General features: G+C 36.8%; 5 protein-coding genes across 8 annotated transcripts in view; 3 read left to right on the forward strand and 2 right to left on the reverse strand.

Moving 5' to 3' along the window:
• Positions 1–2970: 2970 nt before the first annotated feature.
• Positions 2971–6729, reverse strand: LOC140989018 (uncharacterized). Of its 2 annotated transcripts, none has more exons than XM_073458175.1 (3): positions 6466–6729; positions 5778–5888; positions 2971–3434 (listed from the first exon to the last, which is right to left on the reverse strand). In XM_073458175.1, the coding sequence occupies exons 1-3, from the start codon at positions 6580–6582 to the stop codon at positions 3204–3206; spliced, it is 459 nt and encodes a 152-aa protein (XP_073314276.1). In that variant the 5' UTR covers positions 6583–6729; the 3' UTR covers positions 2971–3203. The 2 variants fall into 2 exon arrangements, with proteins under 2 accessions (XP_073314276.1, XP_073314275.1); XM_073458174.1 differs by having other exon boundaries at positions 6418–6729.
• Positions 6730–18786: 12057 nt separating this feature from the next.
• On the forward strand, positions 18787–21504 carry LOC140987179 (large ribosomal subunit protein bL19cz). The gene is made up of 5 exons (XM_073455587.1): positions 18787–18889; positions 18998–19264; positions 19932–20018; positions 20134–20267; positions 21224–21504. The coding sequence occupies exons 1-5, from the start codon at positions 18866–18868 to the stop codon at positions 21330–21332; spliced, it is 621 nt and encodes a 206-aa protein (XP_073311688.1). The 5' UTR covers positions 18787–18865; the 3' UTR covers positions 21333–21504.
• A 5263-nt stretch (positions 21505–26767) lies between these two features.
• On the forward strand, positions 26768–29912 carry LOC140988987 (GTP-binding protein YPTM2). The gene is made up of 8 exons (XM_073458130.1): positions 26768–26947; positions 28178–28250; positions 28565–28612; positions 28703–28750; positions 28905–28976; positions 29056–29211; positions 29372–29475; positions 29586–29912. The coding sequence occupies exons 1-8, from the start codon at positions 26934–26936 to the stop codon at positions 29680–29682; spliced, it is 612 nt and encodes a 203-aa protein (XP_073314231.1). The 5' UTR covers positions 26768–26933; the 3' UTR covers positions 29683–29912.
• Positions 29913–30836: 924 nt separating this feature from the next.
• Positions 30837–34491, reverse strand: LOC140987998 (RGG repeats nuclear RNA binding protein A-like). 2 transcript variants are annotated; one of them, XM_073456827.1, is made up of 7 exons: positions 34085–34491; positions 33086–33416; positions 32796–32861; positions 32556–32685; positions 32172–32330; positions 31968–32015; positions 30837–31294 (listed from the first exon to the last, which is right to left on the reverse strand). In XM_073456827.1, the coding sequence occupies exons 1-7, from the start codon at positions 34281–34283 to the stop codon at positions 31124–31126; spliced, it is 1104 nt and encodes a 367-aa protein (XP_073312928.1). In that variant the 5' UTR covers positions 34284–34491; the 3' UTR covers positions 30837–31123. The 2 variants fall into 2 exon arrangements, with proteins under 2 accessions (XP_073312928.1, XP_073312927.1); XM_073456826.1 differs by having other exon boundaries at positions 32556–32688; positions 34085–34490.
• Positions 34492–70055: 35564 nt separating this feature from the next.
• The window catches only part of LOC140987272 (uncharacterized), a 3704-nt gene continuing 1670 nt past the window's right edge, over positions 70056–72089 (forward strand). The window contains exons 1-5 of one of the 2 annotated variants that reach the window (XM_073455721.1): positions 70056–70259; positions 70380–70416; positions 70697–70941; positions 71483–71525; positions 71750–71961. In XM_073455721.1, coding sequence (XP_073311822.1) covers positions 70215–70259; positions 70380–70416; positions 70697–70941; positions 71483–71525; positions 71750–71961 — 582 coding nt within the window. In that variant the 5' untranslated portion in view covers positions 70056–70214. Of the gene's footprint in view, positions 70260–70379; positions 70417–70696; positions 70942–71482; positions 71526–71743; positions 71962–72089 lie in introns of both variants that reach the window. The other variant, XM_073455720.1, reaches the window with a different exon arrangement.

Raw genomic sequence — 72089 nt, forward strand, 5'->3', positions numbered from 1 at the left:
TAAGATAAACGAGAAATCCTTGTTTTTTTAGGCCAAACCCAAAATTGTTGGATTAAAGTTTGAAGCCCAACACAACAAAATAGAAATTGAAATCTTAAAATACCTAAATTTATCAGTAAAATTTTCGGTATTTCGGTATATACCGAAATACCGAAAACATTTAAAATACATACCATATACATAACAAGCAAATACATTTCGTTAATTTCGGTTTGTTCGGCATGTGTCGGTACAGTATGTGCGGTATACCGAAATTTTTGATATTTTCCCAACCCTAAGAACATATTGAAGTAGTTGTGTTTCTTCTGTGAGATTTAATTCATTAGGGTTTGTGAACCGAGCTGAACTGGATTTGTATTATAATTTTACCAATCAAATATTTTTGTGAAATTGTTCTGGAAACAAAAAAAAATAGATGTAAAAGTTTTGTCTTCGAACTTTCATAAACAAACTCTTGAACTTTTTTACTTTCTGTCATTTATTATATTAGTTTTAGATATTGTATATAATAAGTTAATAAGTGTATCAATTTCTTTCCCACGCTTTAAAACTCTTTTTAGTTGCTCGAAACACATAGTTTGATCGGAAAATTAACTCGAGATGCTATCATATCTTGATGTTCAAAATCTAGTAAAAATGTTTAAAGTGTTAATCACCCTCCCCTCATGAGATAGTTTCAAACTCCTGCCTTCCTTGAGGTTTGAGTTGCAAGAGTAGCTCTCTTTTCAATTACTTTTGTCTTTGATGGAGTTGCAGTGCTTTCACTTCCTTAGAAGAGAGAGACAGAGAAGCGAGCATAAAGACTGCAACACCTCAGGAAGACGAAGTGCGTACACAACACTCGACTTGTCTTCGCCATGGTAAACTTTTTAGTCGTGTTGGGAACTTGGGAACTATTTCATTCTAGGTGGATGGAGAGTGATCAGTGGGTAAAACAAAAATGGAATAAAAGTGGTTTCCGTACGACGTTTGAAGATGAAAAGGAAAGTGGGTTAGTTAATATATAATTACATTATTGTGTAGGTGTAAGATTATATAGCTAAGTGGGAACGTGCAAGAAGTACAAATCTTGGGTGTGAATTGCTCAAACCACTGAAATTGTGCACAAGTGTGACCTATGGATATGAATGCTAGACTGATCAAGACCAACACCTTTCTCTACTTTTATTACAATCATTTTTGCAAAAATTAATCTCGACTTATTTCTTTCATCTTATTTAATGAGAAACTTGTTCGTGTTCATCGGATTAATAAGCTAGATGCTTAGAAGGTGTTTGACTAAGTTTATTTAAAACAACTTACAGACTATCATGTCTTATAAGTTGTTTTCTGAGCTGTATGATATTATTTTAAAAGTAAGTTGTCAAAATGTTTGGATAAGTCAGATGGTGAATCTTAAAGTTGTTAACGTTTTTGATATTATAAGATCTTTTTGTTATGATAATTACCAAAAGACATAAAATTATGAAATTGCAAAACATGGTTATTTCTAACATGTACATGTAATATGTATTTTATATTTTAATTAATATAATAATTGTTATTAATAAAATAATAATATTAGTTTATTAACATATCAACGAAAATATTTATAATATAATACTAATGTCAATAATCACTTATTTATGTTAATTAATTATTATTGTTGTTAAAAAAGAAACACTCGTAATTATATTAATTATAGTAGAATTTAAATTCAAAATAATAAATATAATTTTAATAATTATTATTCGCTATTAATCAATTTATATATTACGTAGATGAAGGTATGCTTAAAATTTGATAAAATATATGAAGATGATTTGGTCTTTAAAACATATTCAAATAAAAAAAGTAGAGGTACCCAACTTTATTTAAAACAACGTATAAGTTGTCAAACAAGTTATTTTAATAACTTATAAGTTGTTTTTTTTTTTAAAAAAAAATTATCAAACAACATTTCAGAACTTATTTATAAAAACACCCTCTTATTTTGTGTCTCTTTGCATGCTTCCCGGATGGGTGGAATAGTTTCTTCAATCTTCTTACACAGAAGAGGAAACAGTGTGAGTAGCAAATGGACACGCAACGGAAACAGTTCTCATTTGTTGTGTATAAATCTTCGTCATAGCTTGTTGTTGTATTCAAGTAAAACCAGGAACTTGCTAGTCATTATTTTTATATTGTATCGAGTAGTTGACTTTTGAAAGTTGGTGAAGGACTTGGAGCTTGGTCTAGAATAGAGATTTAAGTAACAGCATCCTGCTGGTAAAAAAATAGAGTAGATATAAAAATGATTACTTTTTAACTTACATATTTATCAAATAGTTTACGAATTATACAATTATTTATCATATTAGTTATTATTGTTGTTTAACAGATCGAGCTCAATATAGTCTTTCGGTGTTCAGTTCAGTTCAGTCCAGTCTCGAACTATCAAGAACAACGCTATAATCGCTCTTCCGAATTTCCATACAATCAAAAATGTCGAAAAATATCTTATAAAATGAATCAACTTTTGTCACAATCTATTCATCCTCCATACCATTTCCAGAGTACAATTGGTTTAAACAGAAATTTAAATCTTTCTTGTTCGCCTATGTATCACGGGGTTTATGTTATCACATGTGCTTTATCAATGTCAAAGTGCCTTCTCATATATACATACCACAAGACATTACACACTATCAACGAGTTTTTTTTTTATTACAGGGGAGGGAGACAAGACTCGAACTCGAGTCCCCGTCAAATAGGCGGACAGACGCTATCAACTAGTTAGATAGTCTGTGATAATCATAGAATATATGTAAAAAGGTAAATAAGAGTTTAAGGTTCAGTTCAAGTGTATATGGAACTATATAACGGAGATTAGGCATAGAGCTGATATTACACAATACACTTAATCATGGCTTCAAATAATAACAATATAAAAGATCGAAATATAATGTATAAATGGGTAAAATTATCACAAAAAACTCAAATGAAAATGTGTTGCCGCCAGAAACTTTAGATTCATTTCCAAGAATAATCCCGCTTATTCGAGAAGCCCTTACTTCGTGCAAGATATGATGTGAGGATTGGTCATATAAAACATCATCAAAGTTTTTGAAAATGCATTTGATATTAGAGTGCACCAAATAGAATTTGGCATTTAGGAGAAACAAACAAGTGTGGCTTTTCTACAAAAGTTACTCATCGACATTTTAAAACAAAAAAGCACATGCTTAACTCACTTGAGCACGCTTATCTGAAGATATTGAACCTTCGATATGCTGATCAGGTTGGGTGCTTTTCAACTTTTCCGTTTTTTCAACTTCAGCTTGATCAAGAAAAGCCCGTGATTGCATTGCCTTCATCATCTCCCTCATTGTCTTTTCCTCTCCTTCGAGCTGAGTTTTCATTAGTAGCTCCGCGTCCTTGTCAATTGGCTTGAAGTACTCCTCAATGGCTGCCTCCTATGTACAATCAACTATTATTCAACAACTGGAAAATTAACTCTGAATATATTGGGAAAAAAACAAAGAAATAAACAAACGAGCACAAGCTGTGGTATAAAAAAACAAGAAGAAGAAGGACTACACCAAGGATTTTGAGGAGTTAATTATATTGCAACTTTTGTAATAATGACTCAACCTTTGTCTTCTATAGCACTAATCAACAAGAATGCACTTTATTGATTTTCTTCATTCTGAAAACAATATTGTATCAAACCTTATTTGCTTAAAAAACAAAATTATACTTAATAAAACAAAATTTTATATGCTCAAACAAAATTTGGATTAGCACAGTCCACCGGTCAATGTGACCAACTTTTAATATGCAATTATGAACAATTGAGTTAACTCATGTTCAATTATTTTCAGTAACGTTAACACTATATACCATAAAAGGTTTTTGAAAATTTTAATTCATAAACATTTTTAAATAACCAATATAATAAATTATCGAAAAAATTAAAAAGTTCGACCACGCCACCCTTTACCAAATGTGACACTAAAACAGGGGTGTAATTTATCAGCATCTATCAACTGAAAAAAAAAAACCAATAACTTAACTCCTAAAATTAATTACTAAAGTGAAAAAAGTGTATAGCATCACTATGATTCTATGAAAACAAAAAAATACACATTACCCCCTACATCAAAATTAATAATCTTTCACAACCCTAAGTTTTTAAAAACCAGGTATAAAACCCCTTGCAAAAGAGCTAAATGTGCTTCATTTTTTTAGAACACGGTGTTTTAAAAGGCTTTTAAATTTACTTGGAGGTACTATGTTTTTCTGATATCTCATAGGAATGATAAATGCAATTTACCCTAATTACTAATATTATTTCATATTAATTATGGTTTTCATTCCAGACTTTCCCATATTAATTAATTCATCATTTCACTATTGAGAAATGTTTAAATACTGCTCTCACTCGGGAGTCCAATCCAATTCTCCTGATTTAAGTGCATTGATTCTAATTAGGAATTAAAATTAAAACATTTAAATTTAAGACAATAAAATTTATTTTCTTTGTACATTTTTTTTCTAAAAAGACAAAACATATAACTGAAATTAAAACCAAGTTCTTATCTAAGTAAAGCATCAACATTGACCTTACAATCTTCACTTAACATTTCATCACAATAGCATAAATTACAACAGACAATGAATCATATATTTATAATAAATTAAAAAAGTAGATAGTTTGAATACTCAACTAAAACAAATACCACAATTAAAAGAATTACTTAAACAAATTACAATATCTTATAAATTAAAACTCTTTATTTAGATTATTTTTGGAGACAAAATAACGTTTCTAAACAGAGAAATGAAACATAAAAGGGCAGTCCAAAGATATAATGTTGCTAAATTATTTATTATTTTAAAAAAACCATGGTTCTCTAATAAATTATGAATTAAAATTGTAAGTCTCAAATTATTTGAATAAACAAACTAAAACTTTACAACAAAAGAAAGCTATTATGAAGGTACAATGAACTCTAAAGTTTAAACTTAGATAAGCTATGGATAAAATTATGCTTGCCTTTAAAATCAAATGCGTAGGAAGAGAATGCCTAGGCATTCAAATTATATCACTCAAACTTGTGAAACAGATATTATGAATTGACCTGCTGAAGCAAAACAAATCAACAGGTAATGAGGTTATGGCTGTGGACAGAGACCTGAAAGAACTCATCCAGTTCATTATTAATTGGATGTCAACCTATATTGACCAAAGTCAATATTGTGTAATTTGGTTGTGTTGAAAACAGGCATCAAAATTGGGTTGCTGAGCTATACTTTCAACATATTGGTAAGAATGATGTCTTATTCTCCGAATGCAACTGCATTTTGTTTAACCTACACTAAAATGTCTTATATTCCAAATCCAACCACATGAGAATTCTGAAACCAAAACATAACACGAACAGACTACACAGAAGGTCAGCTCCATGTCAAACAAGAGCTAACAACTACCACCATGGTTCGACTCTGTTTCAGTGGCATGAATTGCATAAAGTAAAATTAGGCAATGAAATGAGTTTCAATAAAGTCTGTCCCTTTAGATTCCAATAAAACAGATATAAGGGGACAACCAACTGTACAATATACATGCATCAGGTAAACTCTCTCTTTAAAAGTAAATAAATAAATGAACTGAACACCAGTTTGTCAAGTGTGCATGTTCAATCCGATACACACACGGAGATAGATGACGGAACAATGCCAACACATGCTTGAAATCAGAGACTGTAGACCAATAACGTAGCAATGCAATAGAAGTAGTAGAAATGAAAACTTACTGTTTCCTCTAACTTCTTATTCATTGATTGCATATCTTGTACCATCTGTCGCACCTCTGATAAAATAATCTGTTCAGGTACCTTTTGGAGAGCCACTTTCTTTTCTTCTGCCTTTTCAGGGAGAGAGAAGTTGAAGTAAGAATGGGAAATGAGAAGAAATTGAGGAGTATACATTATCATAGCATTTAATCTGGAAGTATAAATTTTAGATTTTCATCTAGTATTGCCAACTAGTTGCTATGATGCCAAACTGTCAACATGGTTGAACTAAGGCTCTCACGTGTACATTTTATCGTTTGAGAACTAATAGATAGCAGTGAGTTTGAAAGTAAATGAGACACGAATCCTCCTCAAATGGAGTCATAGACAACAGGATACTGGCCTCACCGCTTGAGATGGTACGACACTACGCAGCAATAGAAACTACTATATCAACAAAAATATGAAAATCACCTCCCTTTATTTCTTCAATCAAGATATATTCACCTCCCAGACACTAGCAACTCTATTAATTCGTCACATTTCAACAAAAACATTGAATTTATTTTTATCTCTAGAAAGAATTAAAAGAGAAAGTAAAATTTCAGCAATTTCCCACCATGTCTAATCGAATTTTTAAATCAAAAGAAAAATATCGTACCGTAAAAAACAGCCCAGAACTGAAAAAAAAATGGAAATAGAAAGAAACCTTCTGAAGGCGTTGCTGCAGCTGCAATCTATAAGATCGGATCCTTCGTTCTTCATAGCCCGAAAGAACCCTAACATAGAACATCGCTTTTCTCCCAAATTCCAATAGCTTATCCATTTTGTTCTATCTTCTTCAGAATTAGAACGATTTTACAATAGTAATGAATGAATCGACAGCAATTGGTGATCCAAGAATAGGGTTTCGCAAGTTTTTTAGCTTCTGAATTTTGGTGACCTGGGAGGAGCAAGTCCTACATAGTTAAATGCTCAACCAAATAAAAGAAAATTAAATTTAAATTATATGTATAAATTTTTATATTAACATAATAATAGTTTTAAAAAATCCACAATATAATATTTTATTTTTTAGTTTTTTAAAAAACATATATTATATTTTTACTATGAATAATATATTTTAAAATATCTTTTCAAAAAATACATCTTCTATACAGTTAAAATTAATTAAATACTTGTTTACGATATAATTAACTCGAAAAATTATTATAATATCACAGTTGAGTCTTTGCTACATATAGAATATCAATGAATTGTGAGTATATGTGCATAAATCATATTGAGATTGTTAAACTAATTTAATAAGATGCGAAATAAGGATGAATGAGCAATAACATGTTTACTTTGATTGATTTATTATTGAAATTATGCCATATTTTCATATTGAAATATTGATTAACAATCTTAGTATTATCCGAGTGACTCCAACTTCTTTTGGTGTTTTGTTTGATTAAAGAATCAAACTCAACTTCGTTATTAAAAGCCTTAAGCATCATTTGGTTCGGTTTATAGAATGATGAGTGATTATTTATTGAATGATAATCATATGATAAGAAATAATATATAATAATTAATTTAGTGAAGCAAACCGACACAAAAATATATCATTATTTAATCATCGTCCTATCAATTGAATCAAACAATGTCTAAATCCAATCAGACTATCAATTTCATTTCATTGCATACACTAGCCAGTTTTTGTCACTCTTAATTCACGGAATGACAAGAGAACTAAATAGAATACTCGCACATCATAAGAGTTTGCAAAGTAAGCTGTCAAGAAAGATCAACATAATTTTGAATCTTTTATCCTCTTCAATGGGCAAACACAATCGAATACGAAGTACTTGACAAAAAAACTTATTAGCTCATATATAAAAAAACAAACTCAAAACATTCAAATATTAGCTCAAGTAAAAACAGTAGCATAAATTTAAATCTAAATACAATGAAATATGTTGGTGTTTCTTTGTTATGTTTGAGAGAGCATAGATTTTAATAAGTAAAACTAAACAAAACAACGTATTTCATTCAAAGCCCTCGATCATAATATCTATTCTATTTTATAAAAATCGATGACATGATAGAAACCGTCAAGAAAAGACACCAAAATATGTATATTAATATTTGCCCCTCTATTATGTACAAATTCACCAAAATTGTTTTCTATCAAAATTGCAGTATAATCTCTCACTATTCTTATAATTACATTTTGATTCTCATTTAAATATAATTCAAATGAATTATAAAAAATATTGTATAAACACGTAACACGTGCATTGGTGTACTAGTTTATAAAGATTACAGAGATGGTTTATGATACCCTATGAATAGGCTCATCAAGACCAGGCCCAAACTGGACTTGGGTTCCCCGGCCCATTCTTATCCAAAGTAGATGGCCCATGACAAGCACATGTATTCTCTTACAAATATCAAGTTTGAGCGTTCAATTCATTTCATTCACTATATTGATTTTTAGCAACACCCTCAGCTGCACTCTCACTCTATTCACAGTATCTGACTTGAGCGTCGGAGGGGCTACGTCAGGACACCTCCCGACCCCTTTCTAATGGTCTCATTCGTGATTTCATGCCTAGAGTGAATTCGAGGTCTGCATTCGGGCTTGGATCATCTGCTGGAACCGAACCCTAAATTTTAAGTGAGTATCACTTGGCGCCGTCTGTGGGAATACTTGAGCTGAGATGTAGAGATGGTAGATCAAAGAGGAAGCAGAAGAACTAACTCAGCATCATCGCGTCATCAGACAAGACCCGAACAATCTCATCCTGAGACGAGACATGAGCAACCTCGTCCTGAGACGAGAGCCGAACAAGGTCTGAGACGAGAGCTGAACAACCTCGTCCTAATGAGAATGTGGGGAACGTGACCTTGGAACAGTTAGGCCAATTCATTAAAAAGACAGTAGACGATGCCATGAAGATCAATCAAGCGTCTATGTTTGCCGAAGAACAGGCCACTCGCCAGGAACGAGAGGAGAATGTGGAAGGCCGCCAGAGCAGGGTTGAAGAAACACAGCCCCTCCCAAGTGAGGAGAAGCTAGAGATGGAGGAGATGTGGAGGGAGATAAGAATGTTGAGACATCAATTGGGAAACAGAACTCCAGCACCCAAGAAAGAGAGCCTTTTTTCTCCCGCCATTTTGGAGGAAGAGCATCCCCAAGCTTTCGACAATCAAGCGTGGGAGAGTATGATGGGCATATTGACCCAGAAGAACATTTGAGAATATTTGAGAATGTAGCTTTGTTACATCAGTATTCAGATAGTGTTAGGTGCAGGGTGTTCCTGGGCACGTTGGTGAGATCAGCCCAGCAGTGGTTTATTACGCTGCAGCCCAACTCCATACGGTCTTTCGATGATTTTTTCACTGCTTTTTTTCACCGATTTGTTAACAGCAAAAGGCACCAGAAAAATTACATGAGCCTGTTCGTGATGAACCAGCAAGAAACTTAAACTTTGCGAGAATTTATCCAGCGTTTCAACAATGCAGCGCTAGAGATACCAGCGGTTACCCCTGACATCATGATAAGTGCCTTTACCCAAGGACTGAGATGAGGGAAATTCTTTAGATTATTGGTCAAGAAACCTCTATCGAGTTATGATGATCTGTTGGATTGATGGAGCAGCAACCGAGGGAGGTAGGATTGAGGGAGCTGAAAGAGGAGGTAGGAAGAGAGGCGCATGTGTGAGAGAGGAGGATAAAGCTAGAGGAAGAGGACAATTCTTGTCTCATGTTCTTCTGAATAGGAATCGTCACAAGGTGATAGAGGTGAGGAAGTCGGAACGGAGGTGGGATAAATCGCAGAGGGTTGAGAGCGGTGATAGTTTTCCTCCGCCTTACAAACAAGAAGGATCCTCATCCGGGAGTCGGCGGCTTTCTCGCCCGTCCCCTAGGCAAGGGTGAGGCCCTCCATGGATAAATCAGAGGGTATGAGAGCAGAGAAGGGAGGGATGAGGTCAAGATGTCCCTCGGAAGCCTGTCGATCCAAGGAGGAGAATGATTGAGGAAAACCCTTCTATGAGTGGAATGATTCATATGATCTCGGGAGGTGCTACTGATGCAGACTCCGGGCGAGCTCGGAAAGCACACGGAAGAAGGTTGGAGAGTTTTGAGATATCCAGAGATACAGACTTACCACAAGACCCCGTCACCAACTTTGGGCCGGAAGACATTCGAGGCGTTGTGGCTCCACATAACGATGCCTTGGTGGTGACATCCACCATTGTAAATTATGATGTGGCAAAGATCTTTATTGATAATGGAAGCTCCGTGAAATTCTTGTTCAAGAGCACATTAGATCAGATGAAGGTGGAAGGATTTGAGTTTGAGCCGGTCTCTACCCCGCTGTATGAGTTTGCAGGACATGTCATCCCGCCACTAGGTTAGATTGTTCTTCCCCTATCATTAGGAAATGATCCTCGACGGGTAACAAAGATGATAACCTTTACTGTGGTGGACACCCCGTCAACGTATAATGGAATTCTGGGACCGCCAGCCCTAAAGGACTTTAGAGCTGTAGCTTCCACTTATCATCAGAAGCTTAAGTTTCATGTGGGGAAAGGGGGTTGGAGTCTTGTGTGAGGACCATAAAGTCACGCATCGGTGTTATGAAGGAGTAGTGAAAAAAGAAGGAAAGAGAGCGCGTGTGGAGGTTAACATGATCAGGAGATGACGAAGCAATTTACCGATAGTGAAGAAGGAGTTTCAGGAGGTGGTGGATGAAGAGCTTGAGATTATAGTGTTGGGGTCCGAGAAGAAGACACTCAGAATAGCCCCTGACCTTGACCTAGGGGTTAAGGAAGAACTCATTACTTGTTTGCAAGCTAATCTCAACATATTCGTCTGGTCAGTTCAAGAACTTGTAGGGACGACCCCACCCCGGATGTTGCAAGCATCGGTTGAATATCTTGACGAATTCTTGCCCTGTGAAATAGAAGAAGAAACACTTCGGGGCCGAGAAAGATAGAGTTATAAAAAAAAGTAGGAGAATTGCTTAGTGCTGGGCATATTCGAGAAGTGCAATTTCCTACTTGGCTATCGAATGTGGTCCTAGTGCCAAAGAGTTCATGGAAGTGAAGGATGTGTGTGGACTTCAGAGATCTGAACAAGGCATGCCCCAAAGTTTGCCATCATTTGCCCCGGATAGATCAGTTTGTGGACTCCACGGCTGGCCATCAATATTTGTGTATGTCCAATGCTTATCAGGGGTACCACCAAATCCCTTCAGCCGTGGTGGACTAAGATAACGTGAGTTTTATTACCTCTGAAGGAATCTTATGTTACGTGGTCATGCCTTTCGGACTCAAAAAAGCCAGAGCCACATATCAGTGATTGATGGATAGAGTATTTTCTGAGCAGGTGGGAAGGAATGTCGAAGTATACGTGGATGATATCATGGTGAAGTCAAGGGACTCAACCCAGCTCATACCTGACTTAGTGGAGAACTTTTCCACCCTCAGGTCCTATGGACTGAAGTTTAATCCTCAGAAGTGTATCTTTGGGGTGAGGAGTGGGATGTTTTTGGGTTATATGGTGACAAAGAGGGAGATTGAGGCTAACCCCGAGAAGGTCCGAGCTATCCAAGATATGGTTTCCCCCCGATGACCCAAGGATGTTCAGCAGTTGACGGGGAGGATTGCCTCACTGGCGTGGTTAATCTAGAGGTCGGCCAACAAAAGCTTACCATTTTTCTGGAATTTGCGTAAAGCGAGAAAATTTGAGTGGGGTCCGGATTGCGAGAATGCTTTTGAAGAATTGAAAATAATACCTTGATGAACTCCCTGTCCTGGCCAAACCGGCAGCGGTGAGGCTTTTTGGGTATATTTATCTGCCACCGAAGGAGCTGTGAGTTCGGTTCTTGTCAAGCTAGAGGGATCAACTCAATAGCCCGTTTACTATGTTTCACATGCAGGTAAGGTACTCAAGGTTAGAAAAGTTGGCTTTGGCTTTGGTAATGACGGCGAGACACTTGAGACTATATTTCCTATCTCATCCAATTGTGGTGCTCACCAACAGTCCATTGGGTAGGATTTTAACTCATTCAGATATGTCTAGTCGTTTGGTTAAATGGACTACTGAGCTGGGAGAGTATGATATCCAGTATGAACCAAGAACAACTATTAAAGCACAAGCCTTAGTCGATTTCCTGGCGGAGACTGTACATCATGAGAATGAGGACCCTTGAAAGATGTATGTGGATGGTTCCTCTTCAAAGGATAGAACTGGAGTGGAGGTGGTACTGATTTCGTCGACTGGGGATGAAGTGAAGTTGGCTATAAAGTTATATTTTCGGGCATCCAATAATGAGGCAGAGGATGAGGCCGTGTTGGCATGGCTCTGGGTAGCCAGGAACTTGGGAGCTGCACTGGTACTAGTTTTTTCTAACTCGCAGCTGGTATCGCGACAGATGAAGAGGGTATATGATGTAAAGGATAAAAAAAACTTATCGAGTATGCTCGAGAGGTGGACAAGGCTAGAGAGAAGTTCACAGAGGTCATTTTTCAACAGATTCCCATGAAAGAAAATGAAAAGGCGGACACTCTAGCCAAAATGGTCGGGACAATGGGAAGTTGGAAGACTAAGGATGTGGTATTTCAGGTCAAACTCACACCTCACACGAGTTCGCCTGCAGTTGAACAGGAAGAAGAGGATTGGAGAACTGTCATAACTGGTTATTTGAAGGAGAGAAAGCTTCCTGAGGATTCTAGGGAAGATCGCAAGTTGAAAATAAAGTGTTCACGTTATGTGGTAGTTGGAGAAGTGTTGTATCGAAGATCCTTTGCAGGGCCGCTCCTTCGATGTTTGAGTTATCAAGAGGTTGATTATGTGCTCCGAGAAGTTCACGAGGGATGTTGTGGAAATCACTTGGGTTCTTATGCTTTGGCAAGAAAAGTGTTGCTCGCATGCTATTGTTGGCCCTCAGTGCTGAATGATGCCCAAGAGAGGCCGCAAGCATTCGCACGAAAGATTATAAAAATCGTATAGCTCAGTCCTACAATTGTAGGGTGATTCAGAGAAGCTTCCAAGTGGGTGACTTGGTCTTGAGGAAGGTACAAGAAGAACAGAGAGGAAAGTTGGACCCAAATTGGGAGGATCTTTTCAAAGGGATCGAGAAACTTAATTCTGGAGCCTATTACTTGGAGAATGTGCAAGGCAAGGCTTTGAAAAGGCAATGGAATGCTTACCACCATATGAAATACCACTCTTGATTTTTTCTTTGATGTATTTCATTTTTGAATTTGTCCTTATGTAATCGGTTGAAATTCAATAAAACCAAGTTTTTCTGTTCAATTTATGGATGTTACTATTTTATGAGGATGAGAAAAATTAAATTTTACCTATTTATAATGCACCTAGTAGAGGACAAGAGTTGGGAAGAAGAAAAATTAAATTTTACCTACTTAGGCTGCGCCTAGTATAGGAGAAGTATTAAGGAGAAGAAAAATTGAATTTTACCTATTTAAGTTGTGCCTAGTAGAGGAGAAAAGTAGGAGAGAAGAAAAATTGAATTTTACTACTTAGGCTGAATCTAGTAGAGAAAAAGAGTTGGGGAGAAGAAAAATTGAATTTTACCTGCTTATGAAGAGCCTAGTAGAGGAGAAGAGTTGAGGAGAAGAAAAATTGAATTTTACCTACTTAGGTTGCGTCTAGTAGAGGAAAAGAGTTGTGGAGAAAAAAAATTAAAATTTACCTACTTAGGTTGCCTAGTAGAGTAGAAGAGTTGGAGAGGAGAAAAATTAAATTTTTATTTTCTTGCTAAGACATTGCTTAGCAGAAGAGTTAGAGAATGAAAGTGTGAAAGTTTTATTTTCCTGCTAAGGTATCACCTAGCAGACGAGTCAGAGGATGAGAGGTGGAAAAGGCATCACCTAGCAGAGGACTCAGAGGATGAGAGATTGAAGTTTTATTTTCCTGCTAAGAAAACACCTAGCATATGAGTAAGAGGATGAGAGGTGAAAGTTTTTTTTCCTGCTAAGGCATCTCCTAACAGAGGAGTCAGAGGAGGAGGATGTGGAGGTTTTATTTTCCAACTAAGACATCGCCTAGCAAAAGAGTTAGAGGGTGAGGCATGAACGTTTTATTATCTGAGCTACGCATAGTAGTGGAGAAGTGGTGAGGAGATTGAAAATCATATTTTACATACTTAGGCTATGCCTAGTAGAGGAGACGAAGAGACGGAACAAAAGTTAGATTTTATTTACTAAGTTAAGCATGACAGAAGAAAAGATGTGACGAGAAGGAGAGCTCGAACTCTAGTCGATTTTATTTACTCAGTGATTCCAAAACATCGGAGATAAACTCAGAAGAAGTAGTATATTCAAACGCAAGATACTCAGTGTGGTATAAAGTGAGTCTCATACATACCAAAAGTGCGCAAAAAGAGATAACCAAATATAAGCGTCATAAAATCCATAATCGCATAATAATACGGAAAGTAAAGCAGTGCAGTGCGTGACAAATACGACCCGAAGGCATACATTGTCTGCGTCAATGAGAAAATAACATAAGTAAAGGAACGTGATCTAAAGGTCAGGAGGGAGACTCGCTACGAAGTCCTCGAGGTTGATGAAGTCGGTGGAAGCACATGTCGGAGGATAGCCATGAGCCTTGAAGAGGTCGACTGCACACTAAAAACCCACCTCCAAGTAATGAAAAGCTTTATGACCACAAATCTTGTTGAACTCTTCAGACTTGAGGAATTCTTCCTTGAATGAGGTGGCTTCTTTCACATGTTGCGCCTTGGCGTCTTTGAGGTCCCTTCGGGCTTTTGCTGCTTCAGCTTGAAAAGTCTTCGAATCCTCCTTCAACTTTTGGATCTCTTTCGTGTGGTCTTCAATCAGTCGCTGAATCTCCTCCTCTTTCTTCTTCAGAAGCTCATCGTGTCTAGCTTGGGACTCCGAAATCTCCTTAGCGTGTGTCGTTTTATCCTCGTCAATCGTCGCCTGGAGCTGTTCGCGAAGAGCCTCCTCGCGTAAATCATAGCAGGCGTTCGACCTGATAACGTCAGCGCGCTCAATCAACTCTCCTAGATACATGATTCCCTGAATAGAGGAGACGAAAGTAAGAGGACGAAAAGAAAATCAATCATATATTGAATATCAAGTTAAGGTTTAAAGGGAGAAATATACCTAAGTGAAACTGTTGCATGTCCGGCGAGAAAGATCAGACCGTCCCAGTAAACCCAAGAAAGCTGCATCTGCGTGGGAAGTGAACTGATATAATAACTTATGAGCTATGTGAGTGGGAGCTCATCCAACAATAACCGATTCTGGGGTATACAAAGGATGTATCCCCGGCCCAAAAGGATGTTCATCATCTGATCCGGACACCTCTTGAGAAGAAGCCGATGTGATGGAGATCTCAGAAATTTTTCGCTTATCTTTCTGTTGGACTGATGGGCCCGAATCAGTGGACGTCTTATTTTTACCAGACTGCGGAGGGGACTCAGTCTGAGGAGGTGGGGAGGAGGCTCGCTTCTGGGTGGAGGAGGATGAGCATGCCTTTTTCTTCATGGCAGAAGGTGAGCTAGCAAGTTTATTCGCGGAAGTAGAGCAATTTCTCTTCATGTTTGTCGTGAATGCTGGAATAACTGACTTCTAGGGTGCTGATGATGAACCCCCAGCTTTCCCCTTCTTCACAAGCTCCCGGAGAAATATGGCATTCATGACTCTAGTTCCTGCGAATAAAAACAAAGAACCAGATGAAAATGTTATCAAAGAGCATAATAAGTAAAAACGAAACAAAAAGTGTGAAAAGATGAGAATATATATCAACGTCCCACATTAGCTTAATTTTTGTTGGACTTAACCCGGCATAGCACATGAGATCTTCATATAAGAGTTTGGAAATACTAAAGCATCGATCTCCTAGTACACTCATTATGTACATATACGTCTTATCTTTCTTGAAACCCTTGGAAAGCTTTGATTTGGTGAAAATAAGGTAACACTCCGTGGAACAAGTAAACTCTTTGGGAGGTTGGATAAAGAATAAGTATTTTTTCCAGTCTTTCACGTGGCTAGGGACCCCATCAAAACGCTTATGGCTGGATCGAGAGGTCACGTAGAAGGGTCCTTCCTTTGATTTGGCCAAGACCAAGAAGTAAGAGAAAGTGGTGAAATCTAGAGGGAGGTCTAAGGCTCTAAATAGCACGATGAAGCTGCATTTCGAGGGAAAAACATTGGGGGTGAGCTGACCTAGATGCACCTGATAATAACTACTCAACTCCTGGAGGAAATCACATAGGGGAAAACGGAGACCCGCATTTAAGTGGTGTTGGAAAAAAGTATAAAAACCTTTGGGGGCTAGATAGGGCTGGTCCTCGGGGGTAGGAATGATGATTTTGTGGGAAGAAGGGATGTGCCACGAAGCCTTAAGTTTTGACTCGCTAGTGGGATGGATGTGGGATGATAGGCGACCATACCATATATTATCGGCGTTGGATACGTTCATCTGTTGGTTTACATGACGAATTTCTTTACCAGGACGACTATGGTAACAACCTCCTCCTACTCATGGGAACTGAAGGTAAATTCAGGATCTTCTAAGGAAGTCTTACTCTCGTCAGACTCGCTAGATCTCTCGGAATCACTCGAGGAATTAAACTCATAATCAGACGAAAACAAGGATGTTAAAGGTAACTAAACAAGTGGGAGGAGAAATCTTACCCAGAAGAAGCGCGGGAAAATACTCGAGAAATAAGACCAAGGGAACAAGCAGGTGGTGGGCGGAGCGATCGAGCAAAGATGCAATTGAGTGGGTGATGGGCGATGTGCGGGAGGAGGTTGGGCGAGCATGCGGAGCTTGCGGGCAGGCGGCGCTTGCGCATAGGCGAAATTGTGCGAGGAGAGCGCTTGAGGGTGCTAGGCGAGGGGGCGAGCGTATGAGGAGGACTATGGCGCGAGGACGGGCGAGAGTGTGCGGACGACGAGGGCGAGGCGATGGCGAGGCGGGCGAGGAACAAGCTAGGCTGGCGAGGCGAGGAAGGAGGGGCTCGGGGTGACAAGAGGTGGGGAGATGAGCGTAGAGGAGGGCTGTGGCGCGAGGACGGGCGAGAGTGTGAGAGGGCGTGCACGAGGCGGACGGCAAGGGCGATGTGATGGAGAGGCGGGCGAGGTGCAGACTAGGCTGGAGAGGCTATGAAGGAAAGGTGCGGAGTGACAAGGGGTGGGGAGATGAGCAGCGAGGCGGACGGTGATGGGCGAGGATGTGGCGAGCGACAAGGAGGATGTGTGGCATGGCCTAGGGGCGAAGGCAGGAGGGCGAGGCTGATGCAGTGGCTAGGGGAAGCGAGACAAATTGCGATGGGCGAGAGTGTGGCGAAAGGCAAGGAGGTTGTGGGGCGTGGGATGGGAGCGAAGGCATGGAGGGTGAGGATGGTGCAGCGGCTACGGGCGGTGAGAGATGAAGGCGAGAGGCGAAATGGATGTTGGACGGGGGCGAGGCTGGTGCAGTGGCTGCGGGCGGTGAGGTACGAGGACGAGAGGCGAGATGGATGATGGACGGTGCTGCGCAAGGGGCGGTGGGCGATGGGTGATGCGAGGGGCGAGGTGTAGGCTAAGTGATGGGCAGTAGTGCGGCATGGGTTAGCGATGGGAGACGGGTGATGCGTGGCTGTGGCGAGAAATTGCGTGGGTGTGGCGTAGGCATGGGAGAACAAGTGAATAAAGCGAGAAGGAAATACTGTACGTAGGGAGGAGAATAAAGTGAGAATGGATGACTGTTTATAGGGGAGTCCAACACAGATCTAACCCTCCAAAATGGGAAGATGACCCAATTTGTTTCAAAATTTTTGGAGACTAATGAGCAGTAGAGGGAGAATACGCAACTCGCATATTGTAAATCAAGGGCAATGCATTTGATCGAACTTCGAACCTGCAATTTAGTTCGACTTGGGAGGGGGTGACTGATGATACCCTATGAATAGGCCCAAACCGAACTTGGGGTCCCGGCCCATTCCTATCTAAAGTAGATGGTCCATGACAAACCCAGGTATTCACCTATAAATATCAGGTTTGAGCATCCAATTCATTTCATTCACTATTTTGATTTTTAACAGCATCCTTAGCTGCACTTTCACTCTATTCGCGGTCTGACTTGAGCGTCGGAGGGCCTACGCCGGGACACACTCTCGGCCCCCTTCTAACGGTCTCCTTCGTGATTTCAGAGCTATAGTGAATTCGAGGTATGCATTCGGGCTAACATCACCTGCTGGAACTGAACCCTAAATTTTCAATATGCATCATGTTACCAAAAAAGGTCGGCGGTTTTGAAGTAGAGAGGAAGATCTTCAGACTATATGAGCGGCGAGTGTTAGCTTCTCAATATTTTCGAATAATGGCAGCAAGTTCAAAAAAGGTCGCAATTACGAGCGAAGACAATGGCGGTAACCGAAGTGGCAACAACGAAATATTTTTGCACGCATGTTTACTCACTTGAGATAAGGAGTTAGGGATCGATTTGAAAGAGAGAGAGAGATAGAGAGTAGTTTGATATGGATCTATGCTAGGGTTGTGATCCAATTTACAAATTGGGTCAGAAGCTCAGGTATGATCGAATAGTTTGGGAGGGTCATATTATAAAAAATATGTATCACAAATTAGACAAGTGACATGATCTCACAAAAATGTTCGTCATTTTTCAGTTTACGATTTCTGTAATGTCCACTGCTGCTGCACTTGCAGTTATTGTGGTAAGATTTGCTCAGACTTTCTTCAATGGACATATTACATATCTTTATCTATCGTTTTTTCATTCATTTTATTAATCATTCAATAATCGTATCTTTTTTTGATCGAACACTCGCTAACGATCGGTTTGGTTCAATTTAAGTTAATTTTTTAATATTTAAACTTTCAACCGAGCTAATTAATTCAGTTTGATTTATCAAACTAGTGATTTGGTTTGGTTCGATTAGGTTCGGTTCGATTCGTTTCATTCACCTGAACCCTTATGTGTCAACCCGTTTGGTGGATCACACCCGATTTGATCCGGCCCAATTGTACCCGAAACCGTACGGTTCAAATCAGAATAAAATCCAATTTACTGAACCACACAAATAAAGTGGATAAGCTATTTTAGCTTCAATCATGGCTTCCAACATACTGTTACAGGTAACCCCAGTTTATAGTCTCTACTTCCTCTGATGGAATCGGCATAAATTTTTGTGTGATTTTTCTGCTGCCGTTGTGTAATTTTTTTTTGTTTAATTATTTTCGTAGTCTCCGTTCATGGTTCCGAGAATTCCCGTGACTTTGGCCTCCGCCGCGGCGGTTGTGCGGCATCCCTCCGCTGCGGCATTGATTTCTACAAGTTATCGTAAGTTGAGTCTTCCGAAATTGAGTAAAAGTTGCTCCTTTATTGTGAGGGCGGAGGCAAATGCTGAAGTTGAACTGGAAGATAGCGAGGAGGCCGAGGTGACCCAGATTGTTCCTTCTGAGGAGAAATCCCCCAGAAAACCCAGAATCAAGCTTGGTGACATCATGGGGGTAATTCGTTGAATTCAAATTTTGTTGAAATTGCTTTAGGTACAATGTATGTTTATTACCTGCAAAATATATTTTAAGCGGATTTGTAAATGTGACGCCAAGAGAACTGGAGGAAGAGAAATTCGAAATGCGTTTGCAACATGTACGAATGGTGATTGCCGCAACCCAAAAATGTGAGCCTGTTGATTAATACTTTAGGAGTGTAGCGTGTGCAATAATGAACTGGTTCTATCATCTATGTTGGATGTGAAGAGTGTACTATGGTCTGTGTGGCAAGGATGTGACATATACTGTTGTCGATGTGTGGTTCTTCGATGAGATAAAGTTTGAGAACAAGGTGAATAAACTATCAAAACAAGCAGCTAATAGATTCTGGCCCAGATACTTATTCATTAGTTAATAGATTTTTTTAGCAATATTCATTAGGTAGTAGTAATACGTCATACATGGTACGACGATGAATCAAAATCATGATTCACAGTGTGTGTTTTCTGGACGTAAGCGACCTCTTTTGCATACTTTTTCGCTGCATGAGAAGCTCTAAAACTGTGCTAGTACTAGTTCATTCAATTTTACCAGTGAAATCTCTCTTTTCCCTTTTTTGAATTATTAGAATAAATATGTTAATTGCTGTGCAAGCAGTTGAAGATTACTCTTTATCATACAGATTTTGAACAAGAAAGCAATTGAGGCAACAGACAAGGAAAGGCCAACTCCTGATCTTCGGACTGGGGATATTGTGGAGATCAAATTGGTTGCCCTATCATCACACTCTTATAATTATTAAGAACTTTTCACTTTGGTTAAACTTATTATGCCTGCTCACTTTAGTATCTTGAGAATTTTGAATGGAGGCACTTGGTTTACAGGAAGTCCCTGAGAATAAGCGGCGCTTATCAGTATATAAGGGGATAGTTATGTCAAAGCAAAATGCTGGCATCCACACGACAATTCGGATTAGAAGAATAATTGCTGGTGTTGGAGTTGAAATCGTGTTCCCTATGTAAGTAACCTTCACTGTTTGCTTCTGAAGTGGCTTAATCAGACCCTTCTTTTCTTTGCGTTGTCATTGTGCAATTTTTGGTACTTTACTATCGTTTCCTTTTATATCCTCTGAAAAATGGTCAATGGATATCCTTTGAAAATACCAACGAAAGTGAAAATCTGACTAGAAATGGCAGCATTAAAAACATTCAGATTGCTTTACATGTAAGAATAATTAATTTAAAGTACAAGAAAACTTTGGATCTGGAAATTTTCCTGCATGCACCTTAATGCCAAGAAAAAGGTCCATCTAGTCCTGCATGGCATTAGATTTGCGTGGACTACAGACATTGTACGTTTTCAGCATAAGCTCAAGTTTATAAAATTTGTTGGTTGCTAGTCTGACTCTGCATGGCATTAGATTTGTGTGGTCTACAGACATTGTACGTTTTTAACATAAGTTCAAGGTTCTAAAATTCGTGAGACGCCAGTCGGGAGTTAGACTAGCGCCTAAGCCGCTTAGGCGGGGATTAGGCATCGCTAGGCTGATTTGACAGTATCGACATAATAAGATGAAGTTTGGTGTATTAAGACAAGCCAAAAAATCACATTTTCTTGTTGGACTTCGATTTAGGACCTCTAAAAAATTTACTTTTCATTTTTTTATTGGTCTTTTAATTTACATTGTAAGCCCAAAAAACTTTTCAGAAAATAAAGCTCAAAAAGAGAATTAATTAATCCTAGGGCCGACTAGCACTATTTCGGGGCGGTCGGCTGGAACCTAGCGTCCTAGACCGAATTTTAGAACACTGCATAAGCTCTTTTATTGTCTATGTACCTCTAATCATCTCCATCATATGAATTTGTGGATAATTTAGTTTGTGGATTCATTTTGTTCGGTATTCGCCATTTATATTATTGTTTTCTTTTCTTGATAAAGATGGTTTCTTCTGTTTGTGACTCTCTTATTGATAGATACTCACCAAATATCAAAGAGATCAAAGTAGTGAAGCACCGGAAAGTCAGACGAGCCAGGCTGTACTATCTTCGGGACAAACTTCCTAGGCTCTCCACTTTCAAATGAGAGAGATGGTTGTATTTCGCCCTATTCTGGGAAATTATTCTTTTTTTGTTTTTTAACTTGCTAGCGACTTTAGATTTAAGTCATCCAGAAATTATTTGCTCTCTGTTTTGTACGGGATTTCCTTGTTTTACTCACAATTATAGTTATCAAGCTTCTCCGGAGCTATGTATCATTTCTTGTTTGTATCGATGTTTCAGTACAATATCGTTATATATTGTTTCTTACCAAAAAAAATATCTTATATTTTTATTAAAAAAAGTTAACTTTATTATTTTAAAATATTATATATATTTGAATTTATATACGTTATTTCGTAATACAAAATTTTCAAATTTCATAATCTTGTCGTACCGAAAATTTCGGTATCGATAACACACCGTACAAAAAATTTCGGTAAATTCGGTATTTTTGATACAATAACTTCGGTATACTGAAAATTCGATATTTTTTCTTATGCATGCCTACATATCGTCCAGGATTAAGTTAGAACATAATTAGATTGAGCTTCCATAATGAGTTTTTTGTTATTAGATCAATAAGATAATTACTTAGATTATTGTTGTTAATAATCATATCATAATATTCCTTAATTGTTAATTTAGAGTACACAATTACTCTATAATTAAAACCGATTATTGTCTAGTAGTAATTACTAATTGTCTTTTAATGTCCAGCTTTTTATAATTTATCAAATTATTCTTCTAATTTGATTAATCTCTATCTGACACTATTTGAGAACAATACAGGTAAAAAAGGCATTATTTGACAACAATTGACTACTCTAAAACCAAGTAAGCGGTGCAATTTGACTACTCAATATAAAGACGTACATTTTTCCCGTCGTCCAACTTATTGAACGACATATCGAATTTTTTCTAGACCCAAAGTCTATTTTAAACAGTTATGTCAATCAAAAGTGAGCAGAGTAATGGAGGCTAACAGCCCGACTATAATTTCACATACTTCAATGATGCTTTCAGCAATTTGAACAGCAATTTAGCATAATCCGCAGCTTTTTTCCAGTTTCAATCAGAACAATCTACGCACATTTTCCCAGCATAATTTTCGAAGTTCCCTACAAATTTAGCATTCCTAGCTTGCTCATTTCGTTTATTTAAGTAAAAACATGCCTTTCTCTAGGAAATATTCCTCCTTTTTCAATCCCTTTTGCTTTCTACCATCGTTGATTTAATGTCAGAACAAACTCACCACACACACGTGGAACCTCTGTATATTGTGAGGAACACTGAGCAGATAAATTGTGCTCATTCAAAATTAGAAAAAAGTGTCAGAAGCAGAATCTATGGAACGTCTAGAGAAATCATGTTAACTTTTATGGACTGCTAACTTTAACTGGACATAGAAATGCAGTTGGTGATGTATAAAATTTGAAATTTTTTCTATTTAAATTGGGTGACAGCCCCTGCTTGGACCACAGGTCTTAGATTAAAAACCGTCGCATGTTGCTACGATTTTAAATTCCGGCGCTAAAGATAGCGACATTTTTTCACAAACAACTCTTTGCAAAATAGCGACGGTTGCTCACAAACAACTATCTCAAATAGTGACAGTTTTTAATTAGTGACGGTTTATCACATAAACAGTAGATATTAATTTCGCTTCCCCACGTTGTGCTATAGCAAGAGCCCCTGTAGCATCGGTTTTTGTTTAGGGATACAAACGATTGTATGATTTCGAAAATAGTGACGGTATTCTTCAAAAAACCGTCGTTATAGGCCAATGACGACTGATTTAGAGGCGAAATTCAAAATCGTCGCTAAATTCATTAGCGACGGTTTTGACCGTCGCCAGCCTTTTTTTTTAGTAAGGTTCAATGGTTAGAGGATGTTGGTAACTTCATCTCAAGATGTTGTCAGCTTTGATAACTTCATCTTATTGTTCTGCAAAGATAAGATAATGTTGTAGAGATGATGTTAAAATAATAATTTTTTATGTTGAAATATTCATTTTTTATTCTATTAAAATATAGGTAATTAAAAACAAATTAAAAGTGCACACAAGTAAAAATATTACACAATTAAAATATAAAAGATTACAAAAAATACACGAAATAAATAACTTTTTTAAAAAGAAATTATAAATAATTAAAGAAAAATATTTGCCAAAAGTTTGGTGTAGGAGAAATGAGATCGTCATTGTTCCATGAATCCATTTTCATATTTGAATGGCATGAAATCAAAAGTTAATAAATCTTTTTTTGGATGAAGGTTGAATAAGTTGTAATTTTTTGAAGGCATAATGAAGTGAATTTATATGAAATCGAATAATATAGCCGTCGCTAACCAACCGTTGGAGATTTTTATCAATTTTTAATATATTTTTTTTAATGATTTTGGATTTTAAAAAAATTTAAAAGCTAATATGATCTTAATTGTTGATCTACAGCGACCAAGTTATCCCACCCACTCCTTCATTTTTTATTAAGTTTTTTTATTAATTATTAATTATTATCTTTATTTTTTTAAATTATTATCGTTGGATTTAATAATTAAATAATAATACATATTAAATTAAAAAAAAAAAAAAGCAGGGCTTTGGTATAGAGTCGAACTTTTGTCAACGCAACGAAGACACACTATTCCAATGGTATAAATTTATTTTCGTGTCAATCCAATTAAAACGAACATTATGGACTTCAAGTTAAGAGTGGGTCTCATGTGAGACCGTTTCACGGATCTTAATCTGTGAGACGGGTCAACCCTACCTATATTCACAATAAATAGTAGTACTCTTAGCATAAAAAGTAATACTTTTTCATGGATGACCCAAATAAGAGATCCGTCTCACAAATACGACCCGTGAGACCGTCTCACACAAGTTTTTGTCTCAAGTTAAATAGCTTGATTAGGTCTCTTGTAAGCCGGTTTCACGAATCTTTATATGTGAGACATGTCAACCATACCGATATTCACAATAAAAAGTAATTCTTTTAACATAAAAATTAATATTTTTCATGAATGACTCAAATAAGATATTTGTCTTAAAAAATACGACTTGTGAGACCGTCTCACACAAGTTTTTGCCAAATAGCTTTGATGTTGTGATATAGAAAATCAGTTGTTGTACAATAATAGATCATCACATGCATATAAAGTAAATATGCTCCACGCAATACTAACTTCTTCATTTTCACATAAAGTGTACATTAGTTGATAATATTATACCACAAATACATATAATGAGACCGTAATTTCGTACTTAATTAAATGATTTGTCAAATTTAAGTTGTTACCTTTCATAATTATGTATGATTTAAAGTTTAATAGGGTGGTATTAAACTATAATCAAGTATTGTTTAATTGAAATTAAGTAGTACTATATAATTAAGTGTGAGATTAATTTGACATGATAGTTGGCCAATTCGATCTACTTAAATGATGGTCACAAAATATATGAAATTAGAATACATAATTTCATCAGAGTGTAACCACCGAGTATGGTGATTAATGGAGATTAAAGGTTGTATTATGTGATATATTTGGTTTAATAATGCATTTTAATAGAAGGATAATGACCATGAACATGTTCTTTTAAGATAAGGTTAATGACCACGGATATGTGCCTTTAAAAGATGTTAATATAGCTACGAATAATGATATTTAATGTATAATAAATGGTCATGAATTGAGTGATCATTCACCTTACCATTGAAGATCTATAAATAGAGGTCCACAACATGCAATAAAATCACACCCAAATCATACCAAAATTTCAAGAAATAGTGTTGCCAAGTTATCGAGCCAAAGTTATGTCCTATTCGAGTAATATAGGTTTTCCGTTTAGGTGATCGATTATAGAAAGATCCAGCAAGTTCTTCAAGTTTTTGGAGCATATTTCTGATATTACTGTTTTTGTTAAAAAAAATGGACTTAAATTCTGGGAGGAATTCCACTGCTTAATGAGTGGCGACCATATTACTCACTCACTCACCCTTATTCCACTGCTTACTGAGTAGCGACCATATCACTCACTCACTCACCCTCCCTCCCTCTCAGATAAAAATGAAGTTCAGTTACAGGATGAAAAACAAACCTGATTTTGGGGATGGTAAAAAAAGAGAAGATTGTTGTCAACGTTTAAGTTTCATCTTCGTCATCAATTTATTTCAAATTGTGAGCTTCCATACCATATTTAATATTTTGCATTACGCTGCTGTAAAATATTATGTGATTATTTTGGAGTTTTAAAGATTATTTTTCTATTTATGAACAATAGACTAGTTCAAAAAAATTTTACTTATAAGATTTGATGTTTACGATTGTGTGATTGTGAGAAGATGCTGATGTCATACGTCTTGGTCTCGGGGTGTGACATGTTGTATCTTCGCATTTTTTCGTATTAATTGTGTTGATGTTTGTAATAATAGCTAATTGAACCTTTTATTTTAAGATGTACTGGATGTTATACATTAAGTGCTTAATTTGGTAGAATTTTTATCCAGTTTGTTATATGTGATACTTTTTTTTTTTTAAAGTATGACCTCAAGATAGACAGAGAAAAATCAGAATATAATTTTTTTCCAGATTTTGAGCTTTGATCATGGAAATTTGAAGAAACCATGAGAGTGAGCGTCGATACGGAAAAATAAAAAATCTCGACCTTCAATAAACTACACAATTTCAGCTTATCTTCCATGACCTTCGAGCTTGGGAAATCACCCTATTTTTCCGTGATTTTGACCCTGATTTCACACAAACCGGGATAAAAAATTTTTGACATTTACAACTAGTTAGTTCGAATTTTTAAAAATCCATCGAAATTTTTTTATTTTTTAGGATATCTTGACCTGCTATTTTTTTTTTTTTATTAATCTTTGGAAGAAAAATTCAGGTGAGAAGAAACGCTAATAGGGAGGAAGGGAAAGATTGGGTAGTGAGGGAATCAAAAAAAAATTATATAAGGAGCGAATGAAAACAAACACAACGCAGACAAAAACTTGTGTGAGACGGTATCACATGTCGTATTTTGTGAGACAAATATCTTATTTGAGTCATCAATGAAAAAATATTACTTTTTATGCTAAGAATATTATATTTTATTTTGAATATCGGTAGGATTGATCCGTCTCACAGATAAAAATTTGTGAGACCGTCTCACAAGATAATACTCCACAATACAACTAAATAGTAAATATCTTTCGTTGTACGTTGTTAGGTCAACCAATTAATTATTTTTAAATGTTTCAAATAAAATATATTTAAAAAAATCTGAAAGCCTAAATAAAATTTTAAAAAAAATAAATAAAATTGGTGTCCAAATTGAAAACGCATTCCAAATGAGAAAACCAATAAATGAAAATAGCAGAAGTCCTAGTCAGCAAACATTACTCGATTGCCACGTCACGGCTCCACCCTCGCCACATTTTATAAAACGCGTCTTTCATTCAATGAAAGACAAATATTATATATATTATATTATATAATTCATAAATACAACCACCATCTCTCCATTTTCAACTCTTCACCGCATCATCTCTCCGATTCGATCAAAAATCATCGCCTCTCGGGATTGAATTCTCTTCGGATTCGTTGTATCGGAACCTATCTCGTGTTTTATTTTTTGAATTGAATTTCGTCGGCCATGAATCCAGAATAGTAAGCATTTTGTTGTAGTTTTCAATTGAATTTTGCGATTTTCGGGATGATATAGAGCAAATGAGTTAGATCTGATTGAAGTTTTGGGTTAAAAAGTTTGGTTGACCTTGATTGTTTTCTTGATTTTGTACTCGTTGGATCGGTTAATTTATGATGTGGCGAGCGCTTTATTTGATCCGTAGCAATCATAGTTTACGGTTTGTTGAAATATGATCGCTGTGAATTTCATGTTTGCGGGAGCTAGTCTATCTAGTTTAATATTTGGACGAGCCGGATGACCTTGAGGAAGAAAGGTTCATAATTGGAATGATCAGCATATTATTTATTGTTCTTTCTGTGTGAGAGGTCGCCGATTTTGTTGGGAATATTGTTTGTTGGAAAAATCAACCTTTTACGGGTCTTATGTATTCAAATTGTGACATGATTGAAGTCAAAAGTTCATTCTCCATAACAAAGATAAAGCAACAAAAGGAAGAATGAAAAGAAAATTAGAATTGCTTTATGTTTTGGGGATTCGTTAATGTGTGCTCTGTTGGTTCCTCGTCAAATACAAGCCATCAAAGTAATATATTTTATTCTTGTTCTTCACCGTTTTTTAATCTAAATAAATTTCATGTCGCACATGATGATAGCCTGACTTGGAAAATTCTAAGTTGCCAAAAATTTCATGTTCTTTGCTATGCAGGCTTCTCAAGAATACCTCAGGTTCTTATGTGCATTTTTTTATTATAGCAAACTACTGTTCTAGCTGCTAGAAAATACTTAACATCAGGAATAATAAAATTGAACCTTTTTCTCTTTTAGTGCTACTTGATGTATAAAGCTGCTTATGAATTTGATATCTATTAAGATGTATATAATCACATTGAAGTATCACCAACTATAATGTATTTTAGTATCCTGTGGTGAGATTGGTTGTGGATTTATTTCTGAGTGGGAATGCCGAAATATCTTCTGTAATTTGTCAGATTCTTTTTTCTCTCTCTTTTTACTTTTATCTCTTCCTATCTGTTTGATTGTTCTTCGTCAATTGCATTATGCTTCGGGTGTTAACTTCTGTTTTTAATGATCTAATATTCGGATGTTACATCTTTTGATATTTTGTTCGCGGATACTCATTTTACATCCTTTTCCCTGTGATATTCAAGGAGTTTCAGGTTTCTTTAATGGTTGAGAAATTATTTTCCTTGATTTATTCTATACTGAACATACGTTCTCGTTTTGTAACAGTGACTACCTTTTCAAACTCTTGCTTATTGGAGATTCTGGTGTTGGCAAATCATGCCTTCTTCTGAGGTTTGCGGTATGTGCCTATTCCCTCTCTAAATGATTTTCTCCTACTAGAAATAGCAATTTGAAAATTATGTCCATCTTGGTTTTCATCGTAGCATTCCTTACTAAGTTATTGATATGCTCTTTTTCCATGAATTATGAATTTTTCTATGGTGATGTTCACACCTGTGGCATTTTGTCTGTCTAATCTTTTTTGGTTAATATGAAGAAGTGCGGTGGTTTGCTTTCATCTCTTTTTACATATCAATTTGCATAATTCATGCATTTTAGAGTTGATACGAATATCTTTACCTCTGCTGACTATCAGTGTATTATTGTTTTCAGGATGATTCATATCTTGAGAGTTATATCAGTACCATTGGCGTCGACTTTGTAAGTGATCTGTCTTAGTGTGCCCTTTTGTATGTCCTGGCAGTTCTGAAACTGTAAGTCCTCTGATATATATTGTGTTCTATGATGCAGAAAATTCGTACAGTGGAGCAGGATGGGAAAACCATCAAGTTACAAATAGTAAGTGTTTGAAATGGATCATATCTAGCTATTATATTGGATGTGAGATCGTAGTATCCAATTTCAGGATATGAGAGGAGGATATGTTGTTTCACTCGTCAAAATTTTTGATATTGTTGGAGAATTAATCTTTTTTGTCTTTTGATAAATGCAGTGGGATACTGCTGGACAAGAACGTTTTAGGACAATCACTAGCAGCTACTATCGCGGGGCTCATGGCATAATTGTAAGCATTGCCTATTCTTGCACCTAAATATTTTCTGCTTGATGAATTAGGCTTCTTATTCCGCTCATACGTCTATCAGGTAGTTTATGACGTGACTGATCAAGAGAGTTTTAACAATGTCAAGCAATGGTTGAACGAGATAGACCGATATGCAAGTGACAATGTTAACAAGCTTCTTGTTGGAAATAAGTGTGATCTCACAGCACAGAAGGTCGTGTCCACCGAGGCTGCGAAGGTAAACTTATAAATGTTTCATGCAATTTACATTTGTAATTCTCCGGTCTGAACAATTTTCTTCTTGATTTGGATCACCGTCGTTTGAAATCCAAAGTTGACCCCTGTATCTACCATCTCACATTTCGATGAACTTCTTGGCTGACCCTGTCTGTTTATAGGCATTTGCTGATGAAATTGGGATACCTTTCATGGAAACAAGTGCAAAAAGTGCTACTAATGTGGAGCAGGCTTTCATGGCCATGGCCGCCTCAATCAAAAACAGGTAAATAATGTATGGTGCGCAGATTATATGATTGGATGCTGTGGTGTTATAATTTGATAGTTTTCCGTGATCTTTTTCACTAATGACTTATTTTACATCTACATTGTCAGGATGGCAAGTCAACCGGCCATGAATGCTGCCCGACCTTCAACCGTGCAGATCAGAGGACAACCTGTTAATCAAAAGTCTGGCTGCTGCTCCACCTGATCAAGCAGACGTCGGTAAGCTAGATAGCGACACAATGTTATCATTTCATGCAAAATTAGTGCTTGTTTCATGTTTAACCATATGTCTGCACAATCGTGTTAATTACTTATGGATTATGTTAAAACATATATTCTTTGTTTATGTTTAAGTTATTTGATTTCTTAAAAAGGACATGTACAAAACAATCGTGTTGGCGAACGTTAGTGCTGGTTATTGTTCTTATTTCCTTATTTCTCATATTTCAAATGTATATATAATCACCATTCACTACGAAATGGACCGAAGATTTTTGGTGACAGGTCGTTGTACCGTAGCTGGTAATAAACGCATGTCAGATTCGCTTTTTTTACTCTCCATTGATCTTTTAGATCAATCATGCGCTTGTTCCATTGGTGTTTCAAGAATGGAGTGCCAATCAATAGATCTGTTAAGGTCTTGTTGAGCTGTATTAAATAGTTTCTTCCTATGATTGCTGCAATCTTTCGGGATCAGCCTCATAATATTTAATCCAAACCATTTTTACAACGAGAAGTATATTAATACCCCATAAGTCAGAAAGTCTCTCTCTACCTTATTGATCCATAAAATAACTCAATATCACAATTTTCTTTTTATAGTTCTATTTGGACTTCTACTCAGGATTTCACCGTGGGATCCGGTTAGAAAGATTCAACGATTTGTGTTGCATCATCCTAGGCTTCCGTAAAAATTAACACATCACTGAATGATAGTGTTGCCTAGTGTCAAAATACAAGCATTTTAACCACTTATCTTCATTCTGTCCCAGGACCTAGAATTGTATTCAACGTTGAAACTAACGAAAGCATAAAGGGTGTAGGTTATATGTTTATTTCCACTGATCGTTCACAGCTCAAAATTTTTTCAATCCACAAGTCGAAGCTCCTTATATTCCTAACAAATTTTGATCTCAAAGCATAGATACAATGTGCAAATCTTCCTTGTGGTGACGAAGAATCTCGTCAGACGCCTTTTGAGGCTCCATACCTCATATCTTTGTCAGAACCGATGAGTTTTCCTAAGGCCCTTTAAGGAAGAGTTTCCTAAGGCCCTTCAAGGATTTACATAAAGAGAGGTGTCACCGATGGAGCAACAAATAAGAGACTAGACCAGATCCAGAAGTGAGAAGATTATGATTCAAAATGTAACAAAACTGGTTATCATAAACTTAAAAAAAAAGGCTTATCCCATGGGAATTAAATGAAAATGAAAAAGAAACTACGTCACTATTAAGTATTATGGAAATGGTATTTCGTACACGTCAAGTAACAAAGAACCAAAGGTGCAAAAACCCCTGGAACGCATCTAAATGTACACCGAAATGACTGCAAATTTCCCATGATTGCCGACCACCTTTGCCACTACGAACCACCAAACATCTGATTCCTATAATCTGCCAAGCTCGTATGGCAACCCAAGTTCCTTACTTACCTGCAAGGGAAGGGAACTCTCCATCGTCTGCAATGGCTGGGGCCTGCACATTGTAATTGCTTACTCCAGCTCCACCTCTACCGCGACCACGTCCCTGACCACGACCTCCAGATCGGGGGTACTCTCCCTTGGCCGGCTTCAGAAACTCATTTATGCTTACAGACTGCATATCAAACAGGAAGATACACAACAGGTTAAGTAAAGCTTCAACACTGGTTCATTCATGTCACACCGCTTGTATTAGAATGGTCAGTGTATACAAAGTGAGTATTATTAACAAAAATTCCAAGCAAAATGCAGGAAGAGAATCATTAAAATCTAGAGAGATTCAGTCTTATTAGAGATTTGCTTGTAAGTATACAGCAAACTATCGATGAAAGCAGTAAAAGCATCATATGAAGTGGAAGGTAAAAAAGGCACAGAAGCTCCAAATAACTGTTTCAACACCTTCCATCACACTGGACATAACAAACTTTCAACTTACTGGAAGAACGTGTGTCCCGTAAACTGATCGCATATATAAGCAAGATGCCAATAAGAAGACGTGGCCATTGCCAAAAAAATATCACATTGTTTAGAAACAAAAATATGTAAATAATTAAAATCACCTGATCTAAATAAAATTAAATTTGTATTTTCTGGAAAATCATCAATCTCTTTTTGGTTCCTTCATCAATTATATCACTCTAATTAAATCTTGTCAATAGACTCCAGAAACAAAGACGAAGACAATACATATTTTTCCTTCCACACCCAAATAAATAAATCCATTGTTCTCTGGTAAACATCAGATTGACAGATGTATCAAACCATAAGTATATCATTAAGACACACACCTTTTTCGCTTTCTCAGCAGCCTCTTTACGTTTATCTTTGTCAGAACCCTGGGCAGAAAATATTATTAGCACAATCAACAAAATACATCCTAAATGGGTATAGAAAGACAAGCCCGTAGACTGAGAGTAGCTTAGCACAATCAACAAAATCCATTCTAAATGTGTATAGAAAGACAAGCCATAGACTGAGAGTAACTTGCTCACCAATTTAACAAAGAATTCATCATCATTCTTCTTGTTGGACAGAATCTGCATGGACTCAAGTTCTTTGTCCAAGTTAACCTTCCTTTCTTCAGACTTGAGCGCAACCAAGGCCTTTCTCTTCTCTTCCAGGACTTTCTCATATTCCTCCAAAGTCATCTCCTAGCATGATAGAAGATGCAGGTATTAATAATCTTTATGGTACGATAAAACATTGGACATATTCGCCAACAAATTACAACATATATACAACAAAAATCTAGAACTTAGGTTCATGCACTAAATTAAGACAGGAAAATCAAGGATTGAATTCTTGAAGATTCTACAGAGTATAATGAAAATGAATGAATAAATAGATTTCAAACCAACAACCAAGAACTAAACTACCTTCTCTTCAGGCTCCTTGTTTTCTGGTTCATTTGCAGGAGTTTCCTTGTTAGCATTAACATCTTCTTGTTCTGATGGCTTTTCAGCATCAACATTTTTCTCTCCTTCCACAACTGGTTCTTCAGTTTCCCTACTTTAAAGGAAGTAGAAATTACACAAAATGCATTTGACAGCAGAATTTAGAATAAGAAAATTAAAAAAACTGATTTGGATAATAAAAATTCAACAAACAGTGCTTACGTGGCTATCTCATCAGCTGGTGTTCCCCAATTTCCACGACCAGCACCCTCACGTTTAAAGCCAGACCTACAAATAAAATATAAAAAAAAATGGAAACAATGACATTGAGATTTCGATAAAAATTAGAGTGAACTTTCGATAATTTTACACAAATAAAGGAAGAACAAAAAACCAGAAACTCAATTCCAAATAAAAATTGCAGACCTATGATCATGAGAGCAGCAAAAACAACAAAAATAGAAGACCCATGATCATGAGAGCAGCAAAAACTACTATCATAATAAGCTTACCCACGCCCAGTTCCACTGTGACGATCAAACGCTCTTCGTGGGCGTTCACGTTCACCCTCTGTAGTTTCCCCATTGCTAATACCACCACGGCGACCCCCTCGGACGCCACCACCTCCGCGTGGCCCACCATATGGACGCCTTTCTGAAGAATCCTTTCCAGCATCTCCATCTTCTGATTGCTTATATCCTCTGGAAAAACCATTAGTGATTCCAAATGCATTTTCATTGTCAACCACATCACGGTTAAATCCACGCCCACCGCGTCCACGCCCACCGCCGCGTGCAGCACCACGGCCTCCTCCACGTTGATCTTCATTCTTGGACTCTCTCACTGCCAATATAAACAAATTAAGGTGACTGTACAGTATAACTAACAGACCTTAAAACCACAATCCTCCTGCTAAAACAAGACAGTAAGGTTTGTGTAAAAGGCAATCAAATTTATTAAAGAAGAGTACAAAAAATCAAAGCAATTACAACTCAAATCAGCATTTGCACAAAAGCACAACTTACAGAATCCTGTGATTGAAAAAACTTCATACATCAATCTCAACGTATAAATGAGTTTTATTATCTGTATTACGATTAAAACACGAAGCTCAAAAGTTATAGTTTACCCATCGATGAAAAGGCTAGGCTAAAGAATAAAACCCAAATTCAATGAGAATTAACCAACAGCAGCTCATGGTTATATGGAGAGTAAACAAAGTAAATACATAAGAAAAAAAAGTAAAAACTATGATCTCCAGCAAAGAGAATAAGAGATCCCCCAAGAAGTGGGCAAACAGGAAGAAAGTTGCCTTCTGGGTGAAACTTATAAATTTAAAATAATAATTATTCAACACATTAGAACTATTTCTATTCTGAGGACCAAGTTCCAAAAAACACAAGAACATATATAACCAGGAAAAACCTCATTCCATTTAGCAATAACGAAACCCAATGACATAACAGTAGCGCTAATAAATAAAAATCAAAACAGGGTTTTCAATATCTAACCAGCCTGAGCTGGAGGGACAGGCTTGGAGGGAAGCTTAGCTGTAGGCTTGGCCTGAGCCGCCGGAGCCTGAGCCGGAGCTTTCTTGGCTTGAGCCGGAGCCTGAGCCGGTGCATTCAGCTGCTTCGAAGCAAGGAGCTGAGTTGGGTCCTCGGAGTCGTCATCACCCAGAAGCCCAAAAGGATTAATAGAACTCATCATTCTCAGATTCCTTATAAACAAACGGCGCTTCAGTGAAAATTCTCGAGAATCAAGGAACTCCTAGAAGCAAGAATCCATGGAAAAGGGATCAAATATAGTAACTGGTAAGTGGATTCAGAGGAAAAGGGATTGAATGAAGTGAAAGAGACGCAGTGTGTAATGGAAAACCCTAGCCAATTGCGGCAGAGCAGAATAAAGAGTGCGAGTAAAAACCTAATCTGGAATGAGGAATTTGTAGATGTATCTGTAGTGGGCTCGGAGCTTATTGGGCTTCGTGAAACAGTAAGCCCATTATCTGTTTACACTTCTTTTGCTTCTAATTTGTCAAAAACAATATCCGTCCCTTACTTTTATACTCTTCTTTTGAGATTTTATTTGATAAAAAAAATTCAGCCTTTTTATTGAAACGTTTAATATACATTAATAAGACAAAAATTTGTGTGAGACGGTCTCATGAGTCGTATTTTTTGAGACGGATCTTTTATTTGGGTCGTCCATGTAAAATTATTACTTTTTATGCTAATAGTATTACTTTTTAATATGAATATCGGTAGGATTGACCCGTCTCACAGATAAAGATTCGTGAGACCGTCTCACAAGATACCTACTCCAATAATAATAATATATCATTATTATTTCATCCTAATACTAACAACTTTTTATTTTTAAAAATAATAAAATTGAAATTCAAACATTAACTTTGAATAAGATTACTACCATAACATAATTATATTTAACACAATGTTACCATATATATGCCAATTTATGTTATGTATTAAAACTTAATATGTATGCATGCATCATGACAAAATTTACTAGTTCCAAGTTAAAATTTTTTGATTTTATAATATTGTTAAAGAAAAAAGTATGTACATATATTTACTTTGAGAAGAGGTCATGTCATATATTCAAATACAAATTTTAGAGGGTTATCATCTAATTTTTCGCTTCTCTGACTTCATAAGTTTGCCACAGTTGTTTTTCATTTTTGAAGCTGGCATTTTGTTTTTTTATTTAAATGTAATTCAAGTCTAATACATGATAGTCTATATGGATTCTTATAAAAAGTATGTCGCTATAGAACATGTTGATTAATTGATCACGAGTTAAGACCAAATTGAGGCACTTAATAATTTATGAGAGAGAGAAAACCCTTTTGATTATAAAATCATAGATCTTAGTAAACAGTATAATTTGTTATATCATAAAATATTTTGGCCATAACAAATTTATTTTAGGAAAATTTTAATATTAGTCTTGTATATTTATTTATTTTTCTTATTTTGATAAGTCTATGTTGTCGTCAAATTTCAGTTTATTTGGATGTATCAATTATGTTGTCAATTTTAGATGTTTTTGTGGTTGTTATTGAAAGATTATTTTAAACTGATTTTGATATTTAAAATTCGAAATTTCATATTTTTTTCTAACATATATATGTCATGTTGTATTTTCGAGCAGTTTACAGCACGTGGGAAAAATGACATAACTTCTTGCTTGAGTGTCGAAATGACAAATCGTTTTTTGTATTGCAAACTAGAACGAAGAAGATTGTGGTGGTGTAAAAATTACAGGCATGGACATGCTCAAAGAAAGACAGTTTATTCATTAAAATCAAATCATTTGTGCTACCACAAAAAATAGACTATGGAGACATTTGGCTAGTCATCCATCTATTTTAATCAATTTCAATTTTCAAAAATATTTTGGGAGAACTCATTATACTTTTAAAGGAGATATTTATTTTAAATATTGAGGGGGAGATAAATTTTTTGCTTAAATTTTTTTAGAAAATATAATTTTTTGATTCACATAAAAAAAAAGAGATAAATATGTTACATGAAATCATTATTTATCTAAGTTTTGTGATCATAAAAAAAGAGAAATTTTTAGGTTGAGAAATACAAGCAATATTGATTTTGATGATAAAAAAATTGTTATTGTGTTTCTAACATATTTACTCAAGTGTAAAGTTGTTATCTCAAATTGAAAGTTGAAACTCGAAATCAACCAAACTGAAAATATGGCGAGCTGCAATGTTTTGATTATATCTCATAGCTTGATGATGAAAATGGCAAGCCGTCAAAACAGCTGAATAGAAAACTCAATTTTACACAATTCATACTTCACAAAGGCTCAGTTGGTCCGAATATTATCGAGGCAAAATATTAGTTGCAAGATTGAGTTGATGGAAACGAAAACAACAATAAGCTTGAATGGAGCAGTTCTGGTATTTTGGTCACATATCTCAGCTTAGTTATTAAATGGAACGATTCAATATGCAATACAAATATAAGATAACGATCTACAAATCATATTCATAAATCAAAGTCTGAATCGGATCAGAAGAAGTTGATAAACAACGATGAAGTTGTTGGATCTTAACAGAAAGAATAACAAGTTCTATATTGTTAACAGCTTGATCTGTCAAGCATATCTTTCTCATACAAACTTGGAATTGAGCGATTCTTGATTCCATGGAAATCTAAGAGAGAGGCTACAACTTTCATGTCTATCATTTTGCCCAAAAATTGACGAATCAAAAGCTATTATAAAGCAAAGCAAACAGCTCGAATTGTACTAGATAGTTTGACAACAACTCACTTGGAATATCTCAGATCAAGCCAACAACTCAAACTCATAACAGACCAGATCAGGCCATCAAATCAGCACAATTTGATTAGCTCGATCTGATAACAACTAAATTTTGGAAAATGGCCAGAAACACGAATTTGATCGTTGCAATATTAGAATCCGTATACAATCTTTCCAAATGGTCATGCTCTGGAGGCTATATATACAACAAATTGAAGATTAAATACAACCTCCAGAAAGTGATTCAAAGCATGAGCAGTCTACATGAAGAAATTAGCTCGAATGAGAGCAAACCCAAGTGTGAGAATGCATTTGATACATACATACACTGTAAAAATCCTCACAAAAAATCACTCACATATATACATGAGAGTGGAGTTTCAAAGTTTAGTTGAGTAAGTTTTCACACAAAGACATTAAAAATTGTGTCTGTAGTCTTGGCATAAGAGACGTTAAATATTATGCTGATTGTAAAGTTGCGTCCTACAATCGAGTGTGCTATGAGTTTCAATTAGGCAATGGATAAGTCTTAAGTTGAAATAGGTTTGTACAAGAAGTTATATAAAACAAAGTCTTCTAATGAATACTTCTTAAGTGGAAGAAGTTGTGACGTATGAGTTATTATTCTCCATACATCCATAAACGAATATGTGTCTATTTATTTATTACTATTTATTTGTGCTGTCAAGACTATCATTTGTGCTGATTAGTCAATTAAAGGAAATTTAATTGTTGCTCTTATATCACATTCAATAAGTAATGTGACTAGTTTTCGCACTTAGAACTTGTTTATAGTAACTCAAATTACTTAATCTGAATGGAATATTGACTTGAATTTTGAACATAGTTTAAACTTAGCATTATTTAACTTATATTGCTTAACAGTTCATTCACCCCCTTTAAATTGTTATCTTTGATCCTAACACATAAACACTTCCGATGAAAATTGATTGAAATTATCATAAATTTAAATATACAAAACACCGAAATTTCAAAACACAGAGGACCAAAATTGAAAATAAACAAACAAACATATATGACCAAAATTGTTGTTTTTCCTTTTTAATTTTTCCCAAATTACCCATTCACCATTAACATTATTTTTAAAAAGATAACAAAATATTAAAAAAAATTAAATTTAAATAAAAATTAGCCTTATTGAACTTGTATGCCTAAAATATTGCTTTACTAAAATAAAATTACATTCTAGTAAACATTAAATTTTAGTCAAAAAAATTTGTGTTAAGGAATCAATCAACTTTGAGTCACTCAACTATCAATTTTTAAAAAACTTTGGATCGTTCAACATTGAATTATTGAATATTGAACTTTTAACCTCTCAATTATTTCGTACCTATATATTTCAAAATCCAAAATTTCTAGCCATGAACTATGCACTAGTTAATTGTTTCGGTAAGAGCGTAAACTTCAGGCTGCTAATCAAGAAGAAATCATCTACCAATGACAAATGTGACAAACGAATATCTCGTCTATCTGCTTCCCGGACGTGGAAAGGTATGAACAACAGTGAAGAAGCTTACCTAGCTATGATAAATAAAAATCTGGAGTCAGAGTAAAAGAGATTCCAATGGTACGAGAATGCACAAATGTCTTTCTTGAGAAACTACCAGCATCAATAAGAAGTTTCCCTTGCCATTTACCGAGAATTGACGATTTGTTGACCAATTGAAGGGAGCCAAGATATTTTCAAGGCTAGATTTGTGATTGCAATGGCTCTATATGAAGCCTTGTACGAGCGGAAATGTGGATCATCTCTATATTGAAATGAGGTAGGAGAAAAAGTTATGACTGGACTTGAACTTAATCAAGCAACAGTGGACAAAGTAACTATTATCAAAGAAAAAATAAGGCTACCCAAGATTGACATAAAAGTTGTGATCTAAAAAGAAGGTTTGTGGAATTCTATGTTGTTGAAAAGGATTATGTTGTTGAAAAAGCTTATGTAAGAGGCTCACCCATGAAAAGAGTTGCCCGATTTAGCAAGGTTGGGAAGCTGAACTCTAAATATGTCGGACCCTTCGAATTTCAGAAAAAGTAAGAATTTGCCTATATAGATTAGCGTTACCACCTGATAAGTCAAGGACCCAAGCCATGTTCTTGAAGCATTTCTGATCGAAGGAAATTTAAACGAATAATTGAAATACGAATAAATTCATATTTGAATCAAGGACAACAAAGCCCAGGTGCTTAGACAAATAACCATTCAGTACGTCAATGTGCAATGGTTTAATCATACTGAAAGAGAAGTCACTTAGAAACTGGAAGAGAAAATGTATAAGTAATATCCTTATCTCTTTGAAAGTCAAGTCAACTCAAGTTTTGAAAATGAAACTTCCAATAAGAAGTGTGGAATGTAAAGACCCAAAAATTTAGACTAAAATTTTCAAAATGGGCTCACTTAAATTCCGAATTTCTGATTTTGGGATAAAGATTTCTTTCAAAATTTGGCAAGATAAAGCAATTTTGATATAAGTATACCAAGATAAATGACTTTGGAGATAAATATATTATGAGATAAAAGAACTTTGAGAAATATACCAAGATCCTCAAGACAAGTGATCTTGAAATAAGCATATCTAGCTTATCAGAAATGAAATCTTCAAATTTGATTCCTTCATTTTTCGAGATTGTGAGTTATCAAGCCTATTTCGACAGCTTTTTCAACACCTATAAATAACCATTGAAGATTGGAAGATATTCACACCCAAATTTTCGAGTCACACACTCTATTATAACATTCTGAATTATCGATTGATGGGATTTCCATGCAAGGAATAAAATTCAAAATTTCGAACGTTTCCGCAGCAAATAGAAGGCCATCTCCAGGAACTATTTTCGTTGATAAAAATATATGAATCCAATCTCCACAGTTCGGAATTTATAAAACAATATTATCAATATTTTTTCCAAATTTATCCCAATCCAACTGATATAATTCCACAACGACCTTTGAAAAAAAATGTGTAGATTTTATTCAAGAAAATAATAGTTTTTATTCATCGTCCTAAAATTGTTTCAAATGACATCAAAACCCAATCTCTCTTCCAAAAATTAATCAGATGCAAATTATCTAAGCATCTATATTTAATGTTATTATTCTGAATAGACATGTTTTTCCATTCATATGAATGTCTCTTGGTCCATAAGATATGAAAAAAAAAACCATTAGGATGAATGGGTGTCTGGAAAAATTGAAATTGAACATCCATGTTCGTTAAAGAGTGCCACCATTTCCAAGCGCCCCAACGCTGCTGGAAAAATCCAGGCAATGCCACAGGTGCAAGGGCACTCTGAAAAGGTTCCATTGCGCTGCCTTGCTGTCTGGAAATTCCAGATAGCTTTTGTAGCCCAGGTTCCCCCTCCTATGAATTCGTTTCGGGTTTTCCTTCCTTATTTTTTCTTTCATTAATCTCAAATATACAACATAACTTCTGAAGTATGACAACAATATGTTTTCAACTGCAGAATGTGGATTATTAGTATCAACATATGTTATGATATCACAGTGAAAGAAGTCTCGTAAATGAAACAAATGGAATCTCAGCACCCAAAAATTGCATTTAGTAATCTAAAGATTCATCCTTACCTAGGTAAATATGTATGGGTACTTAATTTGTATTTATTTATTCCAGCTCATTTATATAATGAAATTTGTAATCTATTGTTGATTTAGGTACATCTCAAATCAAGTCTTCTGCAACGACTGCTATATTTCAATCCCAAATGTAAAGATACTATGAAAAGAAACTCATGGTACCCAAATTTCCGTGCTTGTATTAACCCATGTGTTTTCTTCATGTTTAGTGCATAAATTATTGAATAAATTAATTTAATGTGCCATGCAAGTTTATAAAAAATAGTTCTAATCTAAAGACTACAATATTGTAATGATTAATCTAATGACAACAATATTGTAATGATTAAATATATAAAATTGTATTTAACATGTTTAACAATGAAATCTTTCACTTTTTTTTAACATTCAAAGGAAACTTTAAAATTACAGGTTACATACAGATGCAAACCATATTCAACTGAATGATCTTCGGGTTAAGAAGGTGATGAAGGGATCCAAACAATTGTCTGCATGCGATATTTTGAACAACCGCAAAGCTTTAACAGAGGTTTGATAAACATTCTATATCCATATGTTATTTACATTATACATCATATCACTCTCCGTTGTTTAAAAACATTTATTCAATCAATATAATAATTATTCAAAGTATAACGTTTTAGAAAAAACACATAACAAACTTTATATAAGAAAACATAATTCGATTCAATTTAGAATATATACTACTACGTTCAAGGCATCACAGAGGAGATTGAAAATGTCTCGTCCTCATGGTATGCTTGTTGGTCCCACGTGCAGTAATTTGAGATAATAAATATGAAAATATAGAATAAACTGGACGTCGAGATTTACGTGGAAAACCCCTAAAAATTATTAGGGTAAAAACCACGGGCAAGATGAAAAAAATTTCCACTATAATATTTTATGGTATACAACTTACTCACTGTGTTTCCAAAGAGAACACACGCTCTCTTAATACAGGAGAACAAAACACCTCACTAATATTATAGAACTAAGCAATCAAATGTTATAAGATGAGAGAAAACTCGAAGAATAGATACTTGAATTATGAAGGAATGCATCTATTTATAGATGCAATTCCTCGTCTGAACGCATCCTTCTGTTTCAAAATTTTTTCGGCCATTTTGACAATCATTTGAAATGTGTGCCAACTTATTTTGACTGGATGACTTTGCCGACAGNTTGTTGGTCCCACGTGCAGTAATTTGAGATAATAAATATGAAAATATAGAATAAACTGGACGTCGAGATTTACGTGGAAAACCCCTAAAAATTATTAGGGTAAAAACCACGGGCAAGATGAAAAAAATTTCCACTATAATATTTTATGGTATACAACTTACTCACTGTGTTTCCAAAGAGAACACACGCTCTCTTAATACAGGAGAACAAAACACCTCACTAATATTATAGAACTAAGCAATCAAATGTTATAAGATGAGAGAAAACTCGAAGAATAGATACTTGAATTATGAAGGAATGCATCTATTTATAGATGCAATTCCTCGTCTGAACGCATCCTTCTGTTTCAAAATTTTTTCGGCCATTTTGACAATCATTTGAAATGTGTGCCAACTTATTTTGACTGGATGACTTTGCCGACAGTTCTCCCACTTGGAGATTTGATTGAGAATCAAATACATCTCCACACATCCTTTTAATCTTGACATTACATGGTACTTACGTTTCTGCTAGGCCACTTTAGGATCTACATCACTCAAACTTATCAGTGTTCACTGGCTATGACAGAAAATCAGCTATGTTATATTTTGTATGGATCTTCAGTATATCCATACTTCTTTCTTCTACTACTTCTCGCACAAAGTGAAATTGGACTCCAATGTGTTTCGTCCTGGAATGAAAGGCTGGATTCCTTGCGATGTGCAAGACACTCTGACTGTCACAAAACAAAGAAACCTTCTCTTGTTTGTGCCCGATCTCCTCCAATAATCTTTTAATCCATGTTGCCTCCTCGCAAGCTTGAGTAGCTGCCATGTATTCTGCCTCCGTTGAAGATAATGCAACAACTGTTTGCAATTTTGACACTCAACTTACTGCTCCCCTTACAAGTGTAAACACATAACCAGTATTAGATTTCTTCTTATCAGGATCACCTGCATAATCTGAATTGACATGACCCCTGAATGTAAAATCCGATCCTCCATAACATAATGCAGCATTTAAGGTACCATTAATGTATCTAAGGATTCTCTTGGCAGTGCTCCAATGCTCTCGTCTAGGATTCGCCATATACCGACTAACTGATCCCACTGCTGAACAACGTCCGGTCTTGTACAGATCATGGCGAACATCAAACTTCCCATTGCTGATGCATATGGTACTCGAGACATCTCCATCCTCTCTGCTTCACTGCTAGGACACATCTCAGAGGATAATTTGAAATTAACAGGAAGAGGGGTCGATATTGGCTTGCTATCTTGCATGTTGAAGCGTTGCAAGACTTTCTTCAAATAATTTTCTGGAAAGCAAAATCTTTTTGTTACTTCTGTCTCCGTGAACTTGCATTCCTAGAATCTTGTTTGCTGGTCTCAAGTTCTTCATGTCAAATTTCCTAGACAATTGTGTCTTCAATCCTTGAACATGATCTTTGTTGGGGCCTGCTACCAACATGTCGGTCACAGGCAACAGCAAAATGATATAATCATCACCAGACCTCTTGAAATATGTACAAGGATTTGCACTCAGTCTGTTGTATCCAAGGCTCATGATATAGGAATCAAATCTCTTGTACCAACACCTCGGCGCCTGTTTGAGATCGTACAGAGATTTGTTCAACCTGCGAACCAAGTTCTCTTTGCCTTTTTCATCAAAACCTTCTGGCTGGAGCATATAGATTTCTTTTTCAAGATCTTCATGAATAAATGTTGTTTTCACATCTAACTGTTCTAGATGTATGTCAAACATCGCACATAATGTCAAAACTACTCTGACTGTTGTAAGCCGAACCACATGAGAAAATATCTCATTGAAGTCAATGCCTTCTTTCTGAGCATATCTTTTTACCACCAATTTAGCACGATACCGCTCCACTTGGTTATTGCCATCACGCTTGATCTTATAGATCCATCTGTTTCTAATGGCTTTCCTCCCTCGTGGTAGTTTAACAAGATCCTAAGTTTATTCTTGTCTAATGCCCCCAACTCTTCTTGCATTGCTATCATCCACAAGGATATATCTGAGCTTTGAGTAGCCTCATGGAAACTCGATGGCTCACCATCCTCTCATAATAGACAATATGCAATATTGATTTCAGTGACATAATCTGAAAGCCAACCTGGTGATCTTCTGTCTCGAGTTGACTGCCTCACCTTAGAAACCTCGGACTCAACATGTTCTTGTTCTTCGTGCTCTGGTATTGCTTCACAAGAATTTTGACTCTTGTCTGTCCTATTTTCTACCTGAAATATAATAGTTTCTGAATTCAGTGTGCTTTTGTATCCATTTACTTTATCTTCCTCGAAGATAACATCTCTGCTGATGACAAGCTTGTGGACAGTAGGATCCGACAAGCGAAACCCCTTAACTCCATCAGCATAACCCAAGAAGATACATTTTCTGGATTTCGAATCCAACTTTGATCTTTCTTGCTCATTGTACAGAATGTATACAAGACTTTCAAATGTATGCAAATGAGAATAATCTGCCGGCTTTCCCGTCTAAATCTCCATTGGAGTCTTCAGATCAATCGCCACTGAAAGAGAACGATTGATAATATAACAAGTGGTTTTGACTGCTTCCGCCCAAAATGACTTGTCTAGACCCGCGGTCCTCAACATAGCTCTTGTTCTATCCAACAAAGTTCTGTTCATCCGCTCTGCCACTCCATTCTGTTGAGGTGTGTAAGCCATCGTAAACTGTTTTTTGATTCCCTCATGTTGACAATATGCATCAAATTCGTCACTGGTATATTCTCCTCTATTGTCAGTCCTCAGACACTTGATTTTCTTTTCAAAATCAAGTTCAACCCGTGCTTTAAAATCTTTGAAGACTTGGAAAACATCTGATTTCTTCTTGATTGGATATACTCAACATCTCATAGAGAAATTATCAATGAGCGAGACAAAGTATCTCGCTCACTACAACAAAAATGGCTTTTCGCAGCGCACAAATTCGTTTTCCGCAGCGCACATTGCACGCTGCAAAGTTCAAAGCTGTTGAAAGTTCAAGATTATCCGCAGCGTACATGTGCGCGCTGTTAATCTTATTATCCGCGGCGTGCACATGCACGCCGTTAATACTATTATCCGCAGCGTGCAATGTACGCCGTTAATAATTAGTGCAAAATCAAATTTTAGCGACGGTTTTAAAATTTCCGTCGCTAATAGCGACGGTTTATAACCGTCGCTAAATTTATAGGCGACAGTTTTTAAACGGTCGCTAAGTTTAGCGACGGTTTGAAAACTGTCAATACATTTAGCGACGGGATTTCATAATCCGTCGCTAATCTTTTCGTTAAAATAAAAAAAAATTTACTTTTATAATTTAATAAAATTTTTAAAAAAACTTACAATCTAATAACAATACTCGTGATTTTTAATAATATTTACAGAGTAAGTAAAAATCGAAACAAAAAAGTACAGTAAATCGCAACTAAAATCTTAAAATCGTGAGAAAAATTCTGAGTGTTGTGAAGAAATGAGAAGGAAATGCGGATATTTATAGACTATTAGCGACGTTTGTAGGTTTTATAATAAACCGTCGTCGATGTAAACCCTTGCGACGGGTATAAGAAAACCGTCGCTAAATATAGCGACGATTAATGCTTAATTGTCGCTAAAGTTGGCGACGGTTATTTTAAACCGTGGCTAGTTTTAAATCTGCGACGGTTTATTTAAAACCGTCGCTAATAGCGACGGTATAAAAACTACCGTCGCTAAATTTACATCGGCGACGGTTAAATAAACCGTCGCTAAATGATGGCGCACCCATTTTCCACGGCGTGCTTATATATGCACGCCGTTAAAAAAAATTTATTTTTTTTTAAAAAAATGATTTACTATTAACAGCGCACATAAAAATGCACGCCGTTAATAATATTATTAACAGCGTGACTTTATTGTGCGCTGCGAAAATTGCATAAGTTATTAACAGCTCACATATAACTGCACGCTGCGGATATTACTATCCGCAGCGTGCTTTTAATGCACGCTGTTAATACTATCAAGTGCAATAATATTAACAGCGCACATATGGATGCATGCCGTTAAAAGTAATATTCGCAGCGTGCTTTTAATGAACGCTGTTGATGACGTGCTGCGGAAAATCATTTTTCTTGTAGTGGCTCTTCCCAGGGATACAACTGGTGCTTGCCAAACATCCGAATGAATAAGCTCCAGAATGCTTTTGCTCCTAGCAGTAGAAGTGCCAAAATTTAATCTGTGTTGTTTACTGGTAACACAATGCTCACAAAAGGATAATGACATTTTTGTAAGTCCCGACATCAGCTTCCGTTCTGAGAGAATTTTCAAATCTCGTTCTGATATATGCCCAAGCTTTCTATGCCATAACACTGTTAATTCTTCTCCTGGACCAATTGATGCAACAGCTAGTTCTACCTCTTTATGTGTTTCTCCCAAAAGTACATACAAATTTGCAGCAACTTTTTCCGCCTTCATAACCACAAGCGCACCTTTCACAATTTTCATGATCTCATTCTCGATACGGGTTTTTCACCTGATCTCATCCAATTGCCCCGAGGACAAAAGATTCTTCGTCAGTCCTTTCACATGTCGTATCTCCTGTATAGTGCGAATGATGCCATCAAACATTTTAATTTTGACTGTACCGACCCCAACGATTTCCAAGGCATAATCAATTTCCATGAATACCGATCCTCTTGAGACTGGTTCATAATGATAAAACCATTCTCTCCGAGACGTCATGTGCCACATTGCTCCTGAATCCATAATCCATGTGTCACAAAATTTGTGCCTGCCTTTTGCAACTGTTGCTACTTCGCTGAATAATATTTCACTACCGCATGAAGTACTGGCCACATTTCATTGAAAACTTTCTCGATAATCGTACACGCTTTCTTGAAGTGCCCTTTACCGCCATATTTAAAGCAGTGAATATTTTTCTTCTTACTTCTCGACTTTGATCTACCTCATTTTTTGCTTTAACTGGAGTCACGGTCCATATATATTTCTCTTATCATCGACAAAGCCTCTGCCTGCTTCGAAGTTACCAACCTATCTTCCTTATTCTTGCGCTGACTTTCTTCACCGAGAATCGCAGTTAAGACATCGTCGAATTTTAGAAAGCCCATAAGAATATTGTTGGTTATATTGTTGATAAGTTGATCATATGAATCTAGTAGACTTTGAAGTAAAATATCTCCACGTTCATTTTCCCCTATTTTATGCCCCGTAGAAGTGAGCTGGGCAAATAGAGTATTTAGTGTGTTGATATGGTCAGTCATCGACGAGGATTCCGTCATCCAAAGAGTATAAAGCCTTCTCTTTAGGAAAATCATGTTGTGTAGTGATTTGACCTCGTACATCTTTGTTAAAGTATCCTAGATAACTTTTGATTTTTTTATCTCAGAGATACTTGACAATATTTTGTCTGCTATAGCCAAGTGTAAATTGGCAACAACATTATCATTCATCTCATTTCACTTTCCATCATCTGTAATTTACACCAGTCTATCTCCGGTAGCCTTCAAGCAATTCTCTTTTCTTAAAACTGCTTGTATCTTTATTTTTCACAACATAAAATTGCTTCCATTGAACTTTGTTATCTCTTACCTGCCCGCCATTATATCTAAAACAATTTAGTAGACTTGACAAAACAATCACGCTTTAATAAAAAAATCTTTAAAAACTTTTCTGATGTGGAAGATCAGTCTAGGCTGCAACCACAGAGTGTACTCAGAATTTTAAGAAATTTTACACCAATGCTCTGATACCACTTGTTGGTCTCACGTGCGGTAATTTGAGATAATAAATATGAAAATAAAAAATAAACTTGACAACGAGATTTACGTAGAAAACTCCTAAAAATTATTAAAGTAAAAAACACGGGCAAGATCAAAAGAATTTCCACTATAATATTTTATGGTGTACAACCCACTCGCTGTGTTTCCAAAGAGAACACACACTCTCTTAATACAGGAGAACAAAACACATCACAAATATAATAGAACTAAGTACTTAAATGCTATAAAATGAGAGAAAACTCGAAGAAGCGATACTTGAATTATGAAGAAATGCATCTATTTATAGATGCAATTCCTCGTCTGAACGTATCCTTCCTTTTCGAAATTTTCGGCCATTTTGACAATCATTTAAAATGTGTGCCAACTTATTTGGACTGGATGACTTTGCCGACAATGTTGCATCCTATCAATGTTGCAAAGTTGTTGCGAAAACTATAAATTGGATGAAATCAGATTAGATGTTATAGTTGTTCCAAGGTAGTGACATTTCACATCGTCTAAAATTTTGGTAAAAATTGTTAGAAGTGTCTAAATATTTAAGTTTTTTAAATTCTAACAGTGTGATTTTGAATGAAGATGAAAATCATATCGTAAGAATAATAATTTTTGAAGAACCTGCAACATTATCCATTGGATGTCTTATGGAAGAGTATGTAAAGATATAACGTGGTAATGATAATACCAACAAATATCCTAAACGATACATATTATTAATTGTAGATAAGAGCTCAGTATTTAAAAAATTTATATGCAATCTACTACACGAACAATGCATAATTATCCAAATGTAACATTGACCAAGTTGATATTTTATATTTGGCCATATGTATAAAAAAGATGATAATATGTTCACTACAAGAAATTCAATGTACAACAACACTCAATAGACAACAGTTTTATCAGAAACCGTTGTCTTTTTTCCTTTTAACAACGACTTTCGTTAAAACCGTTGTCTTTGTGAATTTTTTCCTTGTCTTTGATGAGTCAACGACAACAGTTTTAGCAAATCGTTGTCTATGGGCGTGTTTTTTGGTTGCTAAAGACAACGATTTTTGTTAAAACCGTTGTCTTATATGGGTTACGACAAGCCGCTGTCTATTAGCGTGTTTTTTGGACATTCGACAACGGTTTTAGAAAACCGTTGTCGATTAGCGTGTTTTTTGGACAAACAACAATGAACTAAACCGTCGCTAATTAAAAATAACGACGGTTTTTAGTTAAATTAGCGATAGTTTGGGTTAAACCGTTGCTAAATTTAGTGACGGATTTAGCAAAACCATCGTTATATTTAGCGACGGTTTCTAGCAAAACCGTCGCTATTTTTAAATTTACGACGGTTCAACAATTAACCGTCGCTATTAACCAAAAACCGTCACAAATTGTCTATAAATATCAGTGTTTTCGGTCCATTTTCCTCCACACCACTTCACAACACTTAAAATTTTTCTCTCTTAACACGATTTTAGTTTCGATTTAGGATAAATTTTTTCACTTTAATTTTTGGTAAATTTTTAAGTGTTAATTAAGTTTTTTAATATTGTTAGCATAGTTAAGTTTTTTAAGATTTGTGAAATTATTAAAAGTAATTTTTTTATTTTACGAAAAAAATTAGCGACAGAAATGATGAAAAAACCGTCGCTAATTGGCGACGAAAAACATGAAGAAACTGTCAATAATTTTAGCGACGGTTTAATAAATCGTCGTTAATTAGTGACGATATTAATTTTCGTCGCTAATTAGCGACGATTTTTCATAAATCTGTCGCTAATATATTTGCGACGGTTTTTCAAATTGTAGCTACAATAACGGTGAAAAACAGTTGTCTTTGAGCGAACCCTTTAACCACAGGGGCTTTAACAACTGTTTTTCAGGACATACCGTTCACCGTTGTCGTATGTGCTTTTTCTTGTAGTGGTAGCTAGTTTCTAAAATAATTCTCGATTCAGAACTGCATCAATGCTATTTCCTTGGTACTCTCTTTTTTATTTTTTTCTTTTCATTTGTACTAAAAAAATCACCATTTAGAGGGAAAAAAATTAATTTTATAATTTATATATGTATATTCATTTTTAGTTTATTGTAACCTATAAATAAGATTAATTCAAAAATTTAAAAAAAAATTAAATTAAACTATGTAAATCAAATATATATATAGTAGTTATTTGAATTGATGGAATTATTTACATAAATGACTTAAAAAAATTTAATATTTATAAAGTTATAAATAGTTATTTCATAGAACTGATAAAGAATATTTTAATAATATTTTTTTATAGTAAAGTTTAGAGTAAATTGATTAAAGATCAGTCTACTTTTAGTGCGCGAGTAAAGTGTGCTGTTTCAGTGTGAAATCTGTGCTATAATAGAATTTTTGGTTGAGTTGACTTGAGATGATAGTTGTTATGTTAAAATCTTCAAATAGAAGAAAGAGTAGACACATGCTAAAACAATTCAAAAAATAAATTTATTTCCATGAAATAAAATGTTTAATAATACATTAAAAATGTAAAAAAAAAAAAAATTTAAAAAAACTTATATATGGCTTGAGAAATCATGCTATAAAACTGTATAATTAAGATTATAAGATAAATTTATGTGCTCTTTTTGCACTATACATCATGACTCTATCCCATCCCTATCTAGATGGCTTGAGAATCCAATCCAAAAATGTAGACTTGGCGTTGGATCTATCCACCAGCCCGCCATGGCGTTCCCTACCGGAACAAGCTCCGGTGCCGTATCTGTGGTGGATTTAAAAGTTTTTCTAGTCTGATGGAGTCATGAAAAGTAAGAGTGTTGTGAAGCATTATTTCCCTTTTCATGGATGCATGAAGGTGGTGGAGTCCATATCCTTGTATCCAGTAGTTAGTACTCTCAGGTACAGAAGGAATAACAAGATTTTCTACATTTAAATGGTAAAGTGCCAGAAAATCCACAAATTTAATTAATAACAGTTTTTTTATAATATATAAAAACAATCACACGATTGAGTTGCGGTAATAGAACAAGTTTTAAATCGTACAGTAGTTTAAACATCATATTTTCGCTACCAACCATACCAACTAATTATTTTGTAATGTCACTACAAGAAAAAAGCCTAAAGCCTAAAGACAACGGTGACAAACCGTTGTCGTATGTCCTGACAAACCGTTGTTAAAGTTCCTGTGGTTAAAGAGTTCGCTCAAAGACAACGGTTTTTCACCGTTGTTATATCTACAAAACCGTCGCAAAAAAAATTAACGACGGATTTATGCAAAACCGTCGCTAATTTTAGCGACGGTTTGCCATAAAGTCCATCGCTGATATTAGCGACGATTTTTTCATGATTTCCGTCGCTAATATTTTCAGTAAAATAAAAAAATTACTTTTAATAATTTAACAAATCTAAAAAAACTTACAATGTGACTATGTTAACAATATTCATGAACTTAACCAACAGTTAAAAAGTTACCAAAAATTAAAGCGAAAAAATTTATCATAAATCGAAACTAAAATCGTGTAAGAGAAAAAAATTTTAAGTGTTGTTTGACCCTCAAAAACGCTCAAAGACAACGGTTTTCTATAAAACCGTTGTCATTGGCTCTAAAAACCGTTGTCTTTTGCCCCCAAAACACAACGGTTTTTATAAAACCGTTGTCTTTTGATTAAAAAATGTACATACAACAACGGTTTTCACTAAAACCGTTGTTAAAAAGTATACGACAACGGTTTTAGTGCAAACCGTTGTCGTATATGCGTCGTTGATTTGGTTTTTTTTTTTTTTGTAATGTGTGAGGTTAAACTTACAGATTCAATAGATTAACTTCTTGCACATTCCTTTGCACCTGTGTACCGGACTTGTTGGAATGAAAGGCATCTCGGCAAGCTTTGTCTCATGAATTCTATATAAAAATAAATGAACAAGTACCAAACTGACCAAAATCCGCACATTGTTTGCACAACCGACAATAATAAATTAATTGTGTACCAACAAATCTTTCGTACCTGAGCGATGCGACTGTAATAATCTCATAATCCTTTTCAAGAACAGCCGTGTAGAAGCCTCTAAAATCCACACGCTTAAAATTTGATCTGCAAATTATGTGAAAATTGATTTAAAAAAATGTTCTTAAAAAGTAATTATTTTTACAATTTAAAAATATACTATATATTATGTAATTAATATTTCTTACCCACAATTGTAGACAACACTAGGAATCACTTTAATTCTTGTGTGCCTATCTTTTATTGGCTCAAAGCATTCTTCCATTAATCTTCTCGCAACTCCAAGTTTGGAGTGACACATTGTTCTCAAGTATATGTCATCAATATACATTCCAAACCCATCACTCATTTGATCACCACCTTGGGTATATCGTCGCCCCGGATTTAATGCTCCCAAAAAATTGGCGGATATCCGAGTAGAAGTAGAAGAGCAGAAGAAAGCTCCCGGGAGAAGAAAAACACACAAGAGAAAAGAGACCCTTCCCCGAGCCGAGGAGTAATAAAAATGATTTCGGGAGGATCCACCGATGGCGACTCCAACCGGGCTCGAAAAGCCAGAAGCAGGAGGGAATGCTTGGAGGTCGATGGGAGGAAGAGAGACGAGCCAGTCATAAGCTTTGGACCAGAGGACCTCAGAGGAGTTAATTTACCCCACAATGACGCTCTTGTTATTCAGGCCCGAGTGGCTAATTATGATGTGTTGAGGGTATTTGTTGACAATGGCAGCTCTGTTAATGTCATATTTAAGGAAGCCCTGATCCAAATGGATCTGCACGAATATCAACTAGAGGCGGTTGAGACTGCCTTGTTTGGTTTTGCTGGGCATGCTGTGTACCCTGAGGGGGAAATCATTCTACCCTTGACCCTGGGTACTGGAGATCTAAGGAAGACTGTGATGACTATTTTTACAATAGTGGATGCCCCATCATCGTATAATATTATATTGGGAAGGCCGGCCATGAATGAGATGAGAGCCGTGACCTCCACTTATCACCAAAAGATCAAATTCCCAGTGCGAGGACAGGTTGGGGAAGTCAAGGGGGACCAACCCTCTTCTCGGAAATGTTATGGGGAGACGGTCCGAGTAGATCAAAAGAAAGCAAGGAAGGAAGGGAAGGAGAAAAAGTATCAAGAAGGGACAAAGGAGGGAGAAGTGCATTTTGTCGCAGAAGAAGAGCAAGAGGTGGTGGAAATTGTACCGGGAAAACACGTCCGGGTGGCTCGAGACATCTGCGCATCCACCCGGGTAAATCTCTTAAATTGTTTGAAAATTAACATTGGTGTTTTCGCCTGGTCTCAACAGGAACTGAACGGGATCTCGCCCCAAGTGGCCGAGCATAAATTGAATATCCTCTCGGGATCTCGACCCTTAAAGCAAAAGAAAAGGCATTTTGACCCTGAAAAAGATAAAGTGATTGAAGAGCAAGTGGGAGAGTTGCTGAAGGCCGGACATATCAGGAAAGTCCAGTTCCCCACTTGGCTATCAAATGTGGTTCTCGTCCCAAAATCTGCTGGGAAGTGGAGAATGTGCGTTGATTTCAGGGACCTGAATAAAGCCTGCCCCAAAGACTGTTATTCACTCCCTCGGATTGATCAGCTGGTAGATTCTACTTCTGGATGCGAGTTATTAAGCTTTCTGGATGCATATCAGGGGTATCATCAAACCCCCTTAGCTCTGGAAGATCAAGATAAAGCCAGTTTTATCACCTCCGGGGGCACCTTCTGCTATGTTGTTATGCCTTTTGGATTGAAGAATGCAGGGGCTACGTACCAACGCTTGATGAATCTAGTCTTCCAAAAGCAAATAAGTCGGAATATTGAGGTGTATGTGGCTGACATTCTAATCAAGACCCAGGAAATCTCCAACTTTATTGATGACTTGGCTGAGACCTTTACCACCTTAAAACAGTACGGAATAAAGCTCAACCCAGGCAAATGTGTATTAGGGGTCAAGAGTGGTAAATTTTTGGGTTTCTTAGTAACTGACAGAGGAATCGAAGTAAACCCTGAAAAAATCAAAGCAATAATGGACATGCCTTCTCCTCAATCTGTCCGAGATGTGCAAAAATTAACTGGGTGGATTGCTGCCCTGTCACGCTTCATCTCCCGATCTGCCCATCGGAGTTATCCATTTTTCCAGGTTCTAAGAAAAGCACAAAAGTTTGGCTGGGACGATAGATGTGAACAAGCTTTTCAAGACTTGAAGAGACATCTGGCTGAATTGCCTATTTTGGCCAAGCCTGAGCCCGGAGAAAAGTTGTGGGTCTATCTATCCGCCACTGAGTTCGCTGTTAGTTCTGTGCTTGTCAAGGAAGAAGGAGTCAATCAGAAACCAATATATTATGTCAGTCACGCCCTTCGAGGAGCAGAATTAAAATACAGTGAGTTGGAAAAAATAGCATTGGCCCTGATAATGACCGCTCTGAAGCCGAGACCTTATTTTCTCTCACATCCTGTCGTGGTCCTTATCAACTCTCCACTCGGAAGGATCATGACTCACGCCGAAGTCTCCGAAAGAATGGTCAAATGGACTGTGGAGCTTGGGGAGTATGACATTGAATACAAATCCCGAGCTGCTATAAAAGCTCAAGCATTAACAGACTTCTTAATTGAAATGATTCAACCGGTGGAAGAAGAGGTATGGAGAGTGTTTGTGGAGTCGGGGTGGTCCTGATTGCCCCATCAGAAGAGAAAATCAAGCTGGGTTTGAGGATTGACTCCAGGATCACCAACAACGAAGCAGAGTATGATGCTATTTTGGCAGGGTTACAGGCTATCTGGGAAGTAGGTGCTTCCCGGGTCATCATTTATTCTGACTCCCAGTTGGTTACACAGCAGATCAAAGGAGTGTATGAGGCCAAGAATGAAAAAATGCTCAAATAATTAGGGCTCATCACTGCCCGAGCAGCGTCTCTAATCGAATGGAGTATCGAGCAAATTCCCCGAGAGGAAAATGCAGAAGCCGATACCTTAGCTAAATTGGCTGCTTCCATGTCAGATATAAGCACTTGGGAGGTTATCTGTTTTACCCAGCTGGTGCTCTCTATCGATGAAGAAGTACCCTCGGTCAAGAATAGCTCACGGATGACTCCTATCTTTGAATACATAATGTATGAAAAGCTCCCAGAAGATCGAGTCCAGGCTGTAAAAATCAAAAAGCAAGCGCCCAGGTTCGTCTTTTTGAATAATGTTTTGTACAGGCGATCCTATCAGGGCCCATTACTCAAGTGCTTATCAGAAGACGAGGTAGAGTACGTCCTCCGTGAAATACACGAGAGATGCTGTGGTGAACACCTCAATGGAACAGCTCTGTCTCGGAAAACTATATTGGCCGGGTTCTGGTGGCCTCGGATGAATCAAGATGCTGTCCGACTTGTTCAAAAATGTCAGGTTTGTCAACACCATTCTAATTTTCATCATCGCCCAGCTGCAAGTATGCAACCAATCTCCGCATCGTGCCCTTTTGACCAATGGGGTTTGGTTATTGTGGGTCCTTTCCCCATAGCCCGAGCACAGAAAAAATTCCTTCTTGTGGCTGTGGATTATTTCTCCAAGTGGGTAGAGGCCAAGCCATTAGCCAAGATTACCGAGGAAGAAGTCATGAAATTGTTATGGAAGAATATTGTTTGCAGATATGGTATCCCGAGGAGATTAATTTCAGATAATGGAAGGCAATTCCAGGGAAACAAAATCACCTCCTGATGTCAAGAAATGAACATTATTCAATCTTTCACCTCAGTAGCTTACCCTCAGGCTAATGGCCAGACTGAAGTGATTAATAGGATCATTGTGCAAGCACTGAAAGACCGACTCCATGGGAAGGGTAAAGATTGGGTGGAGGAATTACCAAGTATCTTATGGGCATACCGAACTACGCCTCGATCATCTACTCGAGAAACACCCTACAGCCTTGTCTATGGTTCAGAAGCAATCCTACCCGTGGAGATTGGGCAATCTTCTATTCGGATAGAATCTTATCCGAGCAACAATGATCAGTCCCGGGCCATTGAACTTGATTTAGTGGAAGAAAAAAGAGATCGGGCAGCCATTCGAATGGAAGCTTATCGCAGCCGGGTGATGAAGTCCTACAACAAGCATGTTCGGACACGAAATTTTCAGGTTGGGGATCTAGTTATGAAAAAGATCAAGTCGGTAGGTGATGTGGGAAAATTAGAAGCAAGGTGGGAAAGACCTTTCAAAGTAATTCAAAGAGTTAGCTCAGGTGCGGCCTATTATTTGGAAGATCCTCAGGGACATGCCCTTAAAAGACACTGGAATGCATTTCATTTGAAGAAATATTATGTATGAAGAATTGTACCTATTATAAGTTCTCTTAATAAAGGAATCATTCAACAATTGATCTACAAAGTCTAAGGACCCGTACCTTGGCCCGGGGACCCGCACCCCGGTCATCTACAAAGTCCAATGACCCGTACCTTGGCCCGGAGACCCGCACCCCAGTCATCTACAAAGTCCAAGGACCCGTACCTTGGCCTGGGGACCCGCACCCCGGTCATCTACAAAGTCCAAGGACCCGTACCTTGGCCCGTGGACCCGTACCCTGGTCATTTACAAAGTCCAAGGACCCGTACCTTGGCCCGGAGACCCGCACCCCGGTCATCTACTAAGCTCGGGGACTCATACCTCGGCCATTCACCGATTTCAGGGGCCTGCACCTCGTTAATTTAACAAGCCTAATTACCTAAGGAACTTTACTTGATAAGGGTTGATTCAACTTCACGGAGATACGGGAAGAAAAATCAATATGACACTTGAAGATATATGAGAACGATTATTCGAGGCAACAATAAACAGGAAATAGACATTTCATTAAAGACAGAAATATTTACAGGGTGCCCGAAAACTCGGGAAATAACTAAAAAAAACAAAAACAAACAACAATAGAATTTAATCTACGAGGGGGATCCTGCTCTTCTTCTGGCAGAGACATCGCAGCTTTTTCTAAATCAGGAAAATCCTCCCGGTTGGCTGGAACCAGGCCTGCCTCTTCATATTGTTCCAGGCACTTGTTGAAGCCCTGTTCAAAGTAAGGAAAAGCCTTATCGGCCACCATCTTCTTGAACTCCCGGGACTTCAAGAAGCGAACCGTTTGTTCTTTCTGGGTCTTCTTTATTAGCTCAACGGCAGCATGAAAGTCCTCAGCCCTAACCCGAGAAAATTTCGCTTCCGCCCTTGCTGCCTGCGTCTCTGCCCGGGCTTCAGCAAGTTCTGCCCGGGTCAAGTCCATCTATTGCTGCCAAACAGCCCTCTCCTGGGCCAGAACGTGATCGTGTAGCTCATTCAGCCTACCTACCTCCTCTTGGAGTTTGGCATGCGTCTCCCGGGCAGAGGTGGCTTGTATGTTGGCCCTTTTGGCAGCCTGAACAACTCGCTCAAAAGTCGACATGAGCATTTGCAAGCCCTGAAAGAACAGAAGATTAGAGAAATGAATACAAAATAAAATGACGGGTAAATAAAAAAAAGACTTACAGAGAAGGACCGGGCCACTCCTTCACACAGAAGCTCATTAGGATGAATTCCCTGAAGGTGTGCCACCTCATCAGGGCGTAGAAGACCTCAGATCATCTTGACGAGATCCGAGCTAACGTCTTCCCCAAAAATAATAGGGAGGACCCAAGGCCTTCCTCCCGAAGGACCAGCAGAGGAACCGGTGAGAGGAGGGGAGCGGACGATCTCTTCGGGTTCATCTTCCACAACCACCGTCTCAATGACCGGCTCAGTTATGGATTTTCTCTTGCCGGTTTCGAGAGGAGCCGAGTCCTCCTCATGGGTGGTCTCTTCCCGGGGAGGGTTCGTCTCTGCCCGGGCCTTATTTTCCGCTTCGACCCGGCGTTCCTCAGCTTCCCGGGCTTCAACCTCCGCCCGAGCTTGGCGCTCTTCATTCTCTTGAGCCTCCCGGGCCCTCTTTTCCGCCCGAGCTTTCTTCTGCTCGGCCTTCTTTTTGGCAGCCGCCTCAACCAGGCTTGCCCTTATCATATCTTCTTTAGCTGCATCAATTAACAAGTCAGAAAAATTTACATACAGGAATAAAAGAACTATGAGGAATAATTTACCAGCCCGTGACTCGGCTTGATCGTATTCATCAATAATCTGGTCCATCGGGTCTTCAGTTCGGGACCCAATCCCATAGAACACCAGATTATCTCCCCCGATCAGCACTGAAGACTGAAAGGATTGCTTTTCCAAAGCATCCCAAGCTTGGGTAAAAAGGAGGGAGGAGCTTGTAGTCTCGGGGAAGCTCAGGTTGCGGGGGCAGGGAAGTAAGAAAGCCTGCCGTGCAGGTCGGAAGAGTGGGGGTTGTAAAAAGAAAAATTTTGTTTTCCACCCCTTCAGAGAGGAAGGGATGTCAGTCAAGAACCGATAATGCATTCGGGCCATGAAAGAGAAGACTCCATCATTAAATCGGCAAGAAAAAAAATAATGGAAAATAGAAAAATTGATTAGAAAGGATTTCATGCGAAACAAAATAAAAGTAGCAGTCATAATGCGGAAAGCATTAGGGTAGAGGTGATTAATGAGAAGTCCAAAGAACCAGGCAACCCCTTCAAAAAAGTGGTGGACTGGAAATCGGAGCCCACTTTTGAGTTGTTTGACGAAAAAAGTTTGATAGCCCGGGGGTGGGGTGTCAGGGTAGTCGGAGGACCCGGGAATTTGAATTTTGTAAGTGAAAGGAATGGACCCTAAAGATCTAATTTCTTCTATATTACCCGGGCGTAGGGTAGAAATCACAGTAGAGAACCACAAGGGCCCTGCTACCTTATCCTTCCCCTTGCCAAGAGTACTGAGAGGATGGGAAGAAGAAGTTTTAGGTTTTTGGAGAGGTCGGGAAGAAAAAATGGGTGTGCCTATGGGAATATGGGCAGATTGTTCGGAAGGTGTCGGAGAGTTATCCTCTGACTGACCCCTAACATGCTTACCAGACGTGGAAGAGGTAGAATTTGACATAATGAAGAAAATAGTTTATAGAAAGAGGAACTTACGGGAAGAGAAGCGAAGGTGGTGATCGATGACTGGAAAATCGTCGGAGTAAAGATTTGCGTGTCGGAAAAGCTTGAGAGAGAAATTTGGCAGAGCTTCACTACGAGTTTGAATTTGCAAATGGTTTTTGAAAAATCGGTCATCCAATATATAGAAGGGAAGGAATCAATCTACACTGTTGATCTAAAACAAATCGAACGAACCAAATTAACCTCGAAAATTGAAGCGACATGATTAGACGGGATATTTGAAAAGACAAGTGCATAAATCGAGGCGTCATGATCATTTATATGCTCGAAATACGTACAGATTCTGACAGCTTCAGTAGGGCACGCGCCATTATAACACTATATTAATTACCCGAGAATACAGAACGGCATCTTATCTATAAGCCCGGGTGGTGTAAGAACCCGGAATCTTATTTGTAAGCCCGGGTGGTGTAAGAACTCGGCATCTTATCTATAAGCTCGGGTGGTGTGAGAACCCGGCATCTTATCTACAAGCCCGTGTGGTGTGGGAGCTCGGCGTCTTATTTGTAAGCCCGGGTGGTGTGAGAACCCGGTATCTTATTTATCATTCCGGGTAGTGTGAGAGCACGACATATTTTTTATAAACCTGGGCGATATCATGCCCCGGCATTTTATTCTGAACCCGGGAACTTCGAGGCCCGGCAATTTATTTTAAGCTTAGGAAACATTAGGTCCTGGCATTTCAGTTTTACTCGTTAGTTATATATTATTCAGTTTACATGAGTTTGTTTACAGAAGATTAAAGAAGCAAAATGCGGTAATCAAAATTGTATTAAGGAAGTTTTCGATACCGTCTTACATCTGCTATTCTCAAGGCTACATAATCTTGCCACTCAGATATCCAATAAGTCAATTCCTGAATGTGAAGATTGGTAAAGGACTCGGCGGTCGAGATCTTGTTCAGCTGATGCCATTCCTTCCACAGCATCGCATGCAACAGAACTTGGTCAGTGGCCAGATCAGCAACTTGAGCTACTTCAAGCTCTCGCCTGTATATCCTCGCCACTGCTCTTTATGCACAAGTGAAGGCCAAGCCGCTTCGGTGCATGTTACTGATATCTTGAATTTTATACCAGGTAGACATGACCTTTACACATATATATTCTTCAATAGTCCTCTTCAAACCCTCCAGATAAGGGTGTATTCCGACTGGTGCTTGAGCGTGCGTACCGTCGGAAGTGATTGTACTACTGCAAGCACTAGAATCACTTGAACTCGACATATTGAACTGATGTTATCACCTTTCGTTTCTGTCATCTTATTTATAGGCAAGTGGCATTTAATATTGAAGAAGTTGGAAGGTCTCAAGCCAATCAAAACTTTTTCTCATTTATTAGGAAGGAGTTAATCACAGCCGTTGATCTACGAACACATGAACAATTAGGATGAATTTTGGAATTTGAGCCGGGCAGACGAAAGGACGCGCACGAATATCAATGTGTCAGACTTATCGGATTCTCGGAAATGCTAAAGCATGCGTCATAGCCATACCACGCGGATTACCTAAGAACACCAACCAACAGAACATCTGAGCCCGGGAAATTTAAGGTCCCGGCACCTTATTCTAAGCCAGTGGTATATGAGGTCTCGGCATTCCGGTTTATCGTTTACCCGTTATTAATTCTTGACTGATGTCAATTAGCTTTCAATTATTTAATTCATGATATATGCGTCTACTTATGAAATTTAAAGATATTAGGAAAATAAACGACCGAGACAAACTGAGAAAAATATTTCTTGTATTATTCATCTAACAAAAATTAACACTATTACATCAAAATATTCCTCTTCTACAGCAGCCTCCCATTTTTTCAACCAACTGGTTAAAACTCCAGTGGAAGTCTTGAGGAAGCTGTCCGAATCAGCAATCTGATGGAGGATTTTCCTCTCTTTCTGAAGCATTAGCTGGTAGACATGTCCATCAGTAAAGATGTCTGACCACTCGGATATGTGCAAGCATTCCCGAAATTTCTTCATTTTTGCTACTAATCTGGGAGTAGTAGCTTTCTCCCGTTTCATAAAGGAACTTCAGCCCTTGAAGCTCTTCCCAATAGCAAAGAATTTTGTGGAAGACTTCATCTTCCATAGTAGCTTTTCGAGCCTCCAAAGTAGATTCCTTGAAAACCTCGGTCATATCCGAAACCTTTGAGCCACTTGCGCCTGCCATTATACTCCTTGGATAATAATTTGGTAAGATGATGGAAAAATAGGTGGGTTATTATATATAGGGGGAAGAGGTTGATCATAGTTGTTGATCTTTGAATGCATGAACGGTCAGGATGGGTATTGGAAGTTGTACCAGATAGTTGAAAAGACGTGCACAGATATCAGAATATCATTATTATCATCCTCGGGAACACGAAACGTTTTGGATAAGATTGAAGTTTAGGGCTCACGTCAGCAATATCCACGTGTCAGTACACTACAATCAACCCATAAAATCCCAAGTGATAAAGCGATTTTCCTGACCGGGCACACGAGACCAATCGGGACAGCGAGTGGGCTCTAGCCCGACTAATTAAGGAGGGAGTGATGATGCCCCGAGACGTCCCGGGTCATGGATAGGTCCTGGGACTTCCTGGGCCATGAATAGTGCCCGAGTCAGGATGGTATGCTCCCAGGCCGATAGCATGACAAAATAGGTTAAGGACCTGAGTCATATAACTGCTCGAGACGAAGAGAGCACAACTTAGAGAAATCACAAAGCGAGCAATCAGTCAGTGGACCGAGCCATTGGACCACCCGGGACATGACTTCCCCAAGACGTGGAATGCCCGAGCTCTTCTATAATTGCCCGAGAAGCATTCTGCTCGGTCACCTCGATATGAGTAAAGCATTTAATGGCGTCAACTTGGTAGGGCATGCACAGCCGACCTATCTCTGACAATAACATAAATGGTTGGCAAAATTAAGTGGGCTGGATGTGACTAGTATATGATTTGACATGTCAGAATATATGGTATAATCAGCCACCCTATTATCATTAATGATCAGCGCAAGGAACGAGGTCATCATTGCAATCTCTACTATAAATATCAGGTTCTTTATTTGCATTTACTCTCCATTCAGATATTAAATCACATTGAATACTCTCATTTATTGCCCCCTTTACATATCAATCACACGGTCATTACTTGACTACATTGGTTTTATCGCTTGAGTACCCTGCTGACTTAAGCATCGGAGTGGCCACGCCGGACATCCCTCTGGCGCCCATTCACGAGTTTCTTTCCCTGTGTGCAGGTTACAGCTAAAGCCATATTGCGGAGATATATCTCCTTACTCTTATTCCCTTCATTATCTTGATAACAGATCCGGTGGAGCACCCGACCCGGCTCATCCATTTCACCCGGATCGCATCAATAGCAAACTCATAAATTTTCTAATTAGCTCTCTCTCTCTCTTTGTCTCTGTCTATGTGTGTATATCATATAGCAAAAACTAGAAGTTGAGAAAGTTTGGTATAACATACATTTTTTCTCACACTGAGGACAAGTGAGTAAATAATCACTCTCATTTGCGGGGTTTGCACAAAATTTGCACACACAGTATGGGCAATACCATGGACCTGCTGGAACATCCTGGAAACGATATGCATTCAGTTTGATCAATCGAACAAAATTTCATAATTTTCTCTTTTTTGTACGTGGCATGCACTTTAGAATTTCTAGCAAAATGAGATATATATTATTATTTCAAACATGTGAAAAAAATGTTTTACAATAGAAATTAATTACTAATATCTACCTCCATGTCCATGCATGCTTGATGATAAGTAGAATTACATTGCTCACAGCACATCAGATCCCCTCCGTCAGCACAAATCCTACAAGCATCATCGTGCACATCACCTACACAGTCAAATCAAATTGGATCATTTCGTTAAACGATTTTTCTCATTTCTATGATCTCGGTATTCAACAGTAAACCTTAAAAAATAATGAGGAAAAATTAAACAAGATTCATTAATTCACCTGCGGTACACTCCGTCTCAATCATGTTAAATTTATGGCATTCGGATTCTCTGGGCTTGTTCCAAGCTTCAACCAGACAAGATAGCAACGAAGCTTGCGGCGTGCGTGCAACATATATGTTTTCGTATGGTTTATCGCCATTTCTCCCACCATGAACTAGAAAATCTGCAGCAGTGAAGACATTGTTGCAGCAAGCACACAAAATGCCCTCCCTCTTCATCATTCCTCGTTTTTCCTTCTCGTCGAATGGGAAGACTGCTGCATTTTCTTGGACTGTATTCGTATCTATCAGCCAAGAAAGTATGGTGGGCTTCATTGCTCTTTTGGTCCCCAGCTTGTCCAGTGAACTTCTTTTCCTTGTGGTAGAAAACCCTAAATTCTGAAGACATGGATCCTGTTGACTCATGTCCCTCTCCAGCTCTTTTCGACTTCCTCTCTCCCCTATTCGGAGTGGACATGCTTCGCCTTCTGCTCCTGTTGATTTCGAACATCTTGCATTTTGATGATTTTCCATTTGGAAGGATCTTTTGTCTCAAGCTTTTCAAATCATCAATGTAATTAATTAGGTTATTTAAAGAGTTTGATTTGCCAACTCAGACCTCACTAGACACCCTCGAAATTACCGATTATGTTGCCTTTCCTTGTCGGTCGGTTCTGGCCTTCTGGATCTCGCCGGTGAACAAGCACGGACGACCCCTCCGGTGTTGTATCTCTTGTTCAATCTATATATATATACAAGACTCATCGGAGTCTGCTGCAACCTTCTCGTACGTCGACATCTACTTAGGTTTTCTTGTCCTAATATTCCAAGAAAAAATAAATCCAAGTTATGTATGATAAAATAATATGTCATTTTTTGGAGATAAATTGTTAAACTAATCTTTAGACCCTTTTAAATATACACTTTTCAAAGTCAGTTGCGAGCTTCTCCTTGCTGGTTTTCTGAAAAATTTCAACGGATCTTCTACAAATAAATAGAGGAACTAATCTTCTCCTCGTTCTAATTAGGGTCTCTCAAAAAAAGTTCAGATTACATATGCATCAATTCACCGGATATAGCTACAGATCTGTAGCTTTTTTGTATATAAATTGAGGAACTTATAATCTTTATTCACCTTTGAATATGCACTCGTCGGAATCCGCCGCCACCTTTTCGTCGTTCTAAGTAGGGTTTTCTGAAAAATTTTCTGTGTATGCATCCATTCGCTATATTTAGCAAAAGATTTATACCGTGCATTCGATTGGTCGTAGGTTCGAATCGAATGAGAGTTTTTTTTTAAAATTTTTTGCATGTAGATGTCACAGCTAATTAGATTTTCTAGTAGATGTAAAATTTGCACGTACTATCGTGGTCTTGAAATTTATTATACTAATTGTTGAGCATAAGATTTTAGAAAGTTCTGATTGCATTATTTTTTTTCTTTATAATATTGATTTTGTGAAGATCCTACATTGAATCATGTTTAATTCATTTAAATAAATAAAATTGTAACTGATTATATTAATCACGAGAACAAATAACTTAATTTGTGGACTAAATCTATACGTTAATAAAATTATTTTTGAATTAGAAATGGCCACAGTATTGTATTTCCGATAATTGCACAGAAAGTGCACGCACATCATTACAGAGCAAGTTTGTACAGATTATTAATCGAGCTCGTTGAAATAGTTCTGTTTTCCCATATATTTTGTGTGTAATAACTGTTTTTCTATATTTGGCTATATACATAACTATAATCATAATGTGTAGCTAGTTTCTAAAATAATTCATAATGTATTTGATAATAATTATATCACAAAAACTCATGAGGTTTCACATGTCAATTTTGTGAGACGGATATCAAATATAACTCAGTTCATGAAAAAATATTTCTTATATGTCAAAATATTATTTTTCTTTGTAAATATGGATCGAATCAATCCGTTTCATAGATATAAATCTTTGAGATCTTCTGAAAAGATATTTACTCTTATTATATATACCTAAAACTTAATATGCAACTACATTAGAGAACACCAACTTTTATTTTATTTGTTTGTTAAACAAATGCTTGAAAAGTCAATTGAATTTTTGAACTTGAATTTTTTTGAAAAAAAATAATATTTAAATTTTAAATTCGCGAATGCTTCGAAAGAATTAATTTTTTTTTGAAGAAATAGATGGTGGTGTCGTTAATAAATACTAGTATACTGATGCACGCGTTGTATGCTTGTACAATATTTTTTATTATTCTTTTGATTTGTGTTTAAATGAGAATCAAAATATAATTATAAGAAATAGTGAGGGACTATACTGCAATTTTGATATATGAATTTAAAAATAAATAAGAAAAAGAAAGGAAAAAAAACTAAGTAGGAATTGAACCTACAACTTAATGTTTAGAAAATAAATACTATATCAACTGAGCAATATTTGACTTGCTTTAAAGTTTTAAAAGTTAGCTACTATAGGTGCATGTCTCAAACCTAATAATATAGTATAGATAAAATTTACGCACGACACATTAGGCGAAAGCTATCAGAAGCGAATTAAGTGATAATCTTTAAAACAAATCACTACATGAATTATTGAAAAATATGTACGGTTCCTCTAATAAAATTTGGTCGGAAAAATTGCAAATATTGTCTTGTTTTGATTTTTGGTCATGTAAGCTTAGTCAAAGTTACGTTTAATCTTAGTGCAATAATTCAGTTTTTTTTTTTCAACTTTTCATCCTTGTTTGCCAGAATACCAACACGAGGTCGAATATTGTTGTGTAATACCAAATATTTGTTGAAGGGTTGGTAAAAATGATGATTTTTTTTATCAGATTAAAACCATATTTTGACTATTTGTGAAACTAAAAGTCAAAATAGATAACTTACATGACTATTTTTGCAAATTCCTCTAATTTGGAGTTAAAATTCAAAATCTGTTTTTAAATTTTCTCATTTTGCTGTTGTACCTGGACGACATGTTGGTAGCAGGCCCCAACAGAGATCAGGTCCAAGGATTAAAGACATATTAGGCTAGGGAATTTGATATGAAGGACTTGAGACTAGCAAACAATATTCTAAGGGATTCAAGTTCACCGAGACAGAAGTAATATAATGATTTGGCTTTCCCAGAAAAATTATTTGAATAAAGTCTTGCAACGCTTCAACATGCAAGATAGTAAGCCAGTTTCAACCTCTCTTCCTGTCAACTTCAAGTTATCCTCCGAGAAGTGTCCTAACAGTGAACAGAGATGATCGAGATGTCTCGAGTATCATATGCATCAGCAGTGGGAAGTTTGATGTTTGTCATGATCTGTACAAGACCGGACATTGTTCAAACAGTGGGAGCAGTTAGTCGATATATGGCAAATCCTGGACGAGAGCATTGGAGTACTGTTAAGAGGATCCTTAGATACATTAAGGGTACCTTAAATGCTGCATTATGTTATAGAGGATCATATTTTACACTCAGGGACTATGTCGATTTAGATTATGCAGGTGATCCTAATAAGAGAAATTCTACTACTAGTTATGTAATTGCACTTGCAAGAAGAGCAATAAGATGGATTTCAAAACTACAAACAGTTGTGACGTTATCTACGACGGAAACAAAATATACGATAGCTACTCAACCTTGTAAGAAAGCAATATGGATTAAAAGGTTATTGGAGGAGATCATACACAAACAAGATGAAGGATCGAGTGTGCTAATGTCTTTGAAGGCATTTCGAACACTATATTCTCCAATGAGCTGCAATAGCTCGTGTTCTAAGAATGTTAACACCGATGAATTAAATCGATTTTGGTTTAAAATCAAGCGAAAGAAACTCGAAGTAATCCTTCGTGAAGAAGACTGTTATTAGAAAACATTTTACTTATGTAAACTGAATAACTGAAAAATGGTAGATTAGTTTTTGCATTCATCAGTTCAGTTATGGTGACAACTGAACTGACGGATACTCTAACTGATCAAAACAATTTGAAAAATAGCAGTTAGTCAGTTAAATACACAAGATATGTTTATGGATGTTCGGAGACTTCAACTGCTCCTACGTCACCCCTTCTACCTCCACGGGTAGGATCCACTAGAAGACTTTGATTTATACAATTCTTTGTACAAACCCACTCAGCTAGGACTTACACTACAGCCTAAACTGAACTTCTAGCTACGACTGAAGGCAGCACCTTCCAGCCAACACTTGTTTAACGTCTATGTGTCAAAGACTACATACACAAGTTTAACGTCTTTGTGCAAGACGGTATTTGACTGGTTGAGAGTATTTGTGTGTGAGAACTGAACAATGATGTTCTCACACACTGAGGGGTATAAGCTTCTATACTAAGCTGATAACACGTTGAAATGTCCATCTGGGCTGATTGCTTCTGAAAGCTGATTTGCAATGTGTGTGCCCTTTCTTTTCTCTCTTATTTTTCTCATTGTTGTTGTTGAGTTTTCACTGATATTCTCTTTATATAGGCGGGAAAACTGATCGTACAGTGAGACTCAATTATTGTATCTGTTACATCTTGAATTCGTTTCTTGAACTTTGTGTCTCGACTTTTCGACTGCTCTTTTGAAAAGTTTTGTCTTTAATGTTCTGATGCAACGTCCATTATTGTCCTTTGACTGGACAATGACTTTGTACCTTCACGCACAACTGGAATCCACTGAAAGAGTTTGTCTTCATCTTTAACTGAAAGATTCTGACTGATGCTTCGGGTTGGTCAGCTGAACTGGTCTTCAGTTGAGCTGGTGAAATCAGTTGACTCGTCAGTTGAACTTATTTCACTCTCGTTCAGTTGAATTGATCAGCTGTGTTTCTTCATCAGTTGAACACTCCTTCGACTGGCCAGGCTTATGAGGTTCTCCTGCTGAACCGCCTATCAACTGGACAATCAGCTGGACTGCTCAATTGACGTAACAGTTAGACTGATTCAGTTTGTGCGATCAGTTAGGTCTTCAGTTTGCGATATAAACAGCTCGTGACTGATCCTAGATTATGCACACTAAGGTAGATTATTAGTAACACAAATTAACAAATTTTGTTAACATCTAAATCAATAATGCGAACTTGAAAAGTTCCAACACAAGAGAAGGTTTTTTTGTTTTGTGACAGTCAGAGTGCCTTGCACATCGCAAGGAATCCAGCCTCATTCCAGAACTAAACATATTGGAGTTCAATTTCATTTTGTTCGAGAAGTAGTATAAGAAAGAAGTGTTGATATGTAGAAAATTCATACAAATGATAACATAGCTGATGTTCTGACCAAGTTAGTGAACACTGAAAAGTTTGAGTGGTGTAGATCCTCAAGTGGCCTAGCGAAAACGTAAGCAGCAGGGAATGTCAAGATTGAAAAGATGTGTGGAAATGTGTTTGATTCTCAATCAAATCTCCCAATGGGATAAATGTCGGAAATTAAATGTAAGTGGCAGATTGCATTTAATGGCACACATAATTTATGGAGATGGTTGGCAGATTGTTGACGAGGAAAATTCAGACGTAAAATTATACGCATTTTTATACGGACAAAAAGCTTTATAAATAGAGCTCACTCCCATCATTTCATATCATTACTTCATCAAGTTTTTTCTCATCTTATTGCATTTGAATGCTTAGTTCTGTAATATTTGTGAGGTGTTTTGTCATCATGTATTAAGAGAGTGTGTGTTCTCTTTAGAAACACAGTGAGTGGGTTGTACACCATAAAATATTATACTGAAATTTTTTTCATCTTGCCCGTGGTTTTTACTATAATAATTTTTAGGGGTTTTCCACGTAAATTTCGGTGTCCAATTTATTTTTTATTTTTCATATTTATTATCTCAAATTGCTGCACGTTAGACCAACACACCCGACCTCCCAATTCAAATGTAACAAAATGGGAAATCAACCATAAAGCGAAACTGTTTTGCCGGTAGCCAACCTATACAGGAGTGGAGTTAGCCAATCGATTAATACTCAGATTCTTACATACCAGACTTTGATCAACCATCCATGATAGGAGATAAATAAGGGTTTTGCCTTCAGATTTGACGAATGAACAATAAATCCGTGGACAAAAATCTTATAATTTGAGATTTACGACACCAATAAGGAAATAAGATAAGAATTCATCTGGCGATCTCTCGTCTTTTTTGTGCGTGTTTTTAGATGAGTCGCCACTTACAAAAAAAACAAACTTTCCAAGATCACACTTCTTGGAAAAATCACATCCAGAATGAAAATCCTTGAATTATCAAGCTTACATATAAAAATTGTGGATGATAAAGAATGAAATATATTAAAAGTGGAATTGTTTGAGGATGTTGGCAGCTGCTGCAACAATGGCGTAAAGTATTTAGTTTATGATCTCACACAACTTTTTAAAGAAGTGATTAATTTTATAAAGCAGAAGTTTATGTTTAAATTTTTTTTTCTAATAATAATATAATTATTAAAACGTAAAATAATATGTAAGAATAATAATAAACATAGAAATATTAAGAAGTAAAAATAATGGATAGTTATATTATTTATTTATTATATTTAGGTTAGGTAATTTTATACACATAGTTGGGATACTTTTGTCATTTCATGATAATACACAAAATTAATATATATAGTTAAAATTATACAAGACACATCCTACCGTGTTATTTATCTGTATCTTTCATTTTACAATCCATCTAATAAATAATTTTATCACATATATCAAGCAGAGCCTAACTTGTTATTAGAATCATTTTCGTTGAAGTGAAATCAACATTATACGTGTTTTCGGATCTCAATTTAACTAAACAGAAACTGACAGAAAATTTGAATTTAATAAATGTTTAAAATTATTTTTAAAATTAATAATTAATAATATTTTTTAGTTATTAAAAACACTAGCTTAATTTTATCCATTCGAAAATAAATTGTTTATTAATTTTATATACAAGTGTTCCATTGTTTACGATTAGGGATGTAAATGAGCCGAACTGTTCGCGATCTTTTCGGATCTCGGCTCGTTAAAAAGCTCGTTCGGGCTCGTTCGTTAAGCTTATCGAGCCGAGCCCGAGCCTTATTTTGGGCTCGACAATTTTGTTGAGCCGAGCTTGAGAGTAATGATGTTCGGCTCGTTAGCTCGTGAACATGTTCGATAATAGGTTCGTGAGCTCAAAATTGAGCTCGGCTCGTTTAGCTGGCTCGTGAGCTCGAGCTCGAGCTCGGCTCGTTTAAGTGGTTCACAAGCTCGGGCTCGAGCTCGGCTCGTTTAGGTAGATCGTGAGCTCGAATTTGAGATAATTAATGAGTTATAATATTAAAATAATTATGTATGATAAATAATAATAAATTAAAAATTAAAAATTATATTAAAAAACGAGCCATTAACGAGCCGAGCCCGAGCCAGGCTCATTAAACAAGATAAACGAGCTTGTTTAACGAGCCGAACCCGAGCCAGGCTCATTAAACAAGATAAACGAGCCATTAACGAGCCGAGCTCGAGCCGAGCCCGAGCTTCATAACTTCCGAACGAGCCGAGCCCGAGCTTCAAACCAAAGGCTCGTAACGAGCCCGAGCCGAGAAAATATTTTAACGAGCCGAGCCCGAGCCTGATACTGTTCGGCTCGGCTCGGCTCGGCTCGGCTCATTTACATTCCTATTTACGATCCAATCATTTGCCTGGTATTTTGATGTATCACCATTGAAAGTTGAAAACTTTTGAATGATAGACAATGGCGCCAAATTTCGAAGCTTATTGTAAGCATCTGGAAGATTCTAAAGTTGTGGCTTGTGGTGTATGTGCGTCTAAAGAAGAGAAAGAAATATGCCCAATTATCCAAAATTGGAGCTTCACGCCGCGGATTCTCGGGTCAGAAAAACTTGAGTTCCTCGTATTTCTAGAGTCTAAATCTTTTCACGCATTGTAATTTATTGTTGTTGTTGTTGTTGTTGTTGTTGTTGTTGTTGTTGTTGTTGTTGTTGTTTTCAGCTTCTGGGTTCTCTGGATTCGGCGTCACTTCCATCAGGTGTTCTTATAATTTCTCTTCGTAATGTTTATTTTTATTTTAATCATCGCTCAATAATTTTTGGGTGAGCAAGAAAAGGGGGGCAAATGTGATATTTGGGGGATGAAACTAACATAATGAAAAATTTTATACTTAAAATTATTACTGGTTTTTGGTTAGTACTGTTGTGACCCTGTTTGGCGCAAACTGTTCGATAAAATGACTGAAAGAAGCTATTTTATGTGTCTTGATAGTGTAACTTTATGGTTTCAAAATCTTTCGCTTTCTTCCCACTTTTCAGAACCTCCTGACATCCGAAACTGGTTCTCAAGCTATGTATATGAGTCCAATACGCTCCATGGTTTTCAAGATTTTGATGCATCTGCCGGGATTTTCAATGAGGAAGAAAAGAAAGCGAAGTTGGATGATATTCGAGTAGTTGACAAAGTTAATGATGGTTTACTCGCTGGTAAAATGGAATCTTTGGATGGGGTTGTTAAATGTAATGAGTCTGATGAATTGGAAAACAGCAAGCGTGCCGATGTGGTAATTGAACTTCTGTTTTCATCCTTTTATATTTTATTAATTAATGGACGAGCTTCAATATGGAAGCACAAATCTTGATCCCCAGTAGAAAGAATCTAAAAACAAGCCTTTCAGTTTTTTTCTTCTTAAGGGGACGCAATTGAAGTAATTACATACAAATTATTATTTGGAACATAATATCTATCTGAACATTTTCATCATATTCGGTACATTCTCTTTTTCTTTATTTTTTTTTACCAGATATTTGGTACATTTTCACTCAGTCTAAAATGTGCACACTACTGTCACTGTTAACTGCTGCAAAGCTCTGGTGAAGGAGAAGTACTTTTAGTTGAAATGTTTAATCGTAAAAGGGATTGAAGCCCTAACACAATGTTTGGTTTTGTTTTGGCCTTTTGGGAGATTTGGAGAAAATAACCTTTTGCGTATGTGTTTGCTGATGTGTTTCATAAAATAAAATGTATATTCGGTTTTTCCGGTGAGAATGAGGTTATATTCTACTTGTCATAATCTTTCAATTTTTGGTGGACTTTTGTGATAGATTTCAAGATTGTCCGACTCCGACTCACTTTTGCTTGCTTCAGGTATGCAAAACTCGTCTGGGCATTAATACTGTGAATATACTCACAACATATAAAATGTTTGTATGATTTGATCCTTGTGTTAGAAGCAAAGATCGGTTAAAATGTTTACTTTCAAGTTCCAAATTCCTTTTGCCATTCTTTGGCAGCTGATATAAAAAAAGACTGATCTACATAAAGCTCTAAATAGACAAAATGTTCACTGTTCTTTTTATTTATAGTATCAGAGCCTCCTGACATTCGGAACTGGTTCTCTAGCTATTTGTACGAAACACCTATGCTGGATACTACAGATGGTTTCACATTTTCTGACTATAAAGAAGGCGAAGAAAGTGAGGCATGTAATGCTGAATTGGCCAGCCATAGCAGAATTTCAGAAGTAGTTAAAAGTATCGATTTAGTTAAAGGTTCCAAGCAGACTTATCAAACTGACTCTATGGTATGCCTATCTCGTTTCCTCCTTGTATCTTTGCATGTATGTTCTCGTGGCAGTTTTATATGGTTGTTATACAAATACCAAATTGCATATTATGTTCTCGGAAGTGATCTATCAGAAGTAGTTGGAAA

The sequence above is a fragment of the Primulina huaijiensis genome, chromosome 11 (assembly GCF_012295235.1).
Source record: "Primulina huaijiensis isolate GDHJ02 chromosome 11, ASM1229523v2, whole genome shotgun sequence".
Classification (NCBI taxonomy): domain Eukaryota; kingdom Viridiplantae; phylum Streptophyta; class Magnoliopsida; order Lamiales; family Gesneriaceae; genus Primulina; species Primulina huaijiensis.

Excerpts from the sequence above, each read along its gene's own strand:
- LOC140987179 (XM_073455587.1), top strand. The coding sequence starts at position 18,866 with ATGGCTTCCAACATACTGTTACAG. Across the intron at positions 19,265-19,931 it reads AGCTTGGTGACATCATGGGG|ATTTTGAACAAGAAAGCAAT; the intron begins GTAATTCGTTGA and ends TTTATCATACAG. Across the intron at positions 20,019-20,133 it reads ATATTGTGGAGATCAAATTG|GAAGTCCCTGAGAATAAGCG; the intron begins GTTGCCCTATCA and ends CTTGGTTTACAG.
- LOC140987998 (XM_073456826.1), bottom strand. The coding sequence starts at position 34,283 with ATGATGAGTTCTATTAATCCTTTTGGGCTTCTGGGTGATGACGACTCC. Across the intron at positions 33,417-34,084 it reads TGTCCCTCCAGCTCAGGCTG|TGAGAGAGTCCAAGAATGAA; the intron begins GTTAGATATTGA and ends TTATATTGGCAG. Across the intron at positions 32,862-33,085 it reads CACAGTGGAACTGGGCGTGG|GTCTGGCTTTAAACGTGAGG; the intron begins GTAAGCTTATTA and ends TTTTATTTGTAG.
- LOC140989018 (XM_073458174.1), bottom strand. The coding sequence starts at position 6,582 with ATGGATAAGCTATTGGAATTTGGGAGAAAAGCGATGTTCTATGTTAGG. Across the intron at positions 5,889-6,417 it reads GTTCTGGGCTGTTTTTTACG|GCAGAAGAAAAGAAAGTGGC; the intron begins GTACGATATTTT and ends CTCCCTGAAAAG. Across the intron at positions 3,435-5,777 it reads ATAAGAAGTTAGAGGAAACA|GAGGCAGCCATTGAGGAGTA; the intron begins GTAAGTTTTCAT and ends GATTGTACATAG.
- LOC140988987 (XM_073458130.1), top strand. Across the intron at positions 28,977-29,055 it reads GCGGGGCTCATGGCATAATT|GTAGTTTATGACGTGACTGA; the intron begins GTAAGCATTGCC and ends TACGTCTATCAG. Across the intron at positions 29,212-29,371 it reads TGTCCACCGAGGCTGCGAAG|GCATTTGCTGATGAAATTGG; the intron begins GTAAACTTATAA and ends GTCTGTTTATAG.